Genomic DNA, 72,089 nt, shown 5'->3' with positions numbered 1-72,089 from the left:
TCTTTATTTGAGTAATTAGTTGTTAATTGACTAACTGGATACATATATGTGTCAATATATGTTAAATATGATCCGTTTGTGTGCTCAAGTCTTCACTTGACACTTAGCATCCTATACCATCCGTTCATCCAAACCACTCAGTACAAGTAAGTTCATACCCCTTAAACTTATCTTCTAAATGATTTTAAATGCTTTTATGGGGGGGGGGGGGGATACAAGTAGAAAACATGCTAGTTATAAGATCTATCACATGTGATTTATAACTGTGTTTCAATCAAGGATTTCATATACTTCAAACTGTGTTTCAAAACAAACTACTTTTAAATCGTTTTATAAACTGACATCAAGTCATTCTTTATTTATTGTTCAAAACTATTTAAATGTATTACCAAACGTCTTTTTAACTTATTTATACTGTCAAAAGAATGTATATATATATATATATATATATATATATATATATATATATGTATGTGTGTATAGTTATATACATAATGTTTAAAGGACTTAGGACTGCTAGGTCGCTTTAATTCCTTTTCCTTGTTTGGATGTGGAATTAGGGTACCGGCCAGTTGTTTGAAGGTCGTCTAAATATTAGATATATATTATGTATACATATGTAGACATAAAAGTTCTATTCAATCAGTTCAGTACCTTTGGGTAGAAAGCGTATACATTCATCTATTCATATACATAACTTACTAGTAAACTATAATAGGTATAGTTTAGGAGAATACTATCATATAGAAGTACTATAACATAGAATACTATAACAGAGAATACTATAACAGAGAATACTATAACAAAGAATACTATAACAGAGAATACTATACAAAGGATACTATATAGAGAATACTATACATAGAATACTATTACTATAACAAGATTCAGAGATAACATAATGTGAGATACTACTTCATGACACATAGACCATTTCGTTATGTCACGTTTTGTAACTACAATCTCCTGGAGGGAGAGCGTGAGTTTGCATATAGATCTATATTGGATTGACTATCCTACACCTTTGCTGTTCGCTACAGTGGGACTCGCAAGTCTTCGGGTGCCAAATGTCATTTCTTCCGATGTCTTTCATCGTCGTGTTATAGTCAGATTATTATGGTAACAATCATATCACATTTTGCCTTAATTAAACCATTGGTTTTAAGGTAGTTATTACTTCAGTGATTAATACAAATAATACTGCAATACACAGATACATTTTCCCATTATATTCAAATTATGATCTTCTCACATAAAGGGTAATATAAAACTATATTTTGGTAATGATAGTTCTACTTGGGAAAAGCTTTCAGTTTTACAAATAGACAAACATACAAAACAGTCAGGTCTTGGTAGAAGACTACCTTTATACTGGTAGAAAATATAGGATTTTCTAGGAGTTTTCAAACATATATAAACATTTACATTGTTCAATTACAAACATTTTCATCAAACTTATACAAACATTGACACTAAATACTTATGAACTCACCAGCTTTAATGCTGATCTACGCTTTCAAAATAACTTGTATTCTCATGTCACCAGTAGACAGGTACGATGACCAGGTTTTAAGAAGACTGAGCAGTCAAGAATCATCTTTTATTTTGATTACTTATTTTCATGTCTTATTCTATGAAAGAACACACATGTATTAAAAACCTTACTACTAATGCAATGGATGATGTTGTTGCTGATGGGTTTTAGCTATAAGAACATCCTATGTGCTCATACAAACCCTAATGCTTGGATCTAGGTTTCTCTATTGTACATGCAAGTTATCCAAGACTATAAACCCTAGTTCTAGCATACAAGTAATCATATTAACATAAGAATGGGTTTAAGATATTACCTTGATTGTTATGTAGCAATAACAATCCTAAATCCTCCTTGTAATGACTTTAGAAAGCTTAGAGTCACAAATGTCACTCCTCTAATGGTTCACAAACACCAAGAGCAAGAGGATGAAGAAGAGAAGAGAAGGAGGCTGCCCAAAATGTGTGGAAACCCTAGAAGGAAGCTTGTCCACGTTTTTGGGGCATAAGGGTTCTTTAAATAGTGAGGCTATTAGGGTTATCTAATAAGGAAACCCTAATTTGGATGCTTAGGCCCTAAGCAACCCATGGGCTCCTTCCTTAAAGGCCTAGGACGATTTCTAATGGGTTTCCCCATAAAATTCGTCCACTCCTTTAATATGGAGTCCATTAGCTCAATATTCAACTATCATACAATTGACAATTCTAGTCCCTTAGTTTAATTAATGTCTTTTAGCCACAAACTTAATTCTTATTAATTCTTGACAAATATTAATTAACCAATATGATTTCTCCTTTAATATATTATTATATTAATAAATCATATTTAATCCTTTCTCTCCATAATTCATCCTGTCAAGTTGCTTTGGTGAAGGCAACCCAAAAGGACCATGCACCATCGGGTCAAGTACATACCAAAATAGTTATGGACTTAGACATTAATCCAATAGTTGCTTGTTTACTACTTTACACTGTTGTGATAATTTAGATGACGTCCTCCACCCCAGAATGTTTCCGCCGTTCTTGGTTTTGGGGTGTGACATAAGGTATCTCAGGATCTTATGGTCTATGTATATGGTACATCGGACACCATAAAGATAGCGGCGCCAAATCTTGAGGGTGAATACCACCGCCCCCAACTCTAAATAATGGGTGGGATATCTCGTCTCTTGAGGCTTCAACTGCCTCGATGCATATGCTATCACGTAGCCCCTCTGCATCAACATGGCACCTAATCTGGATATGGAGGCATCAAAGTAGACTACAAAGTCCTCTACACCCTTCGGAAGGGTTAGCACTGGAGCTTCACACAATCTCTGGCAAAGAGTCTCGAATGATGCATGCTGCTCAAGCCCCCAAGCGAAGATAACACTCTCCCTGGTCAATTTAGGGAGAGGAATAGTGATCTTGGATAAAGGTTTTATAAATGTCTGATAGTAGCCTGCCAGACCCGAAAACTCCTGATTTCGGATGGGGACCTTGGCACCTCGCACTGCATAATTGCCTCAATATAGGCCAGCTCAACCAAATTCCCATTCTGATTAACGAGGCGTCCAAAAAACTGGACCTGTTGTAACTAGAAATCACACTGGGAGAATTTGGCATAAATCCTCTCCATCCACAACACCCCAAGAATCTCTCGAAGATGCTCCTCGTGCTATTCCCTAGATCTCGAGTACACCAAAATATCATCGATGAGCACGATCACTAACCGATACAACATAGGCCTACACACTCGGTTCATGAGGTCCATGAACATTGTCGGTGCATTGGTGAGTCCGAAAGATATCACCACAAACTCGTAATGCCCATAACGAGTCTAAAAGACCGTCTTCTTGATATCCTCCTCGCAGACTCTCATATGACAATACCCAGATCTTAAATCAATATTGGAAAACGAATACGCCCCTCCAACTGATCAAACAAATTGTGATCCTTAGTAGTAGATAATGGTTTCTGACCGTCAACTTATTCAACTCCCGGTAGTCGATGCACATTCGGTGTGAATCATCCTTTTTCTTGACAAAAAGGATCGATGCTCCCCACGACGAGCTATTCGGTCTAATGAAACCCTTCCCCAAAAACTCCTAGAGCTGCGAGGATAACTCCTGCATCTCGAGTAGCGCAAGGAGATACGGTGCCTTGGCAATAGGCGCCGCCCCCATAATCAATCGATTAAGAACTCCACCTGTCTCTCAGGAGGCACACCCGACAATTCCTCAGGGAAAACATCCGGGAATTCACATACTACTGGAACATCGAAAACAAAATTCGGCCTTTCTGTAACAATCCACGTATCCATTACATAGGCTAAAAAGCCCGTGCATCCCTGTTGTAGACTCTGCCTTGCCCTGGTGGCAGAGCATAAGGTGGATTCCGATATAGTCCCCTCGCCATAGACCATAAGCACTCCCCCACTAGGGTCTCGTATCGTCACTATCTGCCTCTCACAGCCAATCACGGCTCCAAATCGGCTCAACCAATCCATGCCCACTATTATACAGACATCCCTCATCGCTATCGGTGCTAGTTCTATCAGAAACTCAACACATAAAATCTCCAAAACACATCCCCATAAAACATAAGTGGCAAAAACCATATGCTTGTCGGATATAGAAAGCCTTAGTGGTCGACCAAATCCTCGTGTCTAACACTAATGCGACAACTAATTAATAAAGACACGAAGGATCGACTTGCACCCGAGTCAAATAACAACAAAGCAGACACAAAATTCATAAGGAAAGTACCTATACAAAACAAAATATAAGCATCAATAGATAATAACAATATCATAAATAAGGAAATGCATACCAGCAACAACGTCAGGTGTTCCGCGGACCACCTCCACAATCAGCTGGAAGGATCTACCATGAGCTATTAGCGCGTCGACCTTCACCGACCGGCCATCAGTAACACGCAAAGCACCAGGAGTAGAAGCATGGGCTGATCCCTTAGTGAGCTGAGGACACTCGGCCTTCTGGTGGCCAGTTTGGTTGCAATGAAAGCATACCAAAAATCCCTTCGGACAGTCCTTCGCCATATGCCCCTCCTTGCCACATTTGTAGCAAATATATGCTCGACAAGATCCCTCATGACTCTTGTCGCACTCGCTACAAGTGCGGCCCTTCTGGCCTCCTACTCTCGTATCAGCAGACTTAGCCTGCTTGGTTGCTGGCTGCAACTGCACTGGTCTCCTGTCTCTACCCTGAGACTCTCCCTCCTCTCTAGACTGAATCACCAGCTCAATATCCCTCCTCCTGGCATTGGTCTGTAGCTCAACCAATGTCTGATATGATGACTTCACCATGAAATCCCAGATATCTTGCCTCAAAATGATCAAATATGGGCTCACATGTGCCTGCTATGTAGACACGTGCTCAGGGCAGAACAACGCCCTCTCATGAAACATCCTCGTAATCTCTGTCACGGTTTTTGTCTTCTGCTTGACAGATAGAAACTCCTAGGCCAATCGTTCCTTCTCCACCTAGGGAATGTACTCATCTCAAAATAACTAGGTGAACGTCGCTCAAGTCGCTGCTGCATGGGTTGCAACATAATTATCAATCGTAACAAACCTTCACCAGTCATTCGCTTAAGCTCAGCTAGTTCAACGCAAATCGAACCATCAGGTCCTCAGGGCATGAACAAGTATAGAAACGTCCCTCGATATCAGAAATCGATCTCATACCAAAAATCTGTCCTGGGTCCCATCGAACCCCGGTGGCATTATGTTTCAGAACTCTTGAAGGAACAACGAATCACGCCCTTGTGGCCTCACCGTCACAAGGGCTGCGGTGGTTGCGACAACAACAACCTCCGTTGAAAGATCTTGTATGCTCAAAAGTCATATTAAAGTGATATTGCTAAATAACATATGATACTAATGGGTCACACTAACAACAACTTGATACACTTGATTATTTATTATAAATTGATTTTAATAAATATTTAATAAAACTCTTATAGTTAAATTGGAAATTATTTATTTCATGGAAATAAAAAATTCCATTAGCAAGTAACTTAATATATATCATATGGTATGATTTATAAGTCATGTACAAACTTATGGACTAGTTGAATCCTTTTGTCTTTTTCCGAAGAGATAAGGTTTATATTTTATAAAGAGGTTATAAAAGTTTGACTTTCTTTCTTCTTCTTTATGCAATTTTCGAGATATGCATAAAAAGAAGAGGTGTATGACTTGTCTTATCGTGCTTTAAAAGCATGGGAGACATACTTATGACAATGGGGACAAGTTTGCTTAAAGTGTTAAGGACTAAAGGATATGCGGTATAACACTACTAATAGAGTAGAGTATTCTAGATTTATGTATAATTGTTATTTGTTTGTATAGATCCTATTATTTAGGATATCTTGTTGTAATCTTCTTTTATATATATTGTTTAATAATATACACTGATCTCACGGTGATTCATTCTAAATCTCTCATGGTATCAACCTAAAACATGATTCTAGTCGTACCCCCCCTCTTCTTCCTTTGCTATCGTTCTCATGGCCACCGATGATGCGACACTCTTTCTTTCCACGATCATTGACATGCTCAACATCAAGCTAAACTCCACCTACTATCTGATATGGAGTAAACAGATGCTGCCCTTATTAACCTATCAACAATTATTGCCCTATGTTGATGGTTCCTCACCTAAACTGGCAGCTACCATTGCTTCCGACAACACCTCCACTGCAAATCCTGCCTTTGCCAAACGGATCGTTGCCGATCAAAAATCCTTAATTATCCTTGAAGCTTCTCTATCTGAAGAAGCTATGGCTGAAGCCCTAGGCCACAATACCTCTCATGCGCTTTGGACTGCCCTTGCCTCCACCTACAGTCATGATTCTCTCGAGCGCACTCACACCCTCAAGGATTCTCTCTGGCATTTAAAAAGGTACTTCTACTGTTGTTGAGTACTCTCGTAAATTTAAAAGCATATGTGACCAGCTTACCTCTCTCGGCCACTCTCTTGCTGACGATGACAAGTCCTACTGGTTCTTGTTTGGACTGGGTTCTTCCTTCGAGACATTCTCGACAACACAGCGCCTCATCACGCCTCTCCCGAATTTCCGTGATCTTGTCTCCCAAGTAGAAAGTCATGAATTGTTTCTTCCATCGGTGAGTGATTCCTCTGTGCCTCCTGTTGCCTTTAATACCACTTCCTCGTACATCTCCAACAACTCTACCTCTTCACGAGGCCGAGGTCGCGGCTTCAACAACTCCTCTCGTGGCAATTCTCAACGTGGTAGAGGCAGAGGTAATAGAAGACCACCTCATTGCCAATTATGCAGGAAAGATGGACATTATGCAAATCAATGCCCCGATTTGCAAACCTTTGCTTCACGCCCACCTTCCCTTGACGCAAATCTTGCTGAGGCCTTTCAATCCCAATGTAACATATCTACTCCGTATTGTTTTGTTGACACCAGTGCATTTGACCACATGACACCAAATCCTTCCAATCTTGATGGCTCTACAGCTTATAAAGGTAATGCTTTTGTGTTTTTTGGCAATGGTCAACATGCTTCTATTTCTCATATTGGAAAATCTTCAATTTTCCCTAATATCTCAGTAATTGATGCTCTTATGGTTCCCAATATTACCAAAAGGTTATTGGATAAGGTGTCTACGTCCATAACTTATTTGGCATATACTTGACCTGACTCGGAATGTGTGACATCCCCAATTTTCACGGCCAGAAAAGACCGATTTTGTTTATGCTTTATAAAAATCAGAGTACTTCTTTTAATAAAAATGTTGCGGAATTTGTTCCTAGAAAAACACGATAAATACGTTGTTAAAACATTTTCGAAGAAACGTATTTTATTCATTTTAAAACATTTGGGATGTCATCGTTAATACAGAAACTTAAGCATAAATAGAACTTACATTTATTTACACTAGTGATTTACATCTCTTTAAATCTCTCAGTGTAATGTGCCATCATATCAACACCTGTGATATAAATAAACTGAGTGGGTCAGGTTGGGAAACCTGGTGAGTACAGAGGGTTTTCAACCCACAATAATATAATTATTATGTTTAAACAATCAAGCAATTAAACCCAATTACCCATCCCCATTATCTTCTTTACTCTTAAGGATCTACCCTAAAAATCAGCTATTTCTTGTTCATTCATTCTTAAGGATTATCCTAAGGAATCGACACAAAGTCCATCATTACCATTATAGATTACAGCTGGTGAACACATAGTCCAAAACATCTGGTAAACACTTAGTTCAAAAGTAACTAGTGAACACACTTAGTTCAAAATACCTAGTGAACACACTCAGTTCAAAGATACGTAGTGAACATACTCAGTTCAAAGATACGTAGTGAACACACTCAGTTCAAAGATACTTAGTGAACACACTCAGTTCAAAATACCTAATGAGCACCTAGTTCAAAAACACCTACAGGTTACGAGCCTGCTAGCGTTCCACCGGAGCGTCTAGTATCGCCCATGGTCATCATCTATACTCCACTAGATGACTAGATCATTGACAACCTTGATGTCTTCCATCGTGTTATCAAAAAACAACTATTTCATCTACCCATGTTTTACCCAACACATTTTGTAGATATAAAATACATATACAGTTTAAATCATTTAAAACATGTATAAAAATCTTTCACCCAGCATAGACAGCAAGTATTCAGACAATATGCACTCACAGCACGTAATTTATATTAAAATACTTCATATCTATGTGTAAGATGAAAGGGACTATGCACTCACCTGAAAGGTGGTGACCCAGCACTCGAACAACGCTTCGATACTCTCAAAACAATTTCCTTCGATAAAACCTAGTACCAATACCACTAGGGTTTAGTCTAACGATAACCGCGACAAATTAATAGTCTGACTATTATTATTATATAAGCGTTAAATAACACTCAATATAACTTATAATAATAGCCCAAATAATTATTTTAAGGACCTAATAACATTACTATAATTATTTGAAAGCTATATTAAAAGTTGCGTAGGCGTAGCTCACTTACAGCGAATTTTATCGAAAATCGGAACTTTATTCGGAGCAGCGTTTCGAAACCGAAAGACTCTTTTTCTCGGGACTCCGGGAGCCTCGGGACTTCCTTCGGGTGCTAGTGAGTTTACCTAGGCTTAGGAGAGGGTTATGGGGTAGTGAGAGAAAGTAGAGAGAGAAACTTGTGGTGGAAGGTGTGAAAAATCCAAGAGGCTTCACTTCCCTTTTATAGGCCGCAGCCTCGGAGTACGCTAGGCGTACCAAGGACCTTACGCGTGGTGTAATTCGGATAGAGCTGCCAGCTGGTGGATCCTCGGTGGTGCGACGTGGCGAGGTCTCGGACCGCACAATAGCGAGGTACGCTGGGCATACTTCATTTCGGACGCGGGGCGTAGCGAGGGGGATACTGATGGGTTTTAGCCATATGAACATTCCTATGTGCACATGCAACCCTAATGCTTGGATCTAGGTTTCTCTAATTGAACATACATTGAATCCAAGACTTCTAATGGCTAATATACAATAGCAATAATATGAAATCAGAAATTAGAAGTTTACCTTGAATCACTTGCATGATCTTGTTGTCCTTGAGGCTTTAGAGTCACCATTGTCACTCCTCTAATGGCTTACAAACACCAACTAGCAAGGAGGATGATTTGAGAGAGAGGAGGGAAGAGAAATTCGGCCAGGGTTTCTACTCAAAGCATAAGTCACGGAATCCCTTAGCCCTTGGGGTCTATTTATATTTGTAAGGCTCCTAGGGTTTTACCCTTAAACCCTAATTGGATAACTTAAGCCCTAAGCAATCCAAATCCTTTCCATGATAAGCCTTGGACGATTTTATGGCTATCCTTAGCCCTAGAAATCGTCCACCCCTTATCCATAAAGGATATATAGCCCAAAGTGCAACTATCAAACAATTGACAGTTTATACCCCTTTATTTAATTAATCTCTTTAAGTCACCAAATTAATTCCTAATTAATTTATGACTTATATTAATCAAATAATAATATTATTATTCCTTATATTATTCTTATAGTATATTAATAATATTTATGCTCTCATAATAAATCATCTTGTCCAGTTGCTATGGTCAAGGCAACCCAAAAGGACCATGCACAACCGGGTCAAATACTTGCCTAATATAGTTACAGCCTTAGACACTATTACAACAGTCTCCCACTTGGATAAGTCTAGTAACTATATACAAGTATATTCTGATTAGCAATCGTAGCTCTCAAAGATGCTGTCAAACTCTGATCTAATCAATCTTGTCCTTTAGATAAGGGATCGTACAGTCCTCTGTTAGATATCATGCTGTCAATTCTATGGAATAATTTGTCTAGCATTCGGTTTCTCGATCTCCGATTTATTCGACATAGAACTTAATCGAACACATCAATTCAGTTCTGACCAGGCCCGGCCCATAAGTCAAACCAAATCATCGAGCGGCCAAGATATCGCTTTTACCCTCTTGGGATAAAAGTAACAGATAAACTTCAACTTATATGCATTTACTTATTCATTAATCAGCCATACACAACAATGTGTTTCATAACATCAAGTTACTGATGCGGTTTCAAATTATCAATGTACAACCAATCAACAAATAACAAACCATATATCTTGGTTTTAAGACTATATGATATTATCATCACCCCTTTTATCACATTCCATAAGGTGATTCCAGCAAGCGCGGGTTTGTTCCAATGCTCAAAACTAGTTCATAAGCACTCATGAACGTTGCAGCAAACTTTTGCTATGTCTAATACCATTTAGACAATCTACACACCAATTCATGACAATCTTCATTCATACCTACTTCCAACATATGAACGATTGTGGACAATTTGAACAATTCGATTATTCTTAATAAACTCAATTATTCTGGAAGTCAAAACATGCAAAATGAAACAATAGTTAAACAATTAACATAAGATAGTAATATTACTCATAAATAATACTCTTTTATTTAATCATCAAATGTTAATTACATTTATCTATTACACGTTTCTACTATTATCTAATCTACACTAATATCATCCTTCAGCCCAATACTCCTAGCATGCTACAAGTGCTTAACCCTACTCAGTCCCTTCGTAAGCAGATCAGCTGGGTTATCTTTTGATGATATCCTCTTCACTAGGAGTTGTCCTTCTTCTACACGATGTCTAATAAAGTGATATTTTCTGTTGATATGTCTAGATCTACCATGATCCCTCGGTTCCTTGGTCAAGGCAACCGCTCCTTCATTATCACAAAAAATTGATGGGTTTTGGCCATATGAACATTCCTATGTGCACATACAAACCCTAATGCTTGGATCTAGGTTTCTCTAATTAAACATTCATTGGATCCAAGACTTCTAATAGCTAATAGAGTATAAGAACAATACAAAATCAAAGTTAGAAGCATACCTTGAAACACTTGTTTGATCTTCTAGTTCTTGGAGCTTTAGAGTCACAAATGTCACTCCTCTAATAGTTTACAAACACCAACTAGCAAGAGAATGATTTGAGAGAGAGGAGAGGGAAGAAATCGGCCATGGTTTCTTTGCTTTAGCAGAGGTGCCGATTTCCCTTGCCCCAAGGGTCTATTTATACCTGTAAGGCTCCTAGGGTTTCACCCTTAAACCCTAGTTGCATAATCTTTTACTCAAAGCAATCCAAATCCTTTCCTAGATAAGCCCTTGGACGATTTGTGGCTTATCCCAAGCCCTAGAAATCGTCCAACCCTATCCATAAAGGATTTACAGCCCAAAGTGTAACTATGAAACAATTGATAGTTTATACCCTCTTATTTAATTAATCTCTTTAAGTCACCAAATTAATTCTAATTAATTTATGACTTATATTAATCAAATAACAATATTATTATTCCTTATATTATTCTCATAATATATTAATAATATTTATTCTCTCATAATAAATCATCCTGTCAAGTTGCTATGGTGAAGGCAACCCAAAAGGACCATGCGCAATCGGATCAAATACTTGCCTAATATAGTTGCAGCCTTAGACACTATTCCAACAGTCTCCCACTTGGATAAGTCTAGTAACTATATGCACAAGTACAATTCGATTTGCAATCGTAGCTCTCAAAGACGCTATCAAACTCTGATCTAATCAATCTTGTCCTTTAGATAAGGGGTCGTACAGTTCTCTATTAGATATCATGCTGACAATTCTATGGAATAATTTGTCTAGCATTTTGGTTTCTCAATCTCCGATTCATTTGACATAGAACTTAATCGAACACATCAATTCAGTTCTGACCGGGCCCGACACATAAGTCAAATCAAATCATCGAGCGGCCGAGATTTCGCTTTTACTCTCTTGGGATAAAAGTAACAGATAAACTTCGACTTATATGCATTTACTTATTCATTAATCAACTATACACAACAAAGCGTTTTATAACACCGAGTTACTGATGCGTTTTCACATTATCAATGTACAACCAATGAACAAATAACAAACCATATATCTAGGTTTTAAGACTATATGATATTATCGTCTTGCGATCACCCATTTATATCATATTCCATAAGGTGATTCCAGCAAGCGCGGGTTTGTTCCAATGCTCAAAACCAGTTCATAAGCACTCATGAACGTTGCAGCAACCCTTTGCTATGTCTAAAACCATTTAGACAATCTACACACCAATTCATGACAATCTTCATTCATATCTACATCCAACATATGAACGATTGTGGACAATATGAATAATTCGATTATTCTTAATAAACTCAATTATTCTGGAAGTCAAAACATGCAAAAATGAAACAATTGTTAAACAATTAATACAAGACAGTAACATTACTCATAAATAATACTCTTTTATTTAATCATCAAATGTTAATTACATTTATCTATTACATGTTTCTACTACTATCTAATCTATGCTAATATCATCCTTCAGCCCAATACTCCTAGCATGCTGCAAGTGCTTAACCCTACTCAGTCCCTTTGTAAGCGGATCTGCTAGGTTATCTTCTGATGATATCCTCTTCACTACGAGTTTCCCTTCTTCTACACGATGTCTAATAAAGTGATATTTTATGTCCATATGTCGAGATCTACCATGATCCCTCGGTTCCTTGGTCAAGGAAACCGCTCCTTCATTATCACAGAAAATCTCCATGGGCTCCTTTATAGCAGGTACAACTCCAAGATCACTGATGAATTTCTTCAACCATATCGCCTCCTTCGACGCTTCGCTCGCTGCAATGTACTCTGATTCGCACGTTAAAGCAACTACGGTTTCCTGCTTGGAACTTTTCCAAGTCACTGCTCCTCCATTCAGGGTGAAGACCCAGCCCGACTGCGAACGGTAGTTGTCCCTGTCGGTCTGAAAGCTGGCGTGACTATACCGTCGCACCTTCAAGTCATCACTCCCTCCGAGGACTATGAACCATTCCTTCATCCTCCGAAGGTACTTAAGGATATTCTTAACCGCAATCCAATGGGCTCTGCCAGGGTTCCTTTGATATCTGCTAACCATGCTCAAAGCAAAGGCTACATTAGGGCGAGTACAAGTCATAGCATACATGATTGAGCCAACTGCGGAAGCGTATGGTACTCGGCTCATTTATGCTATTTCAGCTTCAGTACTCGGACTTTGAGTCTTACTCAACTTGGCATTACTTTGTATTGGTAATTCTCCCTTCTTCGAGTTTTCCATACTAAAACGTTTTAGTACCTTATCTAAGTAAGTGTTCTGACTAAGTCCTATTAGTCTCTTACTTCTTTCTCTCACTATCCTTATTCCCAAAATATAGGAAGCCTCTCCGAGGTACTTCATTGCGAAGCACTTCCCGAGCCAGGACTTAACTTCCTGCAGAGTCGGGACGTCTTTTCCTATGAGCAATATGTCATCGACATATAGAACGAGGAAACTTACTATACTCCCACTGACTTTGACATATACACACGATTCATCTTCGCTTCGTATAAATCCAAACTCTTTGACTTTCTCATCGAAGCAAAGATTCCATCTGCGAGACGCTTGCTTCGGTCCATAAATGGACTTCTCAAGCTTACACACTCTATTTGGATGCTTCGGATCAACAAAACCCTCTAGCTGAGCCATGTAAACATCCTCGGCCAACTTCCCATTAAGGAAAGCAGTTTTGACATCCATTTGCCAAATCTCATAATCATGAAATGCGGCAATTGCTAGCATCACTCTAATAGATTTTATCTTTGCAATTGGTGAGAAGGTCTCATCATAGTCAACTCCGGGAGTTTGAGTAAAGCCCTTCGCGACCAATCGCGCTTTATATGTGTGTACGTTTCCATCCACGTCGGTTTTCTTCTTGAAGATCCATTTGCACCCAACGGTCTTACGCCCGGGCACATTATGAACCAAATTCTAAACTTGGTTATCATAAATGGATTGGATCTCGCTATCCATTGCCTCTTTCCATTTTGCAGATTCCGGGCCTGCCATGGCTTCCTTATAGCTATTAGGTTCATCAAGGTTTATTAGTGTACCATCACTAATATACGTGTCCCCTTCGGTAGTAATATGAAAACCATAAAACTGGGGTTGAACTCTAACTCTTCCGGAACATCTAACAGGTAAGGATTTGTCAATCGGTTCAACCGGAGTTTCCTCCTCGGGTTGAGTGCCAGTGGTAGAGGTTCCTTCATCTATCGATTCTTGAATCTCTTAAAGCTCGATTTGCCTCTCACTGTCTCCTTGGCTTATGAGTTCTTGCTCTCAGAAAACTCCTCTCCTCGCAACAAAGACAACATTGTCCTTCGGTCTATAGAAGAGAAAATACATCGCTCACTACGAGGTTCGAGCTTGTCGTGAGTATCTCGTCTTACGAAAGCCTCGCAACCCCAAACCTTGATATGTGCCAACGAGGGAGCTTTCCCTGTCCACATCTCGTGAGGTGTTTTGGCAACCTTCTTAGTAAGGACTCGGTTAAGGATATGGGCGGCAGTCTCTAAGGCATACCCCCAAAAAGAGATTGATAGTGAAGCACGACTCATCATAGAGCGGACCTTGTCTAACAAGGTTCGATTACGCCTTTCTGCCACACCATTCAATTGTGGTGTCCTAGGTGGCGTCAATTGTGAAACTATTCCACACTCCTTGAGATATCGTGGAATTCAAGACTTAGGTACTCTCCTCCTCAATCGGATCGAAGCATCTTGATTTTCCTGCCCAATTGATTCTCCACTTCATTCTTGAACTCTTTGAACTTTTCAAAAGTTTCTGACTTTTGCTTGATTAAGTATATATACCCATATCTACTATAGTCATCGGTAAAAGTCACATAGAAGTGGTTTCCATCCTTCGTGGTTGATCTAAATGGTCCACATACATCGATATGTATTAGGTCCAATAGACCCTCACCCCTTTCACACGTACTTGTGAAGGGTGACTTAGTCATTTTTCCAAGTAAACAAGACTCGCATGTGTCATCTTCCCTAAGATCGAATGACTCCAACACTCCATCCTTTTGGAGCTGGGCTATGCGCTTCTTGTTGACATGTCCAAGACGACAATGCCACAAGGATGCTCTATCCATACTATTGGAAGAATCCATGCATAAAACATCATTTCCTAAGTTATCTACAATCATAACGGTTTCATAAATTCCATTACATGGTATAGATTCAAAATAAAAGACACCATTTAGATAAGCCAAAATAGAACCATTCTCATTATTAAAAGAAAAGCTAAAACCTTGTCTAAACAAACCATGAAATGAAATGATGTTTCTAGCCATTTCTGGCGAATAGCAACAATTGTTCAAATCTAAAGATAAACCATTCCTAAGCACTAAAGAATACACTCCAATCTTGGTCACAGACAACGATCCTCTGTTCCCCATGATTAGATTTGTTCTTCCATGCTCCACGTCTCTATTTCTTCTTAGTCCCTGCACATTATAACAAATGTGGTAACCACAACCGGTATCAAGAACCCAAGAAATAGCATGAGATGAATCGTTAGATTTAATTGTGTATATACCTACGAAAGACGACTTGATCTTTCCTTCCTTGATGGCTTGCAAGTACTCTGGGCAGCTTCTCTTCCAATGTCCTATCTTGTGGCAGTGGTGGCACTCTGCCTCCTTTGGGTTAGGGCAGGGTTTAGCAGGATCAAATTTGGTCCCACTAGAAGAGGCACCATCTCGGGACTTAACCTTGCGATGGTTCTTAGATGAATCCTTCCTCTTCTTTCCCCTTCCTTGTCCAATAGCCAAAACAGGAGCAGCGGGTGGATTGGGAGTTGGTGCAACAGACTTGTCCTTGAAGTTGCTCTCAGCGACCCTAAAGATACCTTGGAGCTTGATTAGGGTGACCTTTTCTTTGTTCATGTGGTAGGTCATCTTAAATTGATTGTAACTTGGAGGCAAAGAGTGAAGCACCGTGTCGATCGCCAAGTCTTCCCCAAAGTCAACATTCAACTTGCGAAGACGATCGACATACCTTTGCATCTTTTCCAGGTGCACGGTAAGAGATTCCCATGACCCATTTTAGCGGAAGTCATGTTAGTGAAAATCTCATAACGCTGTTGTCTCGCATTTTGGTGGTATCTCTCCAACAGGTCTTGGTGCATCTCGTCCGTGTACATGTCCTCATAGGACTTATGGAATTCGGAGTTCATAGTGGCTATCATCATGCAATGTACCTTCGTTGCATCACACTCGTGAGTTTCAAAAGTGGTCATTTCAGCCGGAGTAGCGATTTCAGGGTTGATTTTCTCGAGCTTCTTATCGAGGACATACTCCTTGTCCTCATAGCGAGCAATAGTGCGAATGTATCTTATCCATTCGCTAAAGTTCGTCCCATCGAAAGTGACCTTTTGACAATGGCTCATCAATGTTAATGAACTAGCAGCAGTGTTGTTTGCGTTCGACATCTACAAATAGAAAGGACAAAGATAGATTAGAATATTAATCTCTAATAATCACCCAATAAGAAAATTAGGGCTAGGATCCAACAACAATATTTACATATTAGAAAAGGGATGCCGTAATCTAACATGCAAACAATTTGAAGGTAAGTGAATGACGATTCACTAATTCTCCACCACAAAACATAACTTTAAGTTCTAAATGTATTGAGAATTCCTAGGTTTAGATGAGATTCATTGAAACTTTTCAATGGCATGTTTAAATCTCGATATGCCCCTCTTGTTTGTGACTGGGATACCGAGGATCACAAAGCGGGTGTGAATTACCATGCAAATTTACATGGTGCCTTCATTGTAACGATCACCTATTCGATGTGTCGGTAAACCACACACGCTCCATCGAACTATGATAAACAATGAATCACCCTTTTCCACCTTTGCTTAGAACCAATTAGTGTGCCGGTAAACCACACACGCTCCGCTAACTTCTTAACAAGGGTGCAAAGTGTAATTTCATGGGATTGCATCAATTCACTTTTCCTAAGGTAACTAAGATTGAGAAATTTTGAAAAACATGTAGTTACTTTGTATTTCATATTATACTTTTAATGAGAGGATAATGTTGCCCTATCCTACCCGTTCGGCTAACGACCCTCCACCGATCAAGCAAGCGGTGTGTGTGAGTGTACACCCATTAAGCGCCATTTTATAGGCCGCAACCTTATACCAACCTTATAGACCGACTTCGTGAATGAGGCCTACTAACGGAAAGACTAGAATTTTAGTTATACATATATATACTTATTAATCTTGTAATATTATATTAGTATAGGGTTGGATTTTAAACTTGTAAAATTCTAGGGTTTGAAATTTAAATTGTCTAAATTAAATTTTTAATCACAAAACATAAATTTCAAAACTTGAGGGCAAGTTTTAAACATTTAAAACATGGAGGATCAAATAAAAAATAATCTTAATTAACAATTAATTACATAATTATCCATATTTGATTTATTTAATGATTTCTTGCAAAATAATTTACCAATTTAATCAAAATAATTAATTAATTATCACATAAGCAAATTAAATATTTTATTAATTGATAAACATCTATAATTAGATCAAGATTATAGTCATATATATATATATATCAAAAAATCGGATTATGGTTGATCTAATATGATAAAGGCAAGTTTCCATAAGATAAATATCAAAAAATCCCGATTTTGGCCCTTCCTGACGCTCGGACTCGCCGAGTGCCCAACTGGACTCGCCGAGTCCACCATGGGACTCGCCGGGTTCATGAATCAAAACCACAAAATTCGAATTTTGCAAGCAAGAAACAAACAATCATGCATCAATTTAATAGAAACCAATCTAGGCTCTGATACCACTGATGGGTTTTGGCCATTTGAACATTCCTATGTGCACATACAAACCCTAATGCTTGGATCTAGGTTTCTCTAATTAAACATGCATTGGATCCAAGACTTCTAATAGCTAATAGAGTATAAGAACAATACAAAACTAGAGTTAGAAGCATACCTTGAAACACTTGTTTGATCTTCTAGTTCTTGGAGCTTTAGAGTCACAAATGTCACTCCTCTAATAGTTTACAAACACCAACTAGCAAGAGAATGATTTGAGAGAGAGGAGAGGGAAGAAATCGGCCATGGTTTCTTTGCTTTAGCAGAGGTGCCGATTTCCCTTGCCCCAAGGGTCTATTTATACCTGTAAGGCTCCTAGGGTTTCACCCTTAAACCCTAGTTGGATAATCTTTTACTCAAAGCAATCCAAATCCTTTCCAAGATAAACCCTTGGACGATTTGTGGCTTATCCCAAGCCCTAGAAATCGTCCAACCCTATCCATAAAGGATTTACAGCCCAAAGTGTAACTATCAAACAATTGACAGTTTATACCCTCTTATTTAATTAATCTCTTTAAGTCACCAAATTAATTCTAATTAATTTATGACTTATATTAATCAAATAACAATAATATTATTCCTTATATTATTCTCATAATATATTAATAATATTTATTCTCTCATAATAAATCATCCTGTCAAGTTGCTATGGTGAAGGCAACCCAAAAGGACTATGCACAATCGGATCAAATACTTGCCTAATATAGTTGCAGCCTTAGACACTATTCCAACAAAAATCTCCATGGGCTTCTTTATGGCGGGTACAACTCCAAGATCACCGATGAAGTTCTTTAACCATATTGCCTCCTTCGATGCTTCGCTCGCGGCAATGTACTCTGATTCGCACGTTGAATCAGCTACGGTTTCCTGCTTGGAAATTTTCCAAGTTACTGCTCCTCCATTCAGGGTAAAGACCCAGCCCGACTGCGAATGGTAGTTGTCCCTGTCCGTCTGAAAGCTGGCATCACTATACCCTCGCACCTTCAAGTCATCACTCCCTCCAAAGACTAAGAACCATTCCTTCGTCCTCCGAAGGTACTTAAGGATATTCTTGACCGCAATCCAATGGGCTCTGCCAGGATTCCCTTGATATCTGCTAACCATGCTCAAAGCAAAGGCTACATCAGGCCAAGTACAAGTCATAGCATACATGATTGAGCCAACTGCGAAAGCGTATGGTACTCGGCTCATTTATGCTATTTCGGCTTCGGTACTCGGACTTTGAGTCTTACTCAACTTGGCATTACTATGTATCGGTAATTCTCCCTTCTTCGAGTTTTCCATACTAAAACGTTTTAGTACCTTATCTAAGTAAGTGTTCTGACTAAGTCCTATTAGTCTCTTACTTCTTTCTCTCACTATCCTTATTCCCAAAATATAGGAAGCCTCTCCGAGGTACTTCATTGTGAAGCACTTCCCGAGCCAGGACTTAACTTCCTGCAGAATCGGGACGTCTTTTCCTATGAGCAATATGTCATCGACATATAGAACGAGGAAACTTACTATACTCCCACTGACTTTGACATATACACACGATTCATCTTCGCTTCGTACAAATCCAAATTCTTTGACTTTCTCATCGAAGTAGAGATTCCATCTGCGAGACGCTTGCCTAAGTCCATAAATGGACTTCTCAAGCTTACACACTCTATTCGGATGCTTCGGATCGACAAAACCTTCTCGCTAAGCCATGTAAACATCCTCAACCAACTTCCCATTAAGGAAAGCGGTTTTGACGTCCATTTTCCAAATCTCATAATCATGAAATGCGGCAATAGCTAGCATCACTCTAATAGACTTAATCTTTCCAACTGGTGAGAAGGTCTCATCATAGTCAACTTCGGGAGTTTGAGTATAGCCCTTCGCAACCAATTGCGCCTTATATGTGTGTACATTTCCATCCACGTCGGTCTTCTTCTTGAAGATCCATTTGCACCCGACGGTCTTACGTCCGAGCAAATTATCAACCAAATTCCAAACTTGGTTGTCATACATGGACTGGATCTCGCTGTCCATTGCCTCTTTCCATTTTGCAGACTCCGGGCCTGCCATAGCTTCCTTATAGCTATTATGTTAATCTAGATTTATTAGTGTACTATCACTAATATACGTTTCCCATTCGGTAGTAATATGAAAACCATACAACTGGGGTTGAACTCTACCTCTTTCGGAACGTCTAAGAGGTAATGATACGTCAATCGGTTCAACCGGAGTTTCCTCCTTGGGTTGAGTGCCAGTGGTAGAGGTTCCTTCATCTATCGACTCTTAAATCTCTTCAAGCTCGATTTGCCTCCCACTGTCTCCGTGGCCTATGAGTTCTCGTTCTCGGAAAACTCCTCTCCTCGCAACAAAGACAACATTGTGCTTCAGTCTATAGAAGAGATATCCAAAGGATTTCTGCGGGTAGCCGATGAAAATACATCGCTCACTACGAGGTTCAAGCTTGTCGTGAGTATCTCGTCTTACGAAAACCTCGCAACCCCAAACCTTGATATGTGCCAACGAGGGAGCTTTCCCTGTCCACATCTCGTGAGGTGTTTTGGCAACCTTCCTAGTAGGGACTCGGTTAAGGATATGGGCGACAGTCTCTAAGGAATACCCCCAAAAAGAGATAGGTAGTGAAGCACGACTCATCATAGAGTGAATCATGTCTAACAAGGTTCGATTATGCCTTTCTGCCACACCATTCAACTGCGGTGTCCTAGGTGGCGTTAATTGTGAAACTCTTCCACACTCCTTGAGATAATCGTGGAATTCAAGATTTAGGTACTCTCCTCCTCGATCGGATCGAAGCATCTTGATTTTCCTGCCTAATTGATTCTCCATTTCATTTTTGAACTCTTTGAACTTTTCAAAAGTTTCCGACTTTTGCTTGATTAAGTAAATATACCCATATCTACTATAGTCATCGGTAAAAGTCACATAGAAGCGATTTCCATCCTTCGTGGTTGATCTAAACGATCCACATACATCGGTATGTATTAGGTCCAATAGACCCTCACCCCTTTCACATGTACTTGTAAAGGGTGACTTAGTCATCTTTCCAAGTAAACAAGATTCGCATGTGTCATCTTCCCTAAGGTCAATTGACTCCAACACTCCATCCTTTTGGAATTGGGCTATGCGCTTCTTGTTGACATGTCCAAGACGACAATGCCACAAGGATGCTCTATCCATACCATTGTTAGAATCCATGCATAAAACATCATTTCCTAAATTATCAACAATCAAAACAGTTTCATAAATTCCATTAAACGGTATTGCTTCAAAATAAAAGACACCATTTAGATAAGCCAAAATAGAACCATTCTCATTATTAAAAGAAAATCTAAAACCTTGTCTAAACAAACCATGAAATGAAATGATGTTTCTAGCCATTTCTGGCGAATAGCAACAATTGTTCGAATCTAAAGATAAACCATTCCTAAGCACTAAAGAATACACTCCAATCTTGGTCACAGGCGACGATCTTCTGTTCCCCATGATTAGATTTATTCTTCCATGCTCCACATCCTATTTCTTCTTAGTCCCTGCAAATTGGAACAAATATGGTAACCACAACCGGTATCAAGGACCCAAGAATTAGCATGAGATGAATCATTAGATTTAATTGTATAAATACCTGCGAAAGATGGCTTGATCTTCCCTTCCCTTATGGCTTGCAGGTAGTCTGGGCAGCTTCTCTTCGAATGCCCTATTTTATGGCAGTGATGGCACTCTGCCTCCTTAGGGTTAGGACAGGGTTTAGCAGGATCAACTTTGGTCCCACTAGAAGAGGAACCATCTCGGGACTTTCCCTTGCGGTGGCTCTTAGACGGAGCCTTCCTCTTCTTGCCTCTTCCTTCCCCAATGGCCAAAACAGGAGCAACGGGTGGATTGGGAGTGGGTGCAATAGACTTGTCCTTTAGGTTGCTTTCAGCAACCCTAAGGAGACCTTGGAGCTTGCTTAAGGTGACCTCTTCCTTGTTCATGTGGTAGGTCATCCTAAATTGATTGTAACACGGAGGCAAAGAGTGAAGCACCATGTCAATCGCCAAGTCTTCCCCAAATTCAACATTCAACTTGCGAAGACGATCGACATACCTTTGCATCTTTTCCAGGTGCACGGTAAGAGATTCCCATGACCCATTTTAGCGGAAGTCATGTTAGTGAAAATCTCGTAACGCTCTTGCCTCGCGTTCTGGTGGTATCTCTCCAGCAAGCCTTGGTGCATTTCATACGGATACATGTCCTCATAGGAGTTTTGGAATTCGGCATTCATGGTGGCTATCATGATGCAATGTACCTTCGTTGCATCATGCTCGTGAGTTTCAAAAGTGGTCATTTCAGCCGGAGTAGCGATTTCTGGGTTGATTTTCTCGAGCTTCTCATCTAGGACATACTCCTTGTCCTCATAGCGAGCAATTGTGCGAATGTATCTTATCCATTCGCTAAAGTTCGTCCCATCGAAAGTAACGTTTTGACAAAGGCTCATCAATGTGAATGAACTAGCAGCAGCGTTGTTTGCGTTCGACATCTACAAATAGAAAGGACAAAGATAGATTAGAATATGAATCCCTAATTATCACCCAACAAGAAAAATTAGGGATAGGATCCAACAACAATATTTACATATTAGAAAAGGGATGCCGTAATCCAACATGCAAACAATTTGAAGGTAAGTGAATGACGATTCACTAATTCTCCACCACATAACTTTAAGTTCTAAATGTATTGAGAATTCCTAGGTTTGGATGAGATTCATTGAAAACTTTTCAATGGCATGTTTAAATCTCGAGATGCCCCTCTTATTTGTGACTGGGATACCGAGGATCACAAAATGGGTGTGAATTACCATGCAAATTTACATGGTGCCTTCATTGTAACGATCACCTATTCGATGTGTCGGTAAACCACACACGCTCCATCGAACTATGATAAAAAATGAATCACCCTTTGCCACCTTTTCTTAGAACCAATTAGTGTGCCGGTAAACCACACACGCTCCACTAACTTCTTAGCAAGGATGCAAAGTGTAATTTCATGGGATTGCATCAATTCACTTTTCCTAAAGTAACTAAGATTGGGAGATTTTTGAAAAACATGTAGTTACTTTGTATTTTATATTATACTTTTAATGAAGAGATGAGGTTGCCCTATCCTACCCATTCGGCTAACGACCCTCCACTGATCAAGCAAGCGGCGGGTGTGAGTGTACACCCATTAAGCGCCATTTTATAGGCAGCAACCTTATACCCACCTTATAGACTGGCTTCGTGAATGAGGCCTACTAACGGTAAGACTAGCATTTTAATTTTACATATATATATATATATATATATATATATATATATATATTAATCTTGTAATATTATATTAGTATAGGGTTGGATTTCAAACTTGTAAGATTCTAGGGTTTGAAATTTAAATTGTCTAAATTAAAGTTTTAATCACAAAACATAAATTTCAAAACTTGAGGGCAAGTTTTAAACTTTTAAAAACATAGAGGATCAAATAAAAAATAATCTTAATTAACAATTAATTCCATAATTATCCATATTTGATTTATTTAATGATTTCTTGCAAAACAATTTACCAATTTAATAATTAATCAATCATCACATAAGGAAACAAATATTTTATTAATTGATAAATATCTTCAATTAGGTCAAGAATATACTTATATATATCATAAAATCGGATTTATATTGATCTAATATGATTAACACAAGTATCTCAAAGACAAACAGCAAGAAATCCCGAAGTTTCCTTTTTTCTGACGCTCGAACTCGCCGAGTACCCAAATGGACTCGCCGAGTACCACCATGGGACTCGCCGAGTTCATCAGCCAGAGGACAAAAAAAAACGATTTTTTCAGCAACAAACAAGCAATCAAAGTATGAATTAAATAGAAACCAATCTAGGCTTTGATACCACTGATGGTTTTTTAGCCATATGAACATTCCTATGTGCACATGCAACCCTAATGCTTGGATCTAGGTTTCTCTAATTGAACATACATTGAATCCAAGACTTCTAATGGCTAATATACAATAGCAATAATATGAAATCAGAGATTAGAAGTTTACCTTGAATCACTTGCTTGATCTTGTTGTCCTTGAGGCTTTAGAGTCACAATTGGCACTCCTCTAATGGCTTACAAACACCAACTAGCAAGGAGGATGATTTGAGAGAGAGGAAGGAAGAGAAATTCGGCCAGGGTTTCTGCTCAAAGCATAAGTCACGAAATCCCTTAGCCCTTGGGGTCTATTTATACTTGTAAGGCTCCTAGGGTTTTACCCTTAAACCCTAATTGGATAACTTAAGCCCTGAGCAATCCAAATCCTTTCCATGATAAGCCTTGGATGATTTTATGGCTATCCTTATCCCTAGAAATCGTCCACCCCTTATCCGTAAAGGATATATAGCCCAAAGTGCAACTATCAAACAATTGACAGTTTCTACCCCTTTATTTAATTAATCTCTTTAAGTCACCAAATTAACTCCTAATTAATTTATGACTTATATTAATCAAATAATAATATTATTATTCCTTATATTATTCTTATAATATATTTATAATATTCCTTCTCTCATAATAAATCATCCTGTCAAGTTGCTATGGTAAAGGCAACCCAAAAGGACCATGCACAACTGGGTCAAATACTTACCTAATATAGTTGCAGCCTTAGACAGTATTCCAACAGATACATGTCACGATCCGAGGAGACTTCAGCGATTATCATCGGACGGCTGGGAACACGCCACGTCAACGACTTCGTATCAGATCTCGCAAAATCGAGTACAAACTTTAAAAATTCGTAACATTCACGTACGAGCTCCATTTCTAATGTCCTTTTTATACACGAGAAGGCGGGAACGTACTCTACAACTTTCGTTTAGACTTCGTTGGCTAATTTTGACTCAATTTTAAATTTATATTACTAACAGGCCGGGACAGGATTAGTCCGTTAAACCCTCTTAACTTCTTCATCCGACATCCATTTTCGCCCATCTTTTTCTCTTTACACTTCTCTTAACAAGATCTTTGATTCTCGTTTAGGTCATGTCGACTAAAAACCACTCGATCTAATATTCGAATTTCGGGTTGTACACTGCTAATCCAAAACTTCGAATAATCATAACTTCTTCATATGAAGTCAAATTTGGGCGTTCTTTTTATTGATGTTCTTAGTTTAACATATTCTACGACTTTCGTTTCGAGCGCTAAGGCTAAATCTCGCTCTATCATAAATTCACTATTTACGCTTCCCGGTGCCGTGCCGGTTCCGACGCGAAACTTCGACGGGTCATAACTTCTTCGTTATAACTAGGATTTCGGCATTCTTTATATGTACGAAAACCTCATGACATATTCTAAAAATTGGTTAATACTATTTATTATAAATAATATTTTGTCGAAAAGTCGTTTTCGACCCCTATTGCCTCTAAATTGACGAGCCCGGATCTACGGGCGTTACAGCATGGTCCATTTGGGTTGCACTTCACCCAAACTATTTATGGATAATTTTATGAGAGTTGTATACTTACGATTTATTAATATATTATAAGTTATAATATATTAATATAAAGTCATGTTACTTAATTAGTTTTAATCTTGAATTAATTATGAATTAATTTAGTGATTAAAAGGAAGACTAATTAAATCATGGGCTATTATATTTATATGGTGTGGGCTAACACTCATTTGGAAATGGGCTAAGTTTATATGGAAGTCCATGGATGATCCAAGCTTTAACCCATGGATCCTTGGAAGAGGAAAAGACATGGGTTATTAGGGTTTCACCCTAGCCATGCACACTATATAAACAAGCTTATGTTGCATGAAAAACACCCCTAGCGTGTGTGTAATAGTGGTGGCCGATTTCTAAGTGTTAGGATACTCTCTCATACGTTTTCCAAGTTTGTGGTGATTTGTGATTTCCATTTGAGGCATTCACATTATTGGTGCTTGGCTCTCAAACTCCAAGGAATCAACAATCAACAAAAGGTATGTAATTCATCTAGTTCTTTTATGTTTAAAAGTACCCCGTGCCATGCTAGATAGGTTATAAACCTTGGAAAATAATATTTTGCATGTATCTTAGACAAACATAGATCCAAGGTTTATTAGGGTTGCATGTACACTTAGGAAGTGTTAGAATGCTCAAAACCCAACAGTGGTATCAGAGCCTAGGCTTGTTTGTTTGATACTTGATGCAAAATAGTGAAAAAGGTCGAATTTTTGTTGTCTGCCTGATGAACTTGCCGAGTCCATGGGGGGAGTCGCCGAGTTCATTATGTAAATTCATCCTACTCGCCGAGTAGGTTCGTGCACTCCGTGAGTAGAAGCCTCAGAATGCAGATTTTCGACTTTTGCTGCTGGAAATGGACTAGAAACATTACCCTAAACTGTTTTGACGTTTTAAAACTTGTTTTAGTTGGTGTAATGGTTGTTCTAATCCATTTACAATAGCATATATCAAAATTTCATGCTTTGTATGTGTTCATATAATTCTTGAAGCTTTGATAATCATGTTCATGTTCTTATGAATTTAGAAGATGATAGGAATTATTTGTTGAATTGTTTAGGATTAATTCTTGATCATTTATGTGTTTTAATGGAGTCCATAATTTGTCCTCAAGTTATGGATATCCAAAGGTCACTTCTTTTAAACACACATTTAAACACATAAGTTACATGAAAATGAAGAGTCTTCATTTTTATGAACCTTTAATTCATAAGTTATGAAATGAAAAGTTTTGGATAGTTAAAAAACTTGCCCTCAAGTTTTGGAATTTGTAAAGTTTCACACACTTTAATAAACTTTAATTCCAACCCTTAGAGTTTTAATAGTTAAAATTCAACACTTATACTATTTATAACATTAATGGTTAATTATTATATATATGTATAAGAATAAGTCGTTCTACCGTTAGTAGGTCTCATTCACGAAGCCGGTCTATAAGGGGAGTATAAGGTTGTTGCCTATAAAACGGCAGCTTAATGGGTGTCCACTCTCACCCACCGCTTCCTTGATCCGTGGAGGGTCGTTAGCCGAACGGGAAGGACAATGACTTTAAATCCTCATTAAAAGTATAATGATTATTATAAAGTAACTAAATATTTTAATTCCCAATCTTAGTTACTTTAGGAAAAATGTGAACATGGTGCTAGTCCATGGAATTCACACTTTGTACCATACCAAGTCGTTGGTGGAGCGTGTGTGGTTAACCGACACACTAACTTGGACTAGTAAGGATCACGAAGGGTGACTTAATGTTTGTCATAGATCAATGGAGCGTGTGTGGTTAACCGGCACATGGATTAGGTGATAATATTAAGGGTACCAAGTGAATTAGTGTGGTTATTCACACCTTGTTTTGTGATCCTCGGCATCCTAGTCACAAAACTTGAAGGGCACAATCGAGATTGAAACATGTCATTGAAAAGTTCAATGAATCTCAAAAGAATCTAGGAATTTCAAATCCAATTAAAACCTAATAATTCATTTCGTTTTTCATGGTGGAAATTGGTGAATTGTCATTCACCTACGTTTCAAATATGTTATTACTTAGATTACGGCATCCCTCTTCTAAGTATAATATATTGTGATTGGATCCTAGTCTTAATATTACATTTGGGTGTCTTATTAAGGACTCTATATATCTAATCTAAACTTGTTTTCTTCTTTCAGATGTCTTCCAACACTAATGCTTCGGGCTCTAACCCAACTGGCTCTTTCTCTCTCTTGAATCTTTGTGGGAGAGTCATCTTTGATGGTTCCAATTTCATGGACTGGATTAGGAACATCAGGATGGTTACTCGTTATGAGGACAAGGAATATGTCCTCGATAAGGAGTTAAACGAGCTTGATGAGTCCACTGCTACTCCTGAGGAGATTGTTGAATTCAGGACACATGAGAGAGATGCTACTAAGGTGGCATGCATCATGATGGCCATGATGACAGCCGAGCTCCAAAAGTCCTATGAGGACTTCTACCCTTTTGAGATGCACCAAGATATGATGGAAAGGTACCATCAGAATGCTCGTCAGGAGCTGTATGAAATAATCTCCTCCATGATAACAACCCGCATGAAGGATGGTGAATCCATCATAGGCCACATGTAAAACATGCAAAGGTATGTGGACCGTTTGCTCAAGCTGAATGTGAACTTCCCTGGGAAGTTGGCAATTGACATCATTTTGCACTCCTTACCTTCTTCTTATGACCAATTTCGTATGACATATCATATGAACAAGGAGGAAGTTACTCTTAGCAAACTTCAAGGACTCTTGAAGACCGCTGAAATCGGTCTTAAGGGCAAGGCGGTTGTTACCTCTACTACTCCTACTCCAACATCTACCCCTGTTTTGCCTATCCGGCAAGGCAAAGGGAAAAAGAGGAAGTCCCCTTCGAAGGGTACCAAGGGAAAGTCTCTTGAAGGCTCCTCATCAAGGACCAAGAACGGTTCTGTCACTCATTCTGCCATTCCCAAGGATGTTGATTGCTACTATTGCCAGGACAAGGGGCACTGGAAGCAAAACTTCCCTAAGTACTTGCAGGATCTAAAGGATGGGAAAGTGAAACCCACCCATGCAGGTATTTACACAATATTGTCTAATTACTCACCATATTCTAACTCTTGGGTGCTTGATACAGGATGTGGTATTCACATATGTTCAAATTTGTAGGGTCTAAGAAGAAGTGAGGATGAGGAGAACGGAAAGATAAACTTGATCATGGGGAATAGGAAGGCTTCACCTGTTTCCAAGATTGGAGTTTATACTTTGTTGCTGAATAATGGGTTAAAATTAGATTTGAATAAATGCGTGTACTCGTCTGAAATGGCGAGAAATATTATTTCCTTTCATGTTTTGTACAAACAAGGTTTTACCTTTTCGTTTGATAATGAATGCGGTGGTATTAATGCTTTCTTTAATAATGTGTTTTATTTTAAAGCATTACCTTGTGATGGTGTGTATGAAACTGTGTCAATTGTAGACAACTTAGGAAATAATGTATTGTATATTGATTCTTCTACTAGCCTAGATAAAGCATCATTGTGGCATTGTCGTCTTGGACATGTAAACAAGAAACGCATATGCCAACTCCAAAAGAGTGGAGTATTGGAGTCATTTGACCTTAAATCGGATGATAGTTGTGAATCTTGTCTACTTGAAAAGATGACAAAATCACCCTACACTGGTACTTGTGAAAGGGGTGAGGGTTTGTTGGACCTAATACATACTGATGTATGTGGGCCATTCAAAACCGCAACAAGGGATGCTAATCGTCGAGTGCAGCTCATGACTCGTCGAGTCCTTAGTACTCAGAAATCACAAAAACCGGAGTCAACTCATCGACTTGCTAGTCAACTCGTCGAGTCCATGCATAGTCTAGAAGACCGGGGAAAAACCCTAACCACTCGTTGAGTTGTCTCATCCACTCGTCGGTTTCACTCTGAATCGAGAAAACGGGAAAACCCAACTCACTGAGTTACTCAACCCTTTCTCATTAAACTCATTCTAGTCGATTCCAATGCTCCAAACTCCAGATCCAACCTCCTAGGATGGAGTTACCACGTAAAGTTGCTAACTTTACGATCACGCAAGGCCTCACAAGGCTAAATCACCTAAAACTAAGCTCAAGAAGGGGGTTTAGGACATGAAGAAGGGTCAAAGCTTCATACAGCTATAAGCTTTATGTATATGGGACCTAGAGAAGTCCAGATCCGAAACTCATAACCCCTGGGCAAGCTTAACTCGATAATTTGCATATCTTTTTGTGGCCCTTGATAATTTTCTTTCTAACGGCCTAGATTGGTTTCTTGCTTCGTAAAACGCTCTGGCGTATTGGGCCGACAGAGCATGAGTAATATTTATATATTTATATAAATATAAGTGTATTCATATATGAATCCACCACCTCCCTCCACCACCACTATCACCTTCACCACCACCACCAACAACCGCCGCCACCTCCAACACCACCTACCGTCGCCATATTTATATATAAATAACCACTTTCTCTATACTTATTCATATATGTACACACTTATTCATATATTAATATAAATATCCATATAAGTATTCATATATGAATATGACTTGTTCCGTCGGCCTGGTACGCTAGAGCGCTTAAGCGGCAGATTCGAAATAAGTGGCTCAGATTCATTCCCTCATTTTCAATATTTTTTTTCTCAATTGAACCCTCTCTCTCTCTCTCTCTCTCTCTCTCTCTATATATATATATATATATATATATATATATATATATATATATATGTGTGTGTGTGTGTGTGTGTGTGTGTGTGTGTGTGGTCCGGATCCGGTAGAAACTCAAAAATGATAGGAACCGCTACAACAATTCTCTATCACACACTTCGTCAAGGGTATAAACGTCAAACGGAATTACTTATTCGTAACACGTTCACATGCGACACACGTCCGTAGAACGTAATACAAACTCGAGGAAATAATTAAGTGTAATGAACGTCCACGGAACGTCATTTAAATGAGTTTTTCTTTTCTTTTTTGGTTTTTATTATTATTTTTTAAGAAAATATTAAAAAAAAAACTTTTTGAGAGTCATATATACTTCATCTCATCCGAATTTTGGTTTTTTGATTTTTAAAGATGTTTCACAATCAACAACAGTGGTGAGGTTTTCGTCAATTAATTGTGAATTACATATCAACATTTAAACAACAAACCAATTTCATTAACCTTCCTAAATGATTTAATCAATTTAAAAAATTGCTAATCAATCTTTCATACAATTCATGAACTATAGTTTAATTAAAACAGAAAAAATAAAACAACAATGGAAGAAAACAACACAAACTAGAATAAAGAAATTGGAATAATTTTCACAAATGGGTACTTGTTAACAACACAAATCGGTCCCTTGAACAAAAAATTTCATCAATTTAATCAATATCATCCATATTTCATCAATTTCAATAATTATTATTCAATAAATCAGCAATTAACAAATCTATAACTGTTAACACAATATTCATCAATTTACAGTCAACACATATCCATACAAGGAACAAATGACATGCAGTGCAAGGAAAATCGAAATCAAAATAACAAATCACATACAATACAACGAAAATCGAAAGGTGACATTTTCTTTGCTAATGAAAATCGAAAATCAAGACAAACAAAACCAAAATTGAAGTTTGCACTTACCTGGTCGGAGAGGGAGAGACGCCGGCAGAGAAGATCGTCGGCTTGGAGGAAGACCGCCGACTACTTTGGAGATCGATGAACGAGAGAGAAGAGAAGAACGAGCGGCGGACAAAACGAGAACGAGAAGAGAAGAACGTATCTTCAATTAATTAGGGTAGTTGGGGATATAAAAATAATTTAAGTTTTAAGGGGTGCAAAAGTTACAAAAAGTCAGGTTCACCTGACTTTTCAAAATTCTCGTTTTTCCTTCTTTCAGAAAAGTTGTTTTTAAAATATCTTTTCCCTTTACCAAATATTTTTTGGTTTGTTTTTAACTTTTAAGAAAAGATAAAGACTAAAAGTTTGTTTAAAAGATAAAGTTGATATTCACGATGACTCTCAAGAAGGAAATATAGAAAAGAATAGATTTCGATTTGGGCTTAAGAATTACTTAAGAATAGTAACAATATTAGTCACTAGGCTCGAACATATATGTATGATGAACAATATAAAAAAATTATATTGGGCTTGAATTTTAATTGGATGAACAGTAATCGAATTTTTAGAAAATGATTGTGATTTTGAAATTTGATCTAAAAATATTAATTGGATCAATCAACTGGGTATGATCCAATGAGGCAAATCGATCAAAAATTGAAAAACGCAAAGTACGAATCGAAATCATGGACGTTTTGGAATCCATTTAAGACATAGATATGAAACATGATTCGTTATTTAGGCAAACCTTAGGATATATAAGTAATATATATGCTATGAACTTATTTAATCACATAAATTGTGCTATGAACTTATTAAATTGGTTTCGGTGAGTTTGATTCCTGGAGAGCCTCTTGTCAACATGGAGAGGTATTAGTTCATGGGAATCCGTGATTTAGATGTTTAAATATCTCTTCTGTGTTCGATTACATATTCATCTAAGTGCACCACCAAACAACACGAGATAAGCCAAATTCAATCATATAGATCGAGATTGCAGCCAACCTGTACTCACCAAAAGAGATTCAAACATATTACATAAACGTTCCATAGTTCCTTAGTAAAATTAATGACAAAACACCAAAATAAAATTATTTGAGGCTTTAAAGGCCATGCTGTCAAAACAACATCAAAATCTTAAATCATTCCACAATTTTTCACATTTCATGAACCATTCCAAAGTTTTAAACTTACAGAAAAACATAAACAGAAAAAGTGACTATCAAAGGTGAGTTTTAGTTTCAAAAAGTAAACAAAAGATAAAACAATTCCAACAAAAGTAATTGAAATACACCATAACACCATGCTAGTTTACAATACAGATACATATCTTCACAAGCAGTCAATATTTACTACCAGCATTTGTTTATCGAGCATATCGGCAACATAATGGATCATGATTGCTTGAGAAAATGAGCATCCATATTTCCAGCAATTCCACAAAGCAAGTCCAGATATTGTGTTGGATCAGGTATACTTGCATTCACCTTCTCGAACTCCAAAGTCCAAATAACCAACTTCTTATCACCCACATCTTCGGTCTTAAGGGTGATGATAAATGGATTATACACCTCCAAGATATTTCCTTCAATCACTCTGAACACAATTTTGTGTAACTCATCATCAACTTCTTCAATGATTTCTTTCGCAGTTTCCAGTTTTCCATCTACAGAAAAAACCATAATTAGTTTAATTGTACATACATGTATAGATATATGTGTGTGTGTGTATGGATCGAACATAGAACAAGTTTTTATGTTGAATTAACACGGATGAGTTAGTTTACCATGGTAGTAGTGCCACTGAATGACAGATCCAGGAGCACCCCATTGACCAGAAACTAAATGGCAAGCTTCAACCTTATCAGGGTCGACCACTGCAGAGTCGAATGGTTTGTGCTTGTAGAGTTCATAGATGAGGTGACAATCGCTTTTGATTTCAACTTCACTTGTTATCTTTCCTGTTGTAGCCATATCTATTTTTCTTGCGAGCACTAGCTAGCTAGGTAGTTAGTTGTCCCCTTTAATTGTAGTACTTGAACAACTGATAATGAGGCACTTATATATGGATGATGCGCGTGTTTTCCTACTTGTACCAGTGCTTGTACTCTTGTACATCTTCAAGCTTTACATGTCATGAGAATTTTAACGAACATTAATATTAATATAGCACTTCCACTGTGGGACCAATAGAGACAGGTAACTACACCATACTGACAAATGACTTTATTCGGGGAAGGTTTTCGATTCCAACACTGAAAAATACGGCCGGCGATAATGCATAAGGACTGGACCAACGCTAAAGTTTGGATACACATGAGCATATTTCTTAAATATATCAGGTAGCTTTTGTATAAATCATGAAAGATAGCAAGATTAATGAAAAATGTAATGATAAACAAAAATTAATTTCCTTATATACCAAATATTATAATATTACTAACACATGTTTAACATACAAAGAACAAATTTATCACAAGACACAAGTTTTTGACAAGCATTGCTATCGTGTTTTTATATATATATATATATATATATATATATATATATATATATATATATATATATATATATATATATATATATATATATATATATATATATATATATATATATATATATATAAGCTAGTTATTACTCGCTCTACTCGTTTGGTGCTTCCATGTCCAGAACTCTATTTGCTTCTTCATTTTATAGAAATTCAAGAGCTAATGTATATTACAAATTTCTTTTATGTGTAGATTACAACTAAATTTTTAGTAAGCACTCAAAAAATCAAAAAGAAACTTGCACAAACCATTATTCAAATTTTTCGGTGTATATACATAATACATCTATTTATAGAGGAATTAGTAAATCGTAAGAACAACAAACCAAAAAAAAAGACAATTTGACAAATAAATGTAAGCCTGTAAAACTCCCACCACCATTCACATGGCAGCAAAACAACCACTACTATGTTTTCTGGCAACATCATTTTCCCACGAGAGCACCTAAATCAAAATATATTAATTTAAGGAAATTAGATATAACCCTATAAAATCTGTACAAACAAAAAGCAAACAAAATCAAAATCAAGTTAACAAACATAAACATAAAATGGGATGGGAATGGAAACGATGACTACATACCTCCCACATCCATGATATTCTATCATTCTTTGTGTGGAGCTCCATAATTGACTTCAACGTGTGCCCATAATTATGACCTATAACACGAAGACGAAGACAACCGGTTGTCATTAGAAGAGTAATAAATAGTGAGTTGCTCGCTTATATATATATATATATATATATATATATATATATATATATATATATATATATATATATATATATATATATATATATATATATATATATATATATAGGGAAGAGTTATATGGAAAATGAATGATTAGGGCAACACATATTTGAACCAATGAAAACATGACAACACATCATTTTCACAATAACTTCCACAATACATTACTTGTAAAGAAAGAAATGGACACGTGTCATTTGATTATTGGTTCCGGTAGATGTTGCCCTAGTTATTTGTTTTCCATAGAACTCATTCATATATATATATATATATATATATATATATATATATATATATATATATATATATATATATATATATATATATATATAAACAAAAATTTAAAAATAGAGATACGAAAACAAAAACAAAGTATAAGGATGTTTTAGAAGAAAGGAAAATATGATGTTATAATACATAAATATATGAACGCAGATTCATATTTCTTGAATTCAGCCCAAATTAATAAAAGCAAAAAAGATTGAGTTACTCTAAACATATAATTATTAGTAATTGTATAGAAGAGAACTACAAAATACGACTTGCCACATCCATTAGCATCGATTGCAGATCAACACACAACTGTATAGAAGAGAACCACATGTCATTTACTTAGTATATTTCCCGGATGCTTATCAACAACAAATCTCGTTTTATAGCTAGCACCTGTAGATGGATGTAAACTGAAACTCAATTTTACCTGAAAATCTTGAAATCTTTGAGTTGAGCCTCAACTGACACCCATCAACTCTTTGTTCATGTAATAACTAGCTTTATATATGATTTTATATATATATATATATACATATATATATATATATATATATATATATATATTAGGTATAAGTTGGTGAAACTGTAGATAATCATGTATAGTTGACGTGCAAAAAATTGAAAAGAAAAAAAAAAACAATGTTTCGTACCCGAAATGTTGGAAATAAGGAAAATTCGTAGTTAATCCATCGGAAAATAGGAACATATGGTCGTTTCCGTCAGTACTCCGTCGATAATTACTGACAGATTTTCCTTATTTTTGACATTTTGGGCACCCAACTTCGTTTTTTTCGCTCATCTACTACACATGATTATCTACACTTTCACCAAGTTATACCTAATATCTATGTGTGTATAGCGGTGTACGCCTTTCAATCTGTTACTCGTTTCATGCTTTAACATTACAATCAAATTCACACATATACATACATACACATTCATATACATAAACATACACATATACCTAATATCTACGTGTTTATAGAGGATTATGTATGTGTATGTGTTTGTGTATATGTATATGTATATATATATATATATATATATATATATATATATATATATATATATATATATATATGTGTGTGTGTGTGTTTGTATACCTGTGTATGTATGTGTGTCTATGTCCACATATAATTATAAAATTAATTATAATTATAATTTTATTAATAGTATTGTGATAGTACTCATAACTATAAAATTAGTGATGATCATGGGCAAAATTTTAAAATTTTGATTTAATCCGTCCATCCCAAAATTTGATCCAACTTTCTCCAAAATATATAGTGCTTAGGTTTAGGGTTAGTAAATTAATCCTGCTACCCCCAAAATTAGGCTTAGGTTTCCTACCATTCACTCTAAGGTCGGAGGGTGTGTGTGCGAGGAGTTTCCCTCACTTTTTGTTTGTCACGTCATCTTTTTCTCTGCTTTTCCTTCCCTTACCAAAAGTCAAGGTGTGTGTGGGAAGCTTTATTCATTCTTTTTTTTAAATAAAATTAATTGAATTTGATGAGATATATATATATATATATATATATATATATATATATATATATATATATATATATATATATATATATATATTAATTGAGTAATAAACATAAAAATCACTTAAAAATAAAAACCACTTCATTCATTTAAAATTACATTAAATTAAGCAAGATTAAGAGTAAAATAAAATTAAAAAAAAAAAAACTTGAAAACAACAAATATTAAAAAAACACAACTTAAAAAACATAATTAATCTCCGAATTTTAAAAAACCAAAATACGTCACTCAAAATCATCGTCCTTGTCATCGACAATATCGTCATTGTCGTTCTCAACAACATCAATCACGTCCTCGTCATCTGAATCATCGCTTTATACGAACATATCTGAATCCTCATCTAATTCGTTAAAGAAATCATTGTGTCAATACTCAATACTCAATGGCGGTTTTGAAAATATGCAACAGTCTTGGCAATGACATAACCGGCAAATAATGCCTCCACTTGAGCATTCGATTCGATAATGAAGATGATGACATTGTGTTTTAGTGTTTTGTTAAAGAGAATACGTAGAAATGGGTTAAAAATAATGTTGGATTGTGTTAGTATATAGAGTGGGTAAATAATTAAATAAATATTATATATATATATATATATATATATATATATATATATATATATATATATATATATATATATATATATATATATATATATATATATCTGTTTGTCACTTACTAAATGTCGTTATTTTGCTTTTCCATTCAATATTAGGCAAATTGCTAACTTTATTAGGGTTAGAGTCCGAATGGTTAATAATACTTGATGTCTATTAAGTTACTTAAAACTTGGAAGGATCGTTGATTTCTAATATGTTTTAGATGATTTCATACAGGGGTTTAAGAGCTATACAAAGTTATACCTGCTTATATATTTTCTCATGTAAGTTGACATCCATTTTTATGATTATTTTATGTAAATTAAATACGTGTAATATCTTGTAGAAAGTAGAATTTATTTGTATTTGTATGAAATGTATCGGAGACTTAAAAAACCCTACCACCCCGGCACCCCATCATTCATAAGATCTATAAAAAATTTCAATCAAATCTTCAACTAAATATATTTTATCCCACGAAATGTCAATCATATTATTTTCAATAGGCTTGATTGACAGAGCTAGGTTGGAATTTTTATTAGAGACATTTCCGCATTTGTTGATGATTGTCTTTTTAGAAATCTATCCACATTTCCTTTAAATAATCAAACATAAAACCTGTAAATAGCATATTTAAAACATAATTTATTGGAAACCTAGTTCAAAATTTTTAAAACAGAATGTAAGGGTGCGTTTGGTTGTGGAAAATTTTCCAGTTTTCTAGGAAAATTTTCCAAGAAAATCGGAAATTTCGAAAACGCGTTTGGTTCATTCAGTTTTCCAAAGTTTTCTATGAAAATGAAAATTTTCAGTTTTCCACATTGTATGTAAATTAGAAAAGTGATTTTTATAGTTTTCCAAAGTTTTCCAAATTTTTAAGATGGAAAATGAAAACTCCACCCTTTCCAACCAAACGCGTTTTTATTGAAAATTGAAAATGAAAACTCAACCCTATTTTCTGAAAACATTTTCATAGAAAATGAAAACAGTTTTCCACAACCAAACGCACCCTAAATAACAGATATCAAAGAAAAAAACAAAACTTGTTATTATATCAAATACTAGAACTAATAAAATTCACCACCAATTCGTTTTTTAGACTAAATACCAGCAGCGTTTATCTTCCCCTCGTCTGATTGGTTCATATGCTGGACAATTTCCTGTCTTTCACTGTTGGCTTGATTGCTAAACGTCTCATTTGGGTCTGAACCGGTTAAGACTTCATCAGTGTTATGAAGTTTCTCAGCAGTATTTAATAAATTATCTGTTTCATTTCAATGTTTAATGGGAATCCATGATTTCGATCTTTAAATCTCTCTTCTGTTGTCGATCAATTATTCATTTAAGAGCACCACCAAACAGCACGTCGGCACCAGATAAGTCAGATCCAATCCCAATCAGGAACGAAAACAACAACATCAAGAATATTAAATTAAAAAGCAACATCAAAATCTTACACCATTCCACGATTTCACACATTCAAGAACCATTCCAAAGTTTTAAACTTTTAGAAAAACATAAACAGCAAAAGTGACTATCAAAGGTGAGTCGCTTTACTTTCAAAAATCAAGCAAAAGATAAAACAATTCCAGCAAAAGTAATTGAAGTAAACCATATAACACCATGCTAATTTACAAAAAAAATACATATCTTCACAAACTGTCAATATTTATTCCGAACATATCTTTAGCATTTATTTATTGAACATATCGGCGACATCATGATTGCTTGAGAAAATGAGCATCCATATTTCCAGCAATTCCACAAAGCAAGTCCAGATATTGTGTTGGATCAGGTATACTTGCATTCACCTTCTCGAACTCCAAAGTCCAAATAACCGACTTCTTATCACCCACATCTTCGGTCTTAAGGGTGATGATAAATGGATTATACACCTCCAAGATATTTCCTTCAATCACTCTGAACACAATTTTGTGTAACTCATCATCAACTTCTTCAATGATTTCTTTCGCAGTTTCCAGTTTTCCATCTACAGAAAAAACCATAATTAGTTTAATTGTACATACATGTATAGATATATGTATGTGTGTATGGATCGAACATAGAACAAGTTTTTATGTTGAATTAACACGGATGAGTTAGTTTACCATGGTAGTAGTGCCACTGAATGACAGATCCAGGAGCACCCCGTTGACCAGAAACTAAATGGCAAGCTTCAACCTTTTCAGGGTCAACGACTGCAGAGTCGTGTGGTGTGTGCTTGTAGAGTTCATAGATGAGGTGACAATCGCATTTGATTTCAACTTCACGTGTTATCTTTCCTGTTGTAACCATCTCTTTTTTCTTGCGAGCACTAGATAGGTGGTTGTATGGTATATGGTACTAGCTATTTGAACACCTGATGAGGCACTTAATTATATATGGATGTTGCGTGTGTTTTGGGTACTTGCGTGCTTGTACATTTTTCCAGCTTTACTTGTCATGTGAATTTTGACGAACATTAAATAATATGCTATGGTGCACTTCAACTATGAGACCAATACCGACAGATGGCTATACCGTTAATGACAAGGGATTTTGTGTGCGGAAATTTTTCGATATCAACACTGAAAAATACGGCCTTCGATAACGCGTCAAAGACTGCATGAACGCCAATCACCAGTACAAAACTAATATTTTGGTCAACAAACACACGAATCAATAAAAAATGAAGCACAGAGGCTAAAATTGTTGAGTTTCTCTTAAAGTATAAGATGTGGACAACTAGTTATAACATCATTTTGGTGTCACCCCACATGCGTATCACCAATGGTGTTATAACACCAAGTGAGGAAATAGTTACCATGTTGCATCTTGTTATAACACAAACTTTTTCCATTTTATAATTTATTTATTTTTTTTCGATTTTTTTTTTTAATTTAGAGAAATATTTTTTAAATATAACATAATAAATAAATCATAATGTTTAAAAATTATAAATAACATACAATAAAAACAATTTAAAAAGATTAAAATTAACATAGAAATTAAATTACACATAACATCCAAATTCTAAACAAAAAAAAAATACAAAGCTATTCGTTAAAAAAAACATTTTTTTTAAAAACTAAAAGTTATTCGTTATCGTTATTGTTACCATAGAAGATATAATCTGTCAAGTCCTCTCGAAGTTGTATGTGTTTATTTGCGTCCTGAATGTCAACAACTTGATGAAAATACTCTGTTGTTTCTGATTGAAACTGAACGTGTCTGGGCTCCGTTGGGATATAGTGTGCAATATTTCGTCATTTATCTTCTACTACCATGTTATGCATTATGATGCATGCATACATGATATATCGTAGAGTTTCTAAATCCACTGGTCATGGGGGGCTTATGGGGGGGACAAAGTGGGCAGCTGCACAGGGCCCAATTTTTTCATTATATATTTTTATGTTAAAATACAAAATTATAATAAAGATAAGGGCCCATTTTTTTTCTTGTTTGTCATGGGTCTTTAAGAATATTTCATTTTACAGGACCGGCCTTGCCACTGGTCGTGCTGCATGTTCAACTATATGTCACTTCACCTTCAGCACTCCAAAAGCACGTTCCACATCCTTACGTGCTCCTTCTTGTCTTCTCTTAAAAAATTTGTCTCGTTCTTCAACCGGGTGGCGGAATGCCTTCACGAATGTAGAATATTGAGTATATATTCCATCTGTAAGATAATATCCATATTTGTATTCGTTTCCATTCACTATGAAAGGAGCATTCGGGGCCTTCCCATTCAAAAGATCGTCGAATATTTGTGACTGATCAAGAACGTTGACGTCGTTGTTGGAACCCGCAACCCCAAAAAAAAGTATGCCAAATCCATAAATCTTGAGAAGCAAAAGCATCTAAAACCAATGAAGGTGATCCGTGATGACCACTTGCGTATTGCCCTTTCCATGCTACCATAAAATTTTTCCATTTCCAGTGTGTGCAATCAATTGCTTCTGATCATTCCGGGAAACCCATGGCGTTCTTCATGTGTCACATACAATTCTTGCAGATCATGCAACGAAGGTTTCCGCAAATACACGTCTCCAAATGTTTCAACAACACCCTTTGACAATGTATACAAACTCTCCCCTGCGGTTCTTTCGGACACTCTCATATAGTCGTCCATGGTGTTGGGTGACTCCTCCATAGTCATCAAACGAATAGCCGCAACATATTTCTGCAACGTTGAAAACCCTGGTCTACCTTTAGCATCATATCTCAATTGGAAAATTCATACCTAAACATATATTAACTACAGTTTAAAAATACATTATATATGTAGTAAAATTAAAGAAATATGTACTGGATTTATATATATATATATATATATATATATATATATATATATATATTTGTATAAAAGTATAGTAAAGAAGCGATACCGGCTTTCTAAGGCATTGACGATCCGTAGGAACACATTCCTACTCAAACAAAATCTTCTTTTGAAGTCCTTCGACCTGTAAACACAATTATTTGCAAAGTAATCGCAATATAGATGCTCGTGTCCTTCCTCACGATTTCTGTTTAACATCACACATCTTGTTAGTAGCGGGGATGAATCTAGTTGTAGCAGCTCGTTAGTATAATACTAATACATCATCCTGAAGAATATATCGTCATCGGAATCATCGGACGAGTTGAAAGGATCCATAATTTTTTTTGAAGATAATTGAGATTATAGAGAAATTATGTATTTAAAAAATTGTTTAGATATAATAGGTATTTATAGAGGAAAAGAATAAGTAATTTTAAAGTTTTTTTTATTAAATTAACCATATTCAAACGGTTTAAAATGGTAACGGTCGATTTTTTGCTCGTTTCATTGGGTGGAGACGGCATTGAGAAATGCCACGACGAGGATAAATGAGATGGGGGCGGTGTTGATCTCGTTGTCACGCCATTTTTACCCTCCACGTCGACAATAACGAGAAGCAACACACCCACACCGTATGCTCTAAAATCATGGTAAAAGGCATTAAAAACGCATTTATTGGTGTGTTAGTTCATAACCGCATCATTAAGGTGCTCTTTGATTTTTTTTTAAAAAAAACTCTTCAAACCACTTTTTGTTGCGCGACGCACGCGCAACAGTTTCCTTCTCGCAACAGTTTGTTTTTTGGAAGACTTCAGACTACAAAACCTCTGCGCGTGTGCTGCGCGGCGCAACACTTGACTTGCCTCTTCAAACCTTTTTAGCTTTCATTTTCTCCAAGTGTTTTTTGTAGAATTTTGGTATAACTTATTTTTTTTAACTTTTTTTTAAAAGCTTTGATTTTTTTAAACTTTTATTTACAAATTTGATACAATTTATTTTATAGTTCCCACAAATTTTTTAAACTTGATTTAAAAAAAAACTTTGATTTTTTTAATTTTTTGACCGTCTGTTAATAATATTTTCAGTTTCGGTTACATCTTTTTTAACGTGTGTAATTTTTTACAAATTTTGTAGACATCATTTGCAATACTTTCTTACATTTTTTATCTTTTTTTTTTTTTTTTTTTATGTTTTTAAATTTTTTTTTTTGTAGAATAAAACTGTTAGCTTCTTTTATATTTTTTAAAGTTTTTTTTAAAAAGTTTTATATTTTTGTTTTTTACATGTTCATTTTAGTATTGTTTCAATGTTTTAAGACTACAATTATTAAAATTTCGGTGTTGAGAACTATTTTTAGTTTATAAAATTAGTTTATTTAATTTTCAGTTTACTGTAGCAGTCTACAGATGTTAAAAAACAAACATGCTTCTTATTATAGATTGCAACCGTTTGTTCCATCTCTTCTGCTACAGAGGATTGCATAGGTAGTCCGCAGACTTCATTAATTTTCACTTCGAAAAACCAAACATTACCTACATCAATAGAAACTGCATCATTTAATCTTCACTCTAAAAATTTCAAATAATCTTCCTGGTTGTGATATTTGCCAAGTAATTTTACAATTCTTTTTTTTTTTGTTTATTTGGAGCTTCATTTCTTTTAACTAGTATTCGTATTTGATTTAATTTTTTTGGAGACAGCAAATGATTCAACGGAAGCCTATGCATACTTTTAAATGCACAGCCCAAGTTTGAGCTCTGCAAACACAGGCAAACTCAGCCCTCGTAAGGGATTTACAGGGAAAATTCTCCCACAAGCGGCAATCAAAGAGGAATTATGCAAGTCCCAAGGATCGAAGTTGTACCTCACCACACTATGGGTTATAAACCCGTGTTTATCATCGAACTGAGTTGGGATAACTATTCGTATTTGATTTATTTGATTTAAGATTCTTTGTTGTGGGAGAAAACAACATCAATTTATGTTCTTTTGCGATTGTGATGAACCGATTCGTTCCGCCGATAGCCTTGTTGCCAACCACTAGTGTTTCTTAACCACCGGAATCCGAATAACTCTTACTTTTAGTTCCTCCCATTAGCCCCCACGAGTCCGAGCAAAACCACCACGAACCAAAGTTATTTTAAATCCTCCGACAATGTATAACAACACTATTCAGGAATCAGTATTCACATATCAAAGTTATTTAATATAGGTGGTTAGAGATATTGAAACCATAGTATTATGTTGGTGTGTAGAAAGAACAACTAGAATTCGGAGAGCTTGATTGGTTGACAGGCCATGGCATATTTGGTGACGAAGCTATAGAAGTTCCCCAGCTTTCGACATCACAATAACACAATTAATCAACACCACCACATGCACATGCAGACAAACCAAATTCTACATCCCACATAATCCCACATAATATAAGAAACCAAGATACGGACTTTGAATATAGTTTTTATCATACCGTTAGTAGTAGACATATACATCACACGCCGATGACAAACATCATTATAATAATGGCACATATTTATGTCGAAGGATTGGTCGAAAGAACCCGTCTTTTTCCTAACTAAACAGATATCAGATGATTTGAACAACATTAAACCTTTCAAAACAAAAGGTTGTGAGCGTTTACTATGGGAAATTTGTTTAAATCATGTGAAGATTGAAAGATTAAAGAAAAATGTATGATAAGCAAAAATTAATTTCCTTGCCAAACATTAATATTAGTAACACGTGTTTAACATAGACAAAACAAATTTATCATACGACTCAATTTTTTGACAAGCATTAGACGTGCTTGTATAACTTTTATCACTTGAAGCTATTGTGTTTTTTAATATAAAAAATTATAAAAATAGGTATAGGAACAAAAAGAGTTTAACATCTATATCTATATATCTATCTATTATAATAAATGTCAAAAAAAAATTCACCATATTCATTTGAAACCTCAATGAATATTCACTTTCTAATAATTAGGAACGACCACTTAATGAGTTTCTTTAACTTACATTTTAAACCAACATGTCCACAATTCTTCAAATTTCGATTATTAACTACTGCAACTCAAAAGTTATATATATATATATATATATATATATATATATATATATATATATATATATATATATATATATATATATATATATATATATATATATTTGGGTTAGCGAATATATGGTTGTCATGTATGTAAACTTATAACCCTCCAAAATACATTGTTTTAATTTGAATATATCCAAACAAATCATGATACGATGGTAAGTATTCTTCGTAAAAACACGTGCCTTACTAACTCCATCGAATCTATGTTATATTTTAATGTGTTTATGAACCTAAAACATTGAAAGCAATGACCATTTACGAAAGCCAACTAATTTTTAAATATAAAATAATAAAATATTAGTAAAAAAGAACATATAGATAATTCGATCAATGTTTTCACAAATTCAGTGGTTATAGCCAAGGTTCTAAATGGCGTGAGGCGTGGCGTGGCGGCAAGGTCAAGCCTCAAGCTTAACGAGTCATGGCGAGTCATGGCGTTTTTCAAGGCGTGATGTAAGGCGGCGATTTTGTATTAATTTAAAATTATATTACCACATAAATATAAATTTATATTAAATATAACTGTTTTTTAGAAGTGTTAGATCAATAAATAATAACAAAAAGTTAACAAAACCCACAATACTTGTATCTCCGATTTGAAAGGACATAACAAAGAGCGAAAAATTGTGTCTCGAACAAAAAAACACACGCCATAACGCGCCATGGCGTGCCATATCACGCCTTGCCACACGCCACGCCTAACAGCAACGTTATTAAGCTTTTCGTAACGACGAAGTCACGCCTCACGCCATGGCGCACCTTGGCGCGCGCCATGGCGCGCCTTTTAGAACACTGTCATAGCTTTCCAACGAAATGACAAAATGTTTTGATGTGTACGTTAATAAGTATAGCTTTTTTTATTATTTTGCATAGAAACTTTGAGAGATTTTTGCAACAAAAAACTATATAATTGAACTCTTTTATTACATAATTTTATTTAGATTTATTAAAACAAAATTGAGAGAAAATGAAATTGGATTTATTTTTCTTAAAACTACATCATTTAAAAAATTCGTTACCTAAGTTTAGGTACATAACAGCCGTATATTCATTTCTCTCTCTCTCTCTCTCTCTCTCTCTCTCTCTCTCTCTATATATATATATATATATATATATATATATATATATATATATATATATATATATATATATATATATATATATATATATATATATATATATATATATATATATATATACACACTAGCCATCTACCCGCGCAAAGCGGCGGCGGCGAATATCTTCATTCGACACTTAGTTTCTTTCGGCGATTAGTTCTATTCGAAAACATGTTTTAATTCAAGGAACAAAAAATCATTATGCAAAAACATGTGCACATTTCTATGTCTCTTCCTCGAATAGTTTCCTTTTTGATTTCAAAGACTTTGGTACGCTAGAACTAAAAGACCAAATGAATTGTTGGATTCCAATTAAAATGTTACAAAGAATAAGCGGCGGGCAACGACAACGAATAACTATTTCCAATAAATAGTTTTGTTATGGTCGCTTTGTTTTTTGTTTTGGTTTGAAGCTGATATCTACAATAACTTTAAGGAAAATGGTCATCAAGAAGGGATTTATCTTAACTCCTTTTACAATAACGATTATTAATTTATAGTAACCATAAGATACAGCGGTCGACTAAGAATACTTGCTACCTAACCAATAGGTAAAACTAATTTGCAAAAATAAGATAACATGTTGTCAATTATAACCAGGAATTACCATTGTAAGATGAAAATGGGACTTATAAGAAATATATTGGTTCGTATTGGATTTGATTTAGGCCAATGATAATGAGCTTGGATGAAAAGCTTGTTCTTGCATTAATCATCATCCGCCCTTTACAACTATCTAAATGAAAACAAAGTCCTCATTCATGAATTAGTAAACATCAGTCTAAATTGGTGAGCTTCCTAACATCAAAACATGAGACAGAAAATTGAAACATTTAGGACCAAGAGTAATTCCAAAAACATCTGAAAGTTCATCGATTCTAGCCTGCATAGCTGCCCTTAAAGCCTAATCAAGCACAATGTCTTTAATTGCAAATCAAACCACAAAAACATTATTGTTTGTCTCATCTTCCGGTGAGTCTAATTTGTTGATCCTCAAAAGTAGAGTCAATCGAACAAACCCCATATCATCAACTAAAAAAATATCAATATGAAAGAGAAATAAAAGTAAAACATAATACCTTCTTATAAGATGAGAGGATTGAAGCTACATACATTGCGTTGGGAGTAAACAACAAACATCAGGTTTTCACATCCCGACAATAACTAAGAAAAAGAGCTACATTATGAAATTAAATGATATATATGATATATCCAATATTTACTATTATCTATACCATTTTGTTCTCTTGGTATTCACCCTCAAATACGCCACCTCTCTCCTTTTGCATCTGGATGTACGATCGAAAATGCTCCCATTAGAGTGTACAAAAGATTCTGCAACCAAAAGAAGGTGTTTCAACTCAGATACTCAATACTCAATCAGCGATCTTTGGCATATCATACTAATAATTCTTCGTTGTTTAACATGCTTCATTTCACTTAATAAACAAAAACTTGGGATATACATAAAAGCAATATGACAATCAATGTGCTTTATATGAGGATATAACCACTGACTTTGACACATAATCACCATAAAAATAAAATAAAATGTAAGTAACTAATATGTTGTATACATGGACCAATTTAGAAGGAAAATAAACTAATATAAAATATTTAAAACAAAAGGTTTTTATTTTAACTGTGCCGGTATGGACGAAAAAAATTAAAATCATACTAAAGATGTCAAAGTTCATGTAAACATAAAGATCTTACTTAACAATATGAATAAAATAATAGTGGGTTTACCTCCAAGTGTCAAATTTTAACGACACTGGAAAGCTTACACAATGTGTTGACTTTGGAACCATTTGTGGTTTTGTCCTTTACGATCTCTTTTAAGTTATAATCAACAATATATATTGAAGTTTGAACAGCTATTTTAAGAAATTAGAAAGACAAAGAATTAAGACGTGAATAGGAAAAATAAAAGTTAGATTGAAAGGACATCAATAAGCAAAAAGGTGAAGATTCACCAAAATTCAGAACCGAAAGTCGAAAAATGCAAAAAAAATGCTTTATAAATCACATTGTGTAATTATGTAATAAATTCAAGGTCTTCTAACTTAAGAGCAAAGATTAAATACCTTCTCTCACATGACATGGATTCGTTGAATGTTGATTAACTACTGATAAACTTATAAATATCGTTAAATTAATGGATAGTTTTCTAAGCATCCCAAAATTCTTTGAGTGGTATCAATTCATTTTCTTCCTATAAACCATAGAAGAAATATGAGCATGTAATCAAACATAAACAAAGATAAAGATTTCAACTTGTACCTTTGAGAGTGGAATCAATACAAAAACTTCAATACAATATACCCTTGTACAATCAATACTCTTTTCTTTATAAGCCCCTGGAAAGTTTACTCCTCCTGCAAAGCATGGAGCTTCATCATTGTGATTCCGGCCAGATAGAATAAAGGGAAACATCATTGATAGGCAAGGATCTACCAGTATGATACATCACATGAAGCTTACTGATTCCAAACAATACAACAAATCTAACACCACCAACTTCCAATCAGCCCTTCAACAAAGATCGATGTTATCAAAAGAGAAAGAAATTCGTGAGACAAATTACCTAACACAAACAATCGATATCCATTACCTGATACAAACGATTAGAGGCAAAGATAGAAGAAAGTCAGGGGTACAAATAAAAGGGAGGACTCAAAACAATTAAAACAAACATGTTTTCCTTAAAGCCTTCACCCTTTTGCTTTAATCCTTTCTCATTGATATAGATATAAACTAACCATCCATTGCCAACGACAAAAATCATCTGCACAAAAACGGAAGTCAACAATCATCATTCAACTATGAACAATCTTTCAAGCATTTTATCCAACACATGTTGTGCACTATTGTATCAGCCTGGTACAATGTCATATACCCATCTATTGTATATAACCTGAGAAAAATAAAACATCAAAGGCTTTTAATCTCATAAAATAACTAAAAAGAAACAAAGGTTTTCTATAAAGTTTAGAAAATACAACACTTGGTTTTTTTTTTTTTTTTTTGCCTTTAATCAGTAAGGCATACCATTCATTTCCATTTTGGCTTACTGAGGTTTACCTCTTCATCACATGTTTTTCCCATTGGCCACATGGCATTCATTGCATCGATAGAGAAGGCGAAAGGAGGAGGTTGTTTGCATCGATGAAGAAGGCGCAAATAGGAGGTCCGAGGATTACTTTCAGATAAGAAAATCGTGAAGGATAACCCTTGGGAACTTCAGCCCTTACTCGATCTGTGAAATCTGAAATCAAAGTGGTTTGGTTCTATTTTTGCAAACACACACATAGAGAAAGTGTAATTTGGGTATTTTGCCGCTTTTGAGTCGACATAGAGTACACGGGGTGTTCGTCGAAGACTGGGAAGCTGATGTTCACGAAGAATGAACAAATATGACATCCAGTTAGTCGAAGGTCGAAGGCTAGGGTTTTTTAGATTGTAGATGAGATTTTGGAGAGAGGGATTTCGATTTTGAAAGTGAGATCCGAGAATGAGCAAAATAGAGAAGTTAAGAACGACGCAGGATACGATAAATTTTGAGAGATCTCAGGAGTCAAACATAGACTCGATCATTGGGTTTAAGGTTATTCAAAAAACATGACGGAGATAAGGAAACGTATGTGTTAGGTAATTGTGCATTAAGCTTAAAAGTTTGTACGGTTTATAATTATAATATTATTATATTGGTGGTTACTTGTACTATTAGCTTAAAGGTTTGGACGTCTTAAAAAAATATTATTATTTTATTCAATCTATTTATAGAAATAGTGTATATATATATATATATATATATATATATATATACATATACTGGTTGTGAAACCCGTATGTTATACGGGTTGGATAAAATAAAATAAATTAAATATGAAGGTTTAAACAAAAATTTGTTTATATTTGAAATTTAAAATTTAAAATTTGAATTTAAAATGAAACATATTCAATAGTATATGAGTTGTAATATTGTAATTTAATTGTTATTTTCAATTAAGGCAATTATTAATTGAGTTATAAATATGATGTGTTAATTAAGAAAAGATAAACAATGAGAAAATGACAAATGGAAAAAAAATTATTCAAAAATACCAAAAGATGACATGTGTCAATGTTAATGAGAAAGTGACATGTGGCAAAATTATTTTCATTTATTAGGGAGGATATATATATATATATATATATATATATATATATATATATATATATATATATATATATATATATATATATATATATATAAAAGGTTACTAGAGTTTGAAGAATAAGATAGAGGAACATAGAACCGACCAATACGTGGGTGACTTAGGCTTAGGCCCAGAGGCAGCAAATTTGCAGGGTCATCAAAAGAGTCCAACTATGTTTATATTACATATTAGAATGGCCCAAAAAAACTTAGCCCATCTATGTGATTTGTTTACTACGTGAGAAAGAAACTTGGGGAAACCTAGAATACATTTCCGATAAATAAAAAGTAAGAATGGATTTCTCTATTTTTCACTTGCAGTCCAGAAATCGATAATACATAGCTCTCAATTCTCAAATCTCAAATTCTTATCAGTTGACACTTTACACTTAAGTGTTGAGTCTTAATCCTTGACAATCCTAATAGAGAAGCAATTTTCGTTAACCTGCTTCGCTTTTCTCTAATCTGATGCAACGAATCCGATTGTGAATTTCTGATTTAGTGATTTGGGTGTGATTCGATTTTGTTGGCAGTTTCAGAAATCAAATTGCAATGTGTTCACGAGTTCAATTTCAAAATTTGTTTATTAAGGTTTATTGGAAATTTGATGTCTTCTTTATTTCTTCTTAAGTGAATCATTATTTTAGTGTGATTTGTTTTTGTTGGCTATTTCATAAATATGAATTCTCCTCTATTTGTGCTTGATACCAACTTTTTCAGAAATAAGGAGCGAGTGAGTTCAATTTCAAAATCTTTTTATTAAGGTTTGTTCCAGAAATCTGTTTTATTCTTAACTATTTGATTTCTTCTTTATTTGATTATAGAAAAAGAGTCAAAGTATCTAAATTTTGTATTCGATTTGTGCTCAATATTCGTTGTTTCAGAAAATAGATTTGGATGAGTTCAATTTCGAAATCTTTTTGTGTTCGATATTTGTTGTCTAAAGATCCTTTGTAAATTGTTGTGTTCTGGTTTATGTGATGTGAAGCAGAAGCCGAATTTATAATTTATTTTTATTTTGAATATTTCAAATCTAAACTTGTAGAGGAAGCACACGCCTTGTTTCATAAAATATGCAGGTCATACCTTGTTTAGGGCTCTTGTTTAATTGAAATGTAGATTTGAACAAATGCAATATTTTGAATCTATTTGGTTTTTTGTTTGATGGTTCCAAATTAATTTTTTTAGTTGATGATGAATTATAAAAAATATTATTTATAATATTTGTTTGATTCTAAAATTTATTGCATTTTTTATTTTATAAATCTTATATATATATATATATATATATATATATATATATATATATGTGTGTGTGTGTGTGTGTGTGTGTGTGTGTTTTCTCTATCATATTCTCTACATGCTTCATCATTCAATGTAAATAAACGCATCCCAAAAGTAGAATTTGTGTTTTCTCAAGTCATATCTTCCTGTATGGCCGATCTATTCTCTTTTACTATCTGGGGATATATATATATATATATATATATATATATATATATATATATATATATATATATATATATATATATATATATATATAGGGCTAGGTTCAAATGTTCTTGACATCTATTGTGTGCCCGTATGCACAAATCTGGACCAACGGATGGAATAGAATCAATGATCTTGATCTGAGGGTCTATGATATTACAATAGAGTAGCATGTACCATATAATCACAAAAAATTCAGAAAAAGGGTATTTTGGTCAAGTAACCTATTTTAAAAAAGGTAATTTTCGGATTTTAAGGGATCATTAACACTTGTAAGTTTAAAATCTGAATTTTTTAAATTAATTATAAACATAATTTGTAAAAATAACCGATTTTATTCCCCCAGAATGGATTTTTGTTTGAATGATGTTCTTTCAGAGTTTTATTCTAGTAGAATATTAATGAAGAATAACAGAATTCTTGAACTCCTAGTTGAAGAATAACAACATTTTAGTATTTTCATATATATTCGAACCTAAATACAAATTCATACATATTTTTACATACTAATAGCCTTCTACATTTTAATATATTTATACATATTCTAAAAGAATATCATAAAAAACCAGCATTCTTGAATATACAGTTAATGAATAAATACAAGTGTAATTCTTAAAAAATAAGAACATTCTTAAACTATGAGTGTCATCAATCTTTGGCTCATTCTTCAAGTCATTCTTATCAGGTCTTCAAGCCATTCTTCCAACCATTCTTCTAACCATTCCTATCACAAATTCAACAAAAACTAATAATAGTTAAAAACATGTTGCTTGCAATTCCTATTAATTTATACATTCTGGGAAAATACATATAATTCATTCCGGTAGAATATACAGAACACAATCTTGCATAATACATAGAATACAATCTCGCAGAATACATAAAATAAAATCTGCTAGTTATAACTTTACATGCCACTATAAAGAATTAAAAGCATGTGATTTTCCATTTGCAATCGTATTTCTCTATATATAAACATTCTAAAGCATAGAATGTAAAAAATGCATTCTGTCAGAATTACTAGAATGTTACATGCAATTCCTAGCACTTTATATATTCTGGAAGAATACATAGAATACATTTTGACAGAATACATAAAATTTGCTACTAAATCAAGATTATAAAATTGTGAACAGTGGAACATGTTAAGTTTAATATTTTTCAAATATTAGAAGGTTAGATTTTGATATTTTCCACATATTGCTTATTTAATCAGGTGATTACAAATGTTTTTAAGTAGAGTTTTCTCATTCATACAATGTTTAAGTTCTAAAATGTCTCAAATTTGTGAAAATCTCTTATAAACCCTTAATCAAATCTTCACCCTAAATTGATTAAAAAAAATCAAATACCAATAGCAAAGATTGATGCTTCTTAGGTAATTAACAAATAAGGAGTTAATAACAACAACAAAAAAAACATATGAAAAGATTTACTGAAGAAAATAAAAGAAATACTCTTTGAGGCATTTCTACAAATACCTGGCGTGCAACATAGAAATCAAATTTTCTTTCAGGCCATTTCTACAACAAAGCTGTCGAATTCTCTTTGAGGCATTTCTACAAACATCCATCGATTCTTAATCAAACGAACACCTATGTAGTTATGCCAAATCAAACAAGAACAAAAAGAAAAGAAGGAGCCTTTACCTATTGATTGGATCTGGCCATTGCAAGAAGATCATTGAGTTGGAACCGTGAAATCTGAGGAGAGCCGGAGAAGAGCGACTCCGGTGCAGGGCATCATTTGCAAATCCAGGTAATTTTGGCAGAATATTGATTAGGATTATGCGAGATCAGTATCAATCGGAGATCGATACCTCCTCCCCTCGCTTTCTTTCTCTTCTGTTCCCATCGATCAAGGCCTATGAAGATTCGATTTCATCGTTGATTTCTTTGCCCCATCGGAACCCCTCCTGCCCTCTGATCAAACCTCTAGCACATCATCCCTTGTACAGTAGCCCAAAACCTCCGAAAACCCGTTGAATAGCAGGGACAAATGCTGGGAAAACGAGAGGGAGGATAAATCGATGTATACGTGATCAGCTAGGGTTTTTTCAACAGATTTTGACTACATCCCATATTTAAAGGAATAATAAAGAACATATTAATTATCTACCATATTTAAATATGTTAAGATTACTATAATACCCTTAAATGATTTATTTAATAATTAATTATTTCCTGAATTCTTATTGGTGCACACAGTCACACAATAGTTGTCAAAAACATTTGAACCTATCTCTCTCTCTCTCTCTCTCTCTCTCTCTCTATATATATATATATATATATATATATATATATATATATATATATATATATATATATATATATATATATATATATATATATAAAATCTCTACTTTTGAGAGTACATGTATTCTATATGATTCATGTGGTGTTTTTAAGAGTTATACCATAATATATTTTACATCCATATATTGTATCCCATACATGTTAAATACATGAATATTGTTTATGAGATATAATAATAATAATAATAGCAATACAAGAATACTATGAAGAGTTTGTTTTATACATTTACTTTTATAATTAATGAATTACTTTCTTAGATTTAAGTAAATTAGAACACACTTTTGACTTACATAAAAAATTTGGATAACCTAACTAATATGTATTAGGTAAAAATTTTGTTATATCTAAAAAAACATATTATACTATATTTAATTTTAAGATGTTGTATTATTTACTTGGTTGACTATTCGTTAAAAGATCCATATAATCTTTGCTATATTCATATAAATTAGGCGGACATTGTATGTTGTGCATAAATAAATTTTTATAGTAAAATGTAGATTTATATATGTAATTAAAAATATGTTTAATATTATAAAACGTATTACTATATTTTTTATTTTTCTATTAAACTTAACTCGATTTTATTTTCCCGCGCAACGCGCAAACATGCACCTAATAATACCCATAAATTTCAAATTTTCCTCAAAATGATCACCTATTTTGTAATGAAGTCACTAAGAAATTGTGAACCCAATGCAAAGTTGTAATAAATGTTGTCTTTTGTGTCGTTAGACTTGGTAGTGAAAATCTGAAATTGTTCATATTACTGCAAAATTAAAAACTTTTTTATAAAAGTCACTATAATTTTTTTAACAATTTCGATTCTAGCCAACCCCAAATCCGGTTCCGAGTTTACACCATCCAAGATAACATCAATATCATAACGCTTCTACAAGAACTCAGTTTTAACTTTTAACCCAACATTTTATGCATCAACCCATATGTGTCAAATCCTCGATATTTCTATAATCCCTTTAACTTTATTCTTGAAGATAACAAACATAATAGAACTTGTACATGTTGACACACTAACCCTGATCACCACTACTAGCCACTTCAAACTGATAATTACCTAGAAAGCACGAACAACGAATAAATTTAAGCATCTCATTTTCGTTTCTTGAATTCACAAAACTAAAATGATATGATCTATACAAATATTGTTGATCCGTCTTCTCTTCATGTGACTCTTGAATCCACAACGATTAGTGGATAATATATTCATTTATCCACCCTTATTGCTCCATTTCTTTCAATCACCTTGATAATGTCTTCCTTGTAACCTGTAAAATCGCAATGAAGAACATGACCAAACTCCACATACCTTTCCATCACTCTAATCAAAGAACCAATAAGTATAATCTTCTTCCATAAAAGTGCTTCTTGTAAGGTTACACCTTATGATCTGATGAGTCAAGCACTACACACTTACTACCGACGCTAGCGTCGCTCCAGAATGATCAGCGTCAGCGTGAACTCTATGATCTTGGTGAGCATATGTATATTGGACAGTTATACGTTGTATATATAGGATAAATGTCTGATCTATAATCTTAGTGATTAGGATCACACATTTACATAGATTAGTATACACCCCTAAATAGTGGAATCTTCGTTATTATAATCGTATATAATCAACATTAGGGTGAAACCCTAATGTAAGCTTTGTATCATCTTTGTGACCTCGTTCTCTTTGTGAGAACCCTCTTTATTAGTGAAAGTATCGTTATGGTTATTCTTGTTCTTCCGTTTTTTGTTTAATCTTTGTTTTGTTTTTTTGTTCTTTGTTATTCATACTTGAGTGTATTTGATTGATACAAACCTTCACTTCTTTCTGGATAGACATGGAAGATGAAAAGAACATTAGGATTTACCCAGTTGTAGAGGTCAAATGTATCGGCGAGATGAATATTTTCCCGTTAATCCCAAAGGGAAAGGAATTGAAGAAATCACTTTTTCTCGTAGCCTTACTCGAACCAAATTTCTTCTTGTCACCCTTTTGCTTTACCAATTCAACATTGACACGTCCGCTTCAATCATTTATGTTTCTTGGCCTACCTTTATTCTTTATAACTTCATTGTTTTTATCCACCTCTGATTCATCTCTCAAATCATCCACAAGTTCTTGATCCACCATATCACTCCATTTAGCCAAAGGTGCCCCATAGTGATTAATCAGGTTCACTTTTAATGTGTAATTAATCAGGTTCACTTAACACGTCTTTCACTAAACCCTCCTTCATATTTACTAAAAAAATTGTCAACATCATTGTGAGGTAAGAAGTTGTGCATCACAAAGCCATTCTCCTCTTTGTTGCTGCTTCCACCATCGTACTCCTTATACTCATAGTTATCCTCATGTTGTAGAGATGTGTTCTGACAGTTATCATCTACGTTATTAATCATGGAGCACCACGAAGCAATCTTCCAAACAACAACAATATATTCAATCTCATCGACAATAACAACAAGATTATCAACATTAGGTTTATCAAGTGTGGAGTTAATACATACTTTTCCGTAGCTTAGTTGTTCATCAAGATCCTCATCCGCAAATAAAACTTTTCCACGCTTCCCTGGTTAGGTTTTGAGCCTTCCCCAATCGAATTCTTAATCCTAATTATTTCCATTTATAATCCTTATAGATCGTCATCCCTAATAAAATGTCTCATTCGGGGAAGAAGATTTTAAAATAAATCAAGACATTCCGGCGCTTGAACCCGCGGGAATAGGGATCACCGTTGTAAGGTTTCTCCCTAAGGTACTTATTTGATCCACTTTTATACATTGTATAGAGATTACGACCTAAGGGCCTTTGTGTATCTTTGTACTTGATGTATATCAATGCAATACACCATAATTAAGCCCTCGAGGGGTCCTTCATATTTTCTCTAAATATACACTATCTACAACCTTATCTTAATTGCAAGTCCCTAACTTGTTCTCCACATATCACTATTGAATCAATGACTTTGAATTCCCATCTTTGCAAACTGTGTGGTATCTTTAGCTTGGTTGAACGACTGGCATACCTAATGCAAGGCGAAGAAATTAAGGAATTTGTTCCCTTAAGTGAAATTTATTAAAAATAACCTAAAAACATTGGAACCGAATGCAATTTAAGTTTCGCCAGGCTTCATTATTTCATTTCATAACTTCGTTTTCTCTAAAAAGGTAATCAAAATAAAAATAGTAGTGATAATTGTTATTATAAACTGAAATTAGAAAAAGTTCTCAAATTATAAATCACACAACCATACATAAGGCTATTTCACAATACAAATACTGAAATACATATCTTAACAAGCAGCCAATATTTATTATCATTATTTATCAACGACCTTTTTTTATTGCAAACCCAGTAACCTTTGATCGTTGCCATCATAGCTACTTGAAAAGATGACCATCCACATCTTCGACAACTGCACAAAGCAAGTCCAAATAGTGTGTTGGATCAGGAAGACTTGCATTCACTTTCTCGAACTCCATAGTCCATATAACCAACTTCTTATCCCCCTTATCTTCAGTACTGAAAGTCAGGATTACGGGATTATAGAACTCCAACACAGCTCCTTCTATCACCTTGTACACAATTTTATGAAATTCATCGTCAACTTCTTCAATGATTACTTTCGCAGTTTCCACTTTTCCATCTACGGAAAAACCCAATAATTAGTTTAAACATGCAGATAGAACAATTTTTATGTTGAGGTAGTCGTAGGGATCAGTAGTTAGTTTACCATGGTAGAAGTTCCATTGAATTACAGACCCAGGAGCACCCCATTGACCAGAAACTAAATGGCAAGCTTCAACCTTATCTGGGGCAATGACTGCCAAATCATTATGGTTGTTCTTGTAGATTCCATGGACCTGATGATGATGGCATTTCACTTCAACTTCACGCACTATCTTTCCTGTTGTAGCCATGTTTATTTCTTGCGAGCCTAGCTAGCAAGTTCTCAGTAGTACTACTTGAACAAATCTTGAGGCTAAGAGGTATTTATATATGGATGTTAGTGTGTTTGTTAGGGTATATGTATAGTTAACTATGTGTATGGTTAACTATGATTTTCTTCTATGATGAAAATTATAAATAAAATTTTTTGAACAGCTAGTTAGTGGTTATATGTTAAATTCATCGAGTTAGATAATTTGCATATGTCCGAGATTGAACCTGAAACTTCCTGTCTAAATGGTTCTCATCTCTACCAAGTGAGCTAGTCCCTTATTATAAGTGTTATATTGCTATATAGGAAACTTATTTAAATTCATGTAAGATACGGACTAAAGGAAAACTATATGATAAAGAAACACATGTTTAACATACAAAAAACAAATTTATCAAGGGACGCAATTTTTTGCACATATATAAGCACCGACTGACACACGGTTGTTTAACTTTTATCACATCAAGCTATAATATATATTTTTTTTGGAACAGAACGATTATATAAAAGAAAAGTGAATGCCAGCGGAAAAAGATACATGATCAATCAATACTTTTAATCTACTAGGAATCAATAAATATGAAAAGCTTTTAACAAAGTATTATATCACTACACTACAAGACTCAAGCGTACAAGACCAGGTTCAATGTAGGGCCCAAATGTTTTTCATAAGCCTATTATATAAAAATGGGTCGCCTGGCCGCAGCGGTCGAAGACGACGAGTACACTTAGGGGCGGAAATCAAACTTCCAAAACAAAAACGATACTATATAAAGAAATCTAACAAATAATTTTTTTATATAAATTTCTAACTATTCTAATTTCACTACAAGAAAATTCATTTTCAGAAACGAAAAAAATCTTCCATGTAGATAAAAATGTCGTCCCCGTTCCGGATGAAAAGTCGTCCCTAAACATTTCATCTCTATAGATTCGTCTCTAAAGATGGACTATCGGAGACGACTAGTAGTCCCACATTTTCGTCTCTATACACATTTAAATAATTTAAAAATAATTCTTTTCAGAACCTATAAAGATGATATTTCAATTGAAAAAAACGTGGCTTCTATAGCTTTTTGTTGGTTTGAATTTTGATATTTTTAGGGAACGACATGTTTCCCTTATAGAAGTAAATTCAATTGAGAAAATAAAAAATGTTGAGAATGAGAGATTCATTCTCAACCAATCATTTATTATTAACGCAAAACGTTTTGGCGGCCGATAAATGATAAATAATATTCATATATGAATACACTACCTCTCCTCTGCCACCAACCACCACCACCGCCACCACCAACCACCAATGCCACCTCCACCGCCACCACCACCTCCACAACCAACCACCACCCTCGCCACCACCCACTGCCTCCATGTTCATATATGAATAATCACTTCCGTTATATTTATTCATATGTAAATATACGTATTCATATATAAATACACTTATTCATACATATTCATTTATTATTGACGTAAAACGCTCTAGCATACATTAGAGGGCTTACGTGGCAGATTCGAAATGAGTGACCCAGATTCATTCCCTTGTTCTCAACATTTTTTTCTCAATTGAACTCTCTATTTCTCTCTCTCTCTCTCTCTATCTCTTATATATATATATATATATATATATATATATATATATATATATATATATATATATATATATATATAGATCCGGTAAGAAATTTTTTTGGTAGGAAGGTAAGAAGTTTTTTTTTTTTGACATATTTTTTTGACGAACAAAAAAAATGAATCACTAGATTATTCATTTGTAAGATGATTCACAAGAAAAAATTCCCAAAAAAACATTTTATGATTCATTTTTAAGTAAATTAAGAAAAAATTCACTTTTGTGACAATTTTAGTCAAAAACAACAAAATCATTCTATAAATGAAACATCGAGATGTTTTTTTTGAGAATTTTTTCTTATGAATCATCTAATGATTCATTTTGTTTGTTCGCGAAAAAAATATATAGAAAAAAACTTCTTACCTTCCTACTAAAAATTTCCTTCTTATTTGATCTTGACTCTCTCTCTCTCTCTCTCTCTCTCTCTCTCTATATATATATATATATATATATATATATATATATATATATATATATATATATATATATATATATATACATACATATACATATACAAAATGAATATCCGCACGTTGCGCATAAACACCTATATAGTTGAAATCTTTACAAATATATGTTTTTTAAATGTAACAATAACATTGTTGTTAAATTTGACATAATAATTTGTTTACTAAATTGATATAATATATTGATTATTTTGAATTATATGATAATATATATATATATATATATATATATATATATATATATATATATATATATATATATTATAACTGTATAATATCAACCGTTTGAATAAGTTCTACCATCGAGTTACTCATGAATAAAATTAAATATAATATATGGTTTAATGTTATTTAAGGTTGTTGTTATTGCTAATTAATTTTTTTAAATTTATTAGCTTAACGTTTTTATTTCTATCATTATAATAATTTAAAACATCAAACATAAGTTCATAAATTCCCAAAATGCCCCATGTAACACCGTAAATTTCAAAACAAATTTTCATTTAAAAATAATCATTTAATTCTTAAAAACACTTTTCTTAAAATTCCAATCATAATCGAATTACAAAAACATAACTCCATTTTCACTTGCTTAATAAACCAGGATCCTCAAAACATGACTCTTGCTCTGGTGTGTACAATCGAGCCGGTGCCGTCCCGTGATCCTGAGAGAAACCTGAAACACACAAAACAAAACACTATAAGCACGAAGCTTAGTGATTTCCCAAAATACCACACATAACACATATTAGCCACTCGAGGCTATAACTCTGAAGGTCCGTCGACCCTACTCTGTGAACCCTCTAGTTCTAACTCTGTGAACCTTCCGGTTCTAACTCTGGGAACCTTCTGGTTCTAACTCTGTAAACATGTACACCATAAATCACATAGAAATAATGCAGTACAACACATGACATACATAACATACAAATACTCTGTCACATAACTCTGGTTACCTACTCAAGGTAAGGTATAGTGTGGAGACTCACCTAGCAATCAGAAGCAATTATCTACACATGCGATCCTTGGACTCGCCACCGCCTAACACATAAGGCAAATTTCTCTAATTAATACTCGAATTCCCAACTCTAATTAACCAGCGATTACTCTTTCCCTCTCTAGTCAGGTGATGGGTAAAAGACCATTTTACCCCTCCCTGACCCCTATTACCTCTGTTGACCAAAACTCCCAAAGTCAACATAAGGCAACTCAAGGCAACGGTCAACACTGACCAGACTCGGTGAGTACACAAGAATGACTCAGTGAGTCCATGCGGGTTCTCTAAATCCTTTTTAAACCTCTCAGACACGACGAGTTCCCTCTCCACTCGTCGAGTTACTCAGCAAAGAATCGCGGGGCAACCCGACTCGACTCGTCGAGTCTGCCTATGGACTCGGCGAGTTGCTCCCATGACAACCCTCATCTGACCTTCTGAGGTCAGATCTGCTTCACCAAACCATAGATCTGACTCCCTTAAAGCCAATAACCATGAAAAGGTCGAACCTTGGGCACTCATGCAAGGTTCTACAAGATCATTTGGGTGAAACCCCTCATTACATAACAACCCTAGCTCAAAACTCCAAATAGAATGCATAAAGAAGGATGGAAGGGACTCTCTGGACCTCTTTGGGCCCAGATCTATGGCTTCACACTCAATGGGACACTATACTCCACAAATCAAGCCATAAAAGAGGCTAGAAAACCCTAAAATCACCAATCTTACCCAAAACAGAAAAGGGAGAACGATTTGATACCTCTATGGTGAAGATGCAAGCTCAGAAGCTCTAAATCGACACCCCCTTTGACCTCCCTTTGCTGGAAATGACTACTCCATTGTACAACCACCTAAAGAATGCTCCAAAATGGCTCTTCTTCACTCTCTCAGCTCTCTAGATCGCTAGGAGTCTCTCAAGGGTGTAGGTGGCCGCCACTAAAGGCCATAAGGGCCTTTAAATAGGTCCCAAACCCGGACAATTAGGGTTTTCCTTGACAGCGCCGACTCAGCGAGTCCAAATACCCGACTCGTCAAGTCGCTTCATTAAACTGGTCCCCAAAACACGATCCTACTCGACGAGTTGAGGCGTCAACTCGTCGAGTCTCCTCTTTCCCCAATATAAAATACTCAATTTCTCATACCTGGATATCCGGGCGTTACAATTCTCCCCCACTTGAATTAGATTTCGTCCCCAAAATCAAACCTGAACCACCCAAAACTTAAATTATTAACCCGAAAGGCACCACCGAAATGATCCTCATACCGCCCGAATATCTTTCTCTAGAGACATCCAAAATCACATGGAATCTCCAAAACAAAGTCTAAACCAACACTTTCACCGCTAGAAATACGCTTTCCCAATAACCGGAAACTCTAGTGGCCTGAACCGCCTTCTCGAGCGATCACCATGATAATTGCTCCTCGAATAACAACCCTGCTTTCTCACTGGTTTTCCGATTCTCATACGACCATATCCAACAACCAACTATCTCTCCTCCAAACTGATCATGCCATAATTGACGAACCCCACCTCTGCGAATAAAAGGGGTTCACACTCCATCGGGGCACATCTTCTAAAACTGCTATCAGAAACCGACCGAACAGAAATCCCGACACTCTGCCCTCAGACACAGAAGCATAACCATGCTTGCTCAGAAGTGTCCTCAAAATCTCATTCATAAGCCTTCGCTCTAAATTTTATATCTCTTTTAACACCACATGAGGACTGACCTCAACTAAAAAATTAAACCTCCACGGTTGCCCATAATCATAATTCAAAATGTCTCATTGAATTCCTCCTCGCATCAACTATCTCAGCCCAATGGCACACCAGCCACGAAATTCTCATTAACTCATACAAGACTGCAACCCAACCGAAGATCAACTCAACCCCGACCTCGGATGTTAGCTGCGTACATCCCCTATGAATCTCGCGATATCTCTTGCACCCGAGTACTGACCTCTACAAGTAAAATTATCCAACGATAACAATACCTCCCATCCGAGAATTTACCTCAAAAGTCTAAAATCTCATCTCGCTATCCTCCCACTATCAAAGTCAAACTCAACTCGAGAGTTTGGGTCCGACCCAAAGTTGAAACCTCGTGTCCTAAAAACATTTGTCTCATGACTCACCCTACGCCCCGTGCGAATACCATTTCCCAATTTCCTCATGCTGCGACAAACACAACTCAACTCATCTCAAAATATAATAATTTCCCGAGAGAGAAGGAGACTCCCGTCTCGTCCCTCGCCTAACCACCAAGCTCTAATCAACTTGATACCAGGCTATTCGAGCCTAAAACTCCTCTACATCATACTCTGATCGGAGAACACTTCATCATCACACTCTCTTGCCGCCCAGAATACTACGGCTCCTCAACATCACCAAAGCTTCTGACCAGTGAGTACTACGGCTCCCCGTAGCATCACAACACCCTCTAACTAGTGAATAATACAGCTCCCCGTAGCATCACAACACTCTCTGACTAGCGAATACTATGGCTCCCCGTAGCATCACAACACTCTCGGACTAGCGAATACTATGGCTCTCTGATAAGTTAATAAACTCTTTGATCGTTTAGATCTTTTAACAGATTAATCACAAAAACGAAAACAGCAATATAAGGCACAAGAATGAATCAAAATATGTCAAATGATTTAATAGATTCAAGCCTCAGCAGAGCTCGATAAAGAACTTCCGTTGTAGAGGCTATTAGGGTTACGAACGATAAAGATAATATCTTTGAAAAGATTGACTTCCAAATCCTACGTACTAAGATGCATGCAAGCACCTATAAATACAAAATCCTAGAAATAACTCACGGATGGACAGACCCAATCCGGAGACAAAATGGACTAAAGAGCGAGTCCATGACGCAACACCTTTCAGACCCTACAATCTCCCCCTTTGCGTCAATTGGAGCGAGACTATTACTTCGGCTTGCTGGGTCCAGCTGCAGGAACTTTCTTAGTGGTTTCAAACAGACGTGGAATGAGAGCAAGGATGGTCTGTCTGAAGCGAATGTACCATTGGATCATGTCATCAAAATACTTCTTGTCATCTGCTGAATTTCGCTTGCATCGATGAATGATTCCCAGAACATGTTCCAAGCATGCGGTGGTGTAAAGGTGCTTATCTGCCAAGGCGAACAGGCATTTTTGGCCTTCGTTCCTTGTAAACATGACAGAATTCCGCTTCGGGTCGATTCTTCCCATCTACATCATGTTCAAATCACTAGCAGAGCCAACAGGAGAGATAGTAGGCTTTTTCTTGAAGATACTAGCGATCTCCTAATCCATCTTGGCAACCTCCATAATGTAGCATACAAGCATTCTTTTGAAGTGATCAATGATTGGACCATACTCAGCTTCGTTGGTGAAGAGGATGTTATGCAAAATAATCCAATCATGTGGATTCAGGTTGGGAAGATCAGCAAGAGATATAGCGTGTTCGGTTTTAGTAGAACCCCTCAGTACTTTGAACCGAACGTTCGTGAAGTTCCCCTCACGAAACGGTTTGAGGACCCGAACATTGACGATCTTCTGAGCGCTCCATGTTTGATACTGAGGTTGAGCAGACTTCAGATAGAATTCGACAAGCTCCCTGTCAACTTTTGGATGAGGATGAGGGACATCAGCAACATTATCAAAAGCATGGAAGATGAAGGCTTTTCGAGTCAGTGTCATATCGAACTGAGAGTCGACAAAATTGATTCGATCCAAGGAGATAACTGGTTCGAGCCACAGGATGTTGGGAGTTTCAATGGCTTCTTTTATAAGCTTCTCGAGATTCCACGGAGGAAAAAGAGTTTTTCTACTCTCAAGAAGATCATGAGCCTCCTTCATTTTTCGTTCGTTCGCCTCAAACTCTCTGGCAACGCGAGAGCTCATGTTAGCATCTTTATCCCGGCCTTGTTTCTTTAAGAGATCGGCAATGGTCTCTTTATCATCATCATCACTATCTTCAGCAATCTTCTTTCCTTTGTCTTTGACACCCGAACCTGAGGCTTGACCTGCTGGAGGAGGTTCGGTTGCTTTATTTGCTGTGGAAGTGGGAGGCGGTTGAGACACATCTTCTCCCTCTTATTTCGGATAGGCCACAAACTTAAGGAGCCCTTCAAGTTTGCTGAGTAGGGTAAGGGCGGGAGCAGGCTTCTCTGCGAGAGTGCGCCTTACTGAGTAATTCAGGATAGGATCATGTGCTTTGATGATGTTGGATAGGGCGGCGTGGACATCCGAAACACACGATGAAATAACCTCACGCTCAGATTGAAGAGATGCAACTTCCTTCTCATATTGGAAAAGATGAAGACTCTTGACCTTGAGAGCATTGGTCTTGCGAGCAAGAGCATCCATCACTAAGTTCTCTGAAGCAAGATCTTCTTGCAGCTTAGTCAGGCGCTCCTCAACAGTCGCCTAAAATAATTTGTTGTCATCGTTGAGAGACTGACGAAGACTGGCAAAGGACTGCAGTTCGGAGGCAACTGAAGTGGCCAGCCTGTTGACAAGAGAGTCAAGCTTCTCTGCATTGGAGTCAGCGGCTCCCTGTAAAGACTGCAAAAGAGAACTAGCATCAACAAATAGTTTTTCAACTTTTTCGGTCGCAGCAGCACACGCCTTGGTAGAGGCGTCGATAGCGGCAGTGGCAGAGTTGATAGAGGCTTCATGAGCCTTGGTGAACATATCAACAAGCCCCTGAATAGCAGCCTTTGAGATGGTAGATCAAGAGGAAAAAGAGGAGGAAGCAATGAGAGTATCAATTTTCTCATGAAGCTCCTTGAGATGTTTCTTGGTGACTGGAGCATCATCATCATCATCACTTTGCACTTGATACAAACTGTAGTAGACCGAGTCAAACGTCATGTCCTCTCCTCTAAGAAAAGGTTCATCATTTTCTGCTGAGTGAGCGGGAGATGAGGGCGAGGGTGGAGGCTCGGTTGTGGTAGTAGGTTCGGGTGCGGATGTATGTTCGGTAGTGGGAGTAGGTTTGGGTGCTGTAGTAGGAGCCCCCATATCAGATACGTTGGTTCGAACGTCAGCGGTGGTTGTTGTGGTAGCTTCGGTGAAGATAGGAGGTGGTACAGGGATAGAGGTAGGTGGTATTTGAGAAGTGGAGGTTATGGGGGGAATGGAAATAGAGATGGAGATTGAAGGAGGAGAGACAGGTTTAGAAAAAATAGGTACCTCAGGGGTAGGCGAACGTGGAGGAGTGTTACCTCGAAGTGACTCTTCTGAGTCTGAACTCTCTTCCTCAGATTCACTGGAGGAGGAGGCAAGAATAAGCTTTCGCCTGGGTTGAGTCTTCCTCTTCTTTGGTGGAGGGGATTGAGCTGCCGTGGAAGGTTTGCGTTTCTTTGGAGAAGGACCTTTCGCTCCTTTGACAACCTTCTTGTCTTTTCCCTTGTCTTGTTTCTTTCCCCTGTGAGCAGGCCTATCAGCATCATGGATTGACTGAATCATTTCAGGAGTGAGTTCTCTGGGACCTGAGCGACGAAACTCCTTGTATGTTCTGATGATGCGACTGTCGCTTGGAACACACCCATACATTGACTCAGGGATTGAGCCAACGAACTGAAATTTGGAGGAATCAGACACTATGATCTTCGTAGTGTGGAAAGTTCCTATCAAGGAGAGTGGAGAATCAGCAACTATAGGGACATGATACTTGTCCATCACCCACTTTGTGACCAGCATCCAGAATCTGGCATAAGAGATCTCTGAATGGCGAGAAGTAGACACTAGGCTCTGAATCAGCTGCTGCCATAAAACCGATCCATAATCGAGATTGATGCCGTGGTACAATCCATAGAGAATTGTCATAAACAGGCAGCTCGCCTCATCTGAACCTGCACTTCGTTCCGATAGCCCTTTGAACAACACAGTGAAGAAGCCATTCCACTGAGGAGGTAAGCATGATTTCTTAAACTTTGTAACGGTGGTCAGAATTTCAGTGTAACCCATGTTGTAACACATGGAGAATAGCTGTCCCACGGCAATGGATTCAGGGTTAACCCTAGACTCATCAGGTTCAAACCCTAAAAGCGAACAAAATTGATGTTTGGAGATGGAGGACTTGTTATCAAGAATGTTGAAGAAGATTCGATCGACAGACTTGTCATTGTGGGCTGTGGAGAAGATTTGCGACAGACACTCCATTGGAACAGGTTCGACCTTGGTGAGTGCTGGAACCAGTGGCGAATACTTGAGACATTCCACGATTGGGAACATGAAAGCATCATAAACTTGTGGGGTTAGATCGATGATCAGGCTTTGTTGAGGACGGATGGGTAGAATGTGGGAGGTAGCATGAACTGAAGAGGAGTCCGCCATTGAAGAGAAGTTTTTTTTTTGGGAAGATGATGAACAGTAGGAGAATGTAATCTTTTCTTGCTCTCTGAATATTTGGTGCAGTAAAGAGGTAAAGAATTGTAGAATTTACCTTTTATACCGTGGTGAGAAGAGAGAGAAGAATCTGTTCCCAAATCTTCAAAGAAAAAAAATGAAGCGTTTCCTTAGGTGATTGACGCGTGACAGTTTAGAACCCCGATGATTACGCAGGAGAGAGAAAAACTGTCCCGTTTCACACGCCTTCCCATCAAGCGCCGTTTGAAATATCAAAAATGATTCCGCTTCACACGCCTTCCCATCAGGCGCCGTTTGAAATAGCAAAACGATTAGACTTTCGGCTGAGTCAGCAACTTATCCTTTTAGTATGAGCTGTCTTCATAGATCAAGAGAACCACGTGTAACATTGTTAACCACATATCGTTTATAACATTAAATCCCATAGCTAAAAAGAGCTTATAATTAACGAAACCAGATTTATGGAAAATCAAAAAGATTTTCGTGCATAGAGTGTCAAAGAAAAAGAAATAAAGCAACACATATGTGGGAAATTGTGATGTCAATAAAGACACGAAACAGTGGATCCCGGACACGAATCTCTTCCTTCAAAGTCAAGAGAGACCTTAAAGTGTTTGTGTGGTTTCCCGTTGAATTACGATCAGACAATAATTAAGAAGTGTTGAAAGGCATCTTTTAATAAGGCTAATTTGGGAGGCTTTCGCTTCAGTTCAGAATTCCTAATCTTAACATAAGACAAAAATCGATTGAAGTACTTTTGAGACCAATGTGGTCTATTGAACAAGTAGGTGTGAAGAGAATATAAGTGACATGATGAAAACACTTTTTAGATGAAATCTCAAAAAAATTGAAACTGGATTCTAAGGGAAGAAATGTTATGGGATTTAACAATTTCATAAGAATCACACAAAAAGAAAAATTAGAGATTTCAAGGTACAACCACTTGGGTGAATTCGTTAATTCATTAGTGAAAACTAGAGCAAAGTTAATTGTTCACCGTCAATGCATAGTAGGTATTGAATTGTGGGTTTCACTTAGCACGTAGTGGCACGAAGCTAAGATCATAAACACAGAAAATGTGTAACCATAAACCTCAGTGGTAATTTCTGAGAGTCTCAAGGGTTACGTGTATGAAGCGAATAGGATGGAGAAAAGTATTGGAGATGGTGTAAAGAAACCAAAGTACCTCTGCTGTTAAAATAAGGACCAAGCAGAAAACTCTTATCTCATGTGAGAAGAGAGCAAGGTAGCTCATGATTAGAATAAGTATAATAGCATAATTGGGAAGTCAAGGTTTGTATATACCAAGTCAGTAAGGTTTTATTCAGAATCAGTTGAGGCTTTGGACAACATACAACAGCATGCTTCTAGGGACACTAAACTATTTAAAAGGTGTGAGAACAATACCTGCCCCATTGATCATCCACAAATGGTAAAGAATAAAAACGAACAGAAGAAAAAAAATATTTTTGGAGTTTTTGATTCAAAGAGAAAAACAAAAATAAAACAAACCAAAAAAATTTTTGGAACTGAACCCAAAATATATCGAACGCTCGGTTCATTTCGGTTTCAAAAAAAATGTTTGAAAAAGAAAGAGAATTGGGAAAAAAAGTGAGAAATAATTGAGAAATAAGAGTACAAATAAGTTTACAACCAAAGAAACTACCTTTAAGTAATAAGCGAAGACAAGTGAATAGGACCGAACCCGAGCACTCGATTCATTTCGGTACCTACGTGAACCGAACCCGAACGTTCGGTTCATTTCGCTTCCAACTTTTAGTTTTGAGAAGAAGTTTTTGGTACTGACTCCGATTCCATCATACCTAGTCCTTGTAGAATTTTATTAAAACTTGCTTTAGGAAGAGCTTTGGTGAAGATGTCAGCCGGTTGATCAGTAGTTCGAACAAAATGAATCTCTACGTTTCCGTCTTCCACGTGATCTTTAATGAAATGATACCTCAATGCAATGTGTTTGGTTTTGGAATGTTGCACGGGGTTATGGCAGATCCTAATTTCACTTTCTGAGTCACAATATAGAGGGATCTTTTTCATATTGAGTCCATAATCCCAGAGTTGGATTTGGATCCAAATCACTTGAGATGTGCAAGAAGCAGCTGCAATATATTCTGCTTCGGCTGTAGACAGAGAAACACATGTTTGTTTCTTAGATTGCCAACTCACCAACTTCCCGTCGAGGAATTGACAGCCTCCTGTAGTGCTTTTCCTGTCTAAACCACATCCTCCAAGGTCTGCATCTGAGTAGGCTTGAACAAAGAAACCTGAGTTTGAGGGATACCAGAGACCGAGAGAGGTGGTTCGCTTCAGATATCGGAGTATGTTTTTCACTGCTAGAATGTGTGGTTCACGGGGATTCGCTTGAAACCTAGCACAATAGCACACAGAAAACACTATATCAGGCCTGCTAGCTGTGAGGTACATCAGGGAACCAATCATTTGGCAGTATAGCGTTATGTCGACTGCCGGTTTTTCCAAGGATGGTGTGAGCTTGGTGCCGAACGCCATTGGAACTTTGACCTTTGAATCTCCCATCATGCCGAATTTAGAAAGAAGAGTCTTGGTATATGCTTCCTAGTTGATAAAGATGCCTTCGGGTCCCTGTCTAATATTTAAACATAGGAAAAAGTTAATCGGACCCATTGAGCTCATTTCAAATTTTGTCTCCATCAGCTTTCTGAATTCAGCTGTTAAGCTAGGATTCGTTGAGCCAAAGATGATATCATCGACATAGATCTGAACTATCATAAGGTGGTTACCTTCCTTTTTACGAAAGAAGGTTGGGTCAACCGAACCTTGTTTGAATTTAGACATCTTTAAGAACTTAGTTAGTGTTTCATACCATGCCCTAGGTGCTTGTTTCAGACCATAAACTGCCTTATCTAGAATGTAGCAATGATTTGGATGTTTTTCATTCACAAAACCAGGAGGTTGTTCCACGTAAACCGTTTCTTCAAGTTCCCCATTCAGAAAAGCGCACTGCACATCCATTTGGTAGACCACGAAGTTCTTGTGTGCAACATAGGCAAGAAATATTCGAACATATTCTAGCCTTGCTACCGGAGCAAATGTTTCTTCATAATCAATTCCTTCTTCCTGGCAGTATCCTTTCACCACAAGACGAGCTTTGTTTCGAATCACATTACCCTCCTTATCCATTTTGTTTCTGAATACCCATTTGAGACCAACGACTGAGGCATATTTCGGTGCTGGAATGAGACGCCAGACCTTATTTCTTTCAAACTCATTGAGTTCATCTTGCATTGCCTGGACCCAATCAGAATGATCAAGAGCATTATTGACGGTCTTGGCTCAACTTTGGACACGAAGGAATTATACATGTAGAACTCTACTTTGGAGAATAGGGAAGTTTGCTTTGCCTTCACTTGAGATCGGGTTAGGACCTTTTCAGATACATTACCCACTATCTGAGATACAGGATGATCTCTGGTCCATTTGGTGAGTGGAGGAAAGTTTGGATCATATGATGGATCCAATTCAGCATTGACCATTTCTTCCAACTCTGATTGAATATCAACATCATAGAACATATCAAAATTCTCCCCCTCGACAGATGATGAATCATTTGGATCTTCAGGTTGATTTGGACATTCGGGTGCTACAGGACTTTCAGGTGTAGCCGGGCTTTCGGGTGCTACTGAACTTTCAGGTGTAGTCGGGCTTTCGGGTGCTACAAAGATTGGATTCTCCCCCTGAAAATGTGAGTCTTGTTGATTTGAAGAGAATTGATTCTCCCCCTCAACCGAAGTGCCGTGCTGAGGAAGTTTGTTTTGAACTGGTTCTCCTTCTCCCATTTGTTTGGCTACATCTTCAACAATCTGCTTCAGACGATCGATTTTGTTGTCTGCTGCCTTGGCTTCCGAGAGAGTGGCTTTCTCAGGTTCATCGAATAAGTCTACGAACTGATCAAATAAATTAGCAATTGTAGCTGTGACTTGACCTATTTGAGAGAAAATCTCTCCAATTGCTTCTTCAGTAGTCTTTAGTTTCTTGACATAATTGTCATCGAACGTCACATAATAGGTTTCTTCAATCTTTCTAGAACATTTATTTAAAACTCTGTATGCCTTTGAAGTAAGAGAATATCCCAGAAAGATTCCTTCATCAGATTTAACATCAAACATGTTGCGATGTTCTTTGAAGTTGAAGATGAAGCACCTTGAACTGAACACATGGAAGAATTTTACATTCGGCTTCCTGTTGTTGATGATATCATAAGGAGTGAGAGAGAAACGCTTGTTGAGATAAGACCTATTCTGCGTAAAACATGTTGTAGCAATAGCATCAGCCCAGAAATATAAGGGAAGAAAAGCAAAACTTAGCATAGTTCGGGCCGCCTCACACAAGGATCGGTTTCGCCTTTCGACAATACCATTATGTTGAGGTGTATAAGGGGCTGAGAAGTTATGATTGGTTCCTTTTTCTGCCAAGAAGTCTTCGAATTCTTTGTTCTTAAATTCCAGTCCATTGTCGCTCCTAATGTTTCGAACGATTTTTCTCAGTTGTACTTCGACCTGCTTGATAGACATCTTCAGCTTAGGAGTGGCCTCAGATTTGTTCTTTAGAAAGAATACCCATGTAAAGCGTGAGAAATCATCAACAATAACAAGAATATACTTGTTACCGCCAATGCTCTCGATTGATGAAGGACCACATAAGTCGATGTGAAGCAATTCAAGTGGTTTAACAACTTTTGTGTTTATAATTGATGGGTGACTTTGACGACTCTGTTTCCCCATTTCGCATGCAGCGCACAAGTTTTCACGATCAAACTTGAGCAATGGAAGACCCCGAACATGACCGCCGGTGACAAGCTTGTTGATGTCTTTGAAGTTGAGATGTGAGAGCCTTCGGTGCCACAACCAACTTTTGTCTGAATGAGCTTTGGACAAAAGACATTTGGCTAGATTTCCTTTGATTGGTCTGAGATTCAGAGGAAACATTTTGCCTTTTCGATCTAATTTGAGAATGACCTTGTTGGATTTCTTCTCTATAATTTCTGAAACTTCGTCTTCGAATGAAACTTTGAGACCGATACCTCCTACCAGTTGAGATACACTGATGAGATTATGATGCAACCCTTCTACATACGCCACCTTTCTTATTGTGAAGTCTCCATTGGTTATCATCCCATAACCCTTTATTGTTCCATAGGAGTTGTTACCGAACTTGACATTGCCACCATTTTGAAGTGATCGAAACTCCCTTAGCTCTTCCTTCCTTCTTGTCATGTGACGTGAGCAGCCACTGTCAATGTACCATTCTTTGTCAAACTGCTCGTCACTAATAACCTGCAAAAATTAAGCAGATTTAGGAACCCAAAGTTTATTGGGTCCACGTGAGCCTTTAACAGAAACAGGAATAGTAAGAGAAACATCAACAAG

At 36.1% G+C, this 72,089-nt stretch overlaps 3 protein-coding genes and 1 long non-coding RNA gene across 4 annotated transcripts; all 4 read right to left on the bottom strand.

The window, feature by feature from the left end:
- Nucleotides 1-32,130: 32,130 nt before the first annotated feature.
- Nucleotides 32,131-33,165, bottom strand: LOC111914464 (kirola). The gene is made up of 2 exons (XM_042900110.2): nt 32,785-33,165; nt 32,131-32,664 (listed from the first exon to the last, which is right to left on the bottom strand). Exons 1-2 carry the CDS (start codon nt 32,969-32,971, stop codon nt 32,393-32,395), a joined length of 459 nt encoding a protein of 152 aa, XP_042756044.1. The 5' UTR covers nt 32,972-33,165; the 3' UTR covers nt 32,131-32,392.
- Nucleotides 33,166-38,181: 5,016 nt separating this feature from the next.
- Nucleotides 38,182-39,090, bottom strand: LOC111914465 (MLP-like protein 34). The gene is made up of 2 exons (XM_023910207.3): nt 38,829-39,090; nt 38,182-38,710 (listed from the first exon to the last, which is right to left on the bottom strand). The coding sequence occupies exons 1-2, from the start codon at nt 39,013-39,015 to the stop codon at nt 38,439-38,441; spliced, it is 459 nt and encodes a 152-aa protein (XP_023765975.1). The 5' UTR covers nt 39,016-39,090; the 3' UTR covers nt 38,182-38,438.
- Nucleotides 39,091-46,399: 7,309 nt separating this feature from the next.
- Nucleotides 46,400-47,684, bottom strand: LOC128133016 (uncharacterized). Its single transcript, XR_008231213.1, has 3 exons — nt 47,539-47,684; nt 47,343-47,470; nt 46,400-46,590 (listed from the first exon to the last, which is right to left on the bottom strand). It is a non-coding gene; the product is annotated as an uncharacterized LOC128133016 (long non-coding RNA).
- An 8,759-nt stretch (nt 47,685-56,443) lies between these two features.
- Nucleotides 56,444-57,275, bottom strand: LOC122194377 (MLP-like protein 31). Its single transcript, XM_023910206.3, has 2 exons — nt 57,006-57,275; nt 56,444-56,918 (listed from the first exon to the last, which is right to left on the bottom strand). The coding sequence occupies exons 1-2, from the start codon at nt 57,190-57,192 to the stop codon at nt 56,653-56,655; spliced, it is 453 nt and encodes a 150-aa protein (XP_023765974.1). The 5' UTR covers nt 57,193-57,275; the 3' UTR covers nt 56,444-56,652.
- Between the last annotated feature and the right edge of the window lie 14,814 nt (nt 57,276-72,089).

The sequence above is a fragment of the Lactuca sativa genome, chromosome 3, assembly GCF_002870075.4.
Source record: "Lactuca sativa cultivar Salinas chromosome 3, Lsat_Salinas_v11, whole genome shotgun sequence".
NCBI classification, from domain to species: domain Eukaryota; kingdom Viridiplantae; phylum Streptophyta; class Magnoliopsida; order Asterales; family Asteraceae; genus Lactuca; species Lactuca sativa.
The sequence above is the reverse complement of the archived record's forward strand: the minus strand, read 5'-3'. Positions and strand labels throughout refer to the sequence as shown.

Coding starts and splice junctions, on each gene's coding strand:
- LOC111914465 (XM_023910207.3), bottom strand. CDS start 39,015: ATGGTTACAACAGGAAAGATAACACGTGAAGTTGAAATCAAATGCGAT. Junction 38,711..38,828: donor TCAGTGGCACTACTACCATG/GTAAACTAACTC, acceptor TTTTTTCTGTAG/ATGGAAAACTGGAAACTGCG.
- LOC111914464 (XM_042900110.2), bottom strand. CDS start 32,971: ATGGCTACAACAGGAAAGATAACAAGTGAAGTTGAAATCAAAAGCGAT. Junction 32,665..32,784: donor TCAGTGGCACTACTACCATG/GTAAACTAACTC, acceptor TTTTTTCTGTAG/ATGGAAAACTGGAAACTGCG.
- LOC122194377 (XM_023910206.3), bottom strand. CDS start 57,192: ATGGCTACAACAGGAAAGATAGTGCGTGAAGTTGAAGTGAAATGCCAT. Junction 56,919..57,005: donor TCAATGGAACTTCTACCATG/GTAAACTAACTA, acceptor GTTTTTCCGTAG/ATGGAAAAGTGGAAACTGCG.